Genomic DNA, 72,089 nt, shown 5'->3' on the forward strand with positions numbered 1-72,089 from the left:
AGAGCTACCTATCAAAGGCTAGTAAACAGAATGTTCGCGGACCAGATCGGAAAAAACATGGAAGTGTACATTGATGACATGTTTGTCAAGTCAAAGACTGCCGACAACCATGTTTCCGACCTGGAAGAATGTTTTAAAATACTACGAGAATATGGCATGAGGCTCAATCCCCAGAAATGCACGTTTGGCGTCGCATCTGGGAAATTCCTGGGGTTCATAGTTAATACCCGAGGAATCGAAGCAAACCCCAACAAGATCAGGTCACTGCTCGAGCTTCCTTCGCCTAGGTCGCGGAAAGATGTCCAGGGCTTGACAGGGAGAGTGGCCGCACTGAACCGGTTTATTTCCAAGTCAACCGATAAGTGTTTGCCCTTCTACAACCTGCTTCGGGGGAACAAGAAATTTGACTAGACAGTGGAGTGCGAAAGTGCATTCCTCGACCTGAAGGCGCACCTGGCTGAGCCGCCGGTGCTATCCAAGACCAAGACAGGCGAGACCTCTTTTTCTCTACCTAGCTGTCACTCAGGATGCAGCTAGCGCCGTACTGGTACGAGAAGAGGACCAAGCTCAGGTACACGTCATGACCGATCAACCTCTAAGGCAGATTTTTCAAAAGCCTGAAGCATCGGGTCGTTTGTTAAAGTGGGCGGTCGAACTCAGTTAGTTCGAGATTTTCTACACTCCACGAACTGCTATAAAAATTCAAGCCTTGGCCGACTTTGTGGCAGAGTGCACGGGATTCCAGGAGGATCCGTCAGAAGACTCATCTCAGCTCACCACGCCCCAATTATTGTGGAAGATCTTTGTAGATGGTTCATCCAACGAAAATGGCTCCGGGGTCGGAATCATTCTAATATCCCCCGAGGGACATAGGTTCCACTCAGCGCTAAGGTTCAGGTTCAAGGCCTCCAACAACGAGGCGGAATACGAAGCTTTGCTGGCCAGTCTAAGGATAGCCAGGGAGTTAAAAGCGAGCTCCATCCAGTGCTTCAGTGACTCCCAACTCGTGGTTAACCAGGCCTTGGGCGAATATCAGGCACGAGGACCCAAGATGGCCGCCTATCTGGCGAAGGTAAAAGCCGAGCTATCCGCGTTTGGGCGAGGATCGATCGAACAGATACCTCGAGAAAGAAACACTAATGTAGATGCTCTCGCCAAGCTCGCCACCTCGGGAGAGACAGAGACCCTGGGGCTGGTGCCAATAGAATTCTTGGAAAAACCAAGTATAGAAGGATATCGGGCAGAGGTCGAGATGATCGACGCCAGGCCAACCTGGATAACCCCCATTCTTGAATATCTCATCGTGGGCAAGCTGCCTGAGGGACGTAACGACGCGTGGCGAGTCCATTATCAAGCTCCGAGATACACGATAGCCGATGGGGTGTTGTATCGACATGGGCATTCCCTACCTCTCCTCCGGTGCATTCTTTTGAGTGAAGCGAAGGCCATCCTGCAGGAAGTTCACGAAGGATTCTGCGGAGACCACACCGGGGGGCAGAGCTTGGCTTTAAAGGTTCTCAGGCAAGGTTATTATTGGCCGACTCTGTCCAAAGACTCGATTTCATACGTAAAGAGCTACGACAAATGCCAGCGATTCGCTGCAGTTACCCGAGCTCCTCCAGTCGAGCTAAAAATGATCTCGGCCCCTTGGTCATTTGCCGTTTGGGGAATAGACTTAGTGGGCGCCCTACCCACTGGAAAGGGCGGGGTCCGTTACGCCGTGGTCACCATCGACTACTTCACTAAGTGGGCCGAGGTAGAGCCGTTGGCAACAATCACGTCTAAAAAGGTGCTTGACTTCGTGATTAAAAGCATCATCTGTCGCTTCGGCCTGCCCAAGAAGATCGTCTCCGATAACGGCACTCAGTTCAACAGCGACCTGTTCACCGAGTTCTGTGACAAGCATGGAATTGTAAAAAGCTTCTCTTCCGTGGCCTATCCTCAGGCGAACGGCGAGGTCGAGGCTGTCAACAAGACTTTAAAGGCGAGCCTCAAGAAAATATTAGATGAAGCAAAGGGAGTCTGGCCGGAACAGCTCCCCCAGGTCCTATGGGCATACCGGACCTCGCATCGGACTCCTACGGGTCATACTCCTTTCTCCCTAACCTTCGGGAGTGAAGCAGTCCTCCCCGTGGAAGTTAAGGTTCTGTTGCATAGAGTCCAGTCCTACGACCAAGGTCGGAACCATGAGCTCCTATGCCATTCCCTAGACCTAGTTGATGAAAGGCGAGAGGATTCGCAACTCCGGCTCACCCATTATCAGCAGAAGATCACTCGCTACTTTAACACCAAGGTAAGAAAACGCGCCTTTAGCGTTGGCGACTTGGTCCTAAGAAGAGTTTTCCTGGCCGGAAAAGATCCCAAAGATGGAGTCTTGGGACCGAACTGGGAAGGACCCTACCAGGTCATCGAAGTCATCAAGGAGGGAACTTATAAGTTATCTCGACTTGATGGAGGGACCGTCCCACGGACTTGGAACGCCATCCACTTAAAGAAATATTACCAATGATCCACTTGTAAGGCCTAGAAGGCCACTTTCTATGTATTAATAAAAATCAGCTTTTTACGCATATTTGCAATTGTAATCTTAAAGTAACCACGAAAGACCCTTTCTCAGTTACTTGGGGGGCATATGGTACCTGGATATAACCAGGTCTCCTTAACGACTTAGATGTTGATCCTTATCTATGGATTGTTGCTCTTCTTAAAGAGCTCGAGATATGGATAAGGGTTAACGCTAACTAAGTCCTATCCTGGTTTTAACCGGGTCATAAAACTTAGAAGTTGATTTAAATCTATTTCTCCTTGTTCTTCTTAAAGAGCTTGAGATATGGATAAAAGTTAACACGAACTAAGTTTTCCAAATAAGCTCCTGGTTTTAACCGGGTCATAAAACTTAGAAGTTTATTTAAATCTATTTCTCCTTGTTCTTCTTAAAGAGCTCGAGATACGGATAAAAGTTAACACGAACTAAGTTTTGTAAATAAGTTCCTGGTTTTAACTGGGTCATAAAACTTAGACATTGATGTAAATATATTTATCGCTCGCTGTTCTTTTCAAAGAGCCCGAGATATAAATAGCGGTTAACAAGAACTAAGTTTATCAAAAAGATATATATATATATATTGTAGCCAAAAGCATGAAAAAACGTGAATTAAAGGTGTAAGGCAAATTGTCTCGAGGTGAAAACACCTCATGCAAAGGTTACAAAAAATACTTCAAAATATTCGAAGGCAAAAACAAAAAAAAGAAAAAAGAGAAGAGAAAAAGCGCCCTAAGCTCCGTCAGTCGGCCCTTTGGAGGTCGCCGTTTCACCCTGCTCCGCCACACCAGAGGCTTCCCCAGCCTCCGAAGGCGGCGCCTCTCTGTCGAGGCGAGCTTGGAACTTCACCAGCAAGCGCGCCCAGAGACCCGGTGGCATGCAACAGAAGTTAGCCTCCAGATTGTAGACCCAACAGTGATAGAACAGATCCTGCATGGACTGCTCCGAGATGGCCCGTTTGGCCTCCAGGGCGGCCTGGGCGGCCTGGATCTCAGTCTTCGCTACCTCGAGGTCTGCCTGCGAGGTGGCAAGGGAGGTCTCGAGCCCCTGGACCTTCAGGCGGGCCTTCTCCAAGTCGACCTGGGTCTTCTCCAACTCGACCTTCGAGGTCGCCAAGGCATCCTTAGTCGCCTTAACCTCCTGAAGGGTGGCCTGGTGCTCGGTCCTCATGTCATCGAGCTGAGTTCTGGCCCTGATGATGCTCCGGTGAAGGGCGACGACACCCTGCGAGGAATGAAAGATAAACTGGCTTAGAGGAAAAATAAGGCAGAGTATAATGGTAAAAGCTTTAAAAGAATAGGGCAGCTTACCGTTAGGGTCATGCTCATCGAAGAGTCCATAACGTCAATCGAGTTCATTGTCTCAATAGTCCGGAGTTCCTTCTTGGTGAACTTATAGATATGGCTAACGGCGTAGTTCATCGATTCGTACACCGTTCCCCGGAAGGCCTCTGGGATCTTCTCCAGGTCCTGGGGATTGACCGAGATGCGTACATCGGAGGCCACCACAGACGGAGTCCCGATCTCCATTCCTACGTCCTGCGTGGCAGGCGGAACTCGCTGAGGCGGTGGAGGCATTTGTCCTGCTCCGGCAGCAGGAAGAATCGCCCCCACGACTTGGTCTGACGGGGTTTTCTCCTTCTCCTTTGCCGGAGATTTAGTGGAGACCCCAGCAGTGCTCTTGGAACCCCGGAGCCTTTTCTGTCTTGGCCCGGCTGAGGGGTTCCCCCTGAAGACCACGCCCCGCAAGCTATCCTCGGGCTGAGACATCTCCTCTGTCAAACAAAAAAAGAAAACATGGTTATTACAAGTTAACAATCATACAGAGATAAAGACAAAGGGTTAAAGCTAAAAAAGTGTGCGAATACTAAGGGAACCCTACCCCCCGAGCTGGAAGAGCCTAAGACAATTATTTCCCGAACTGGCGTAAGTTCTGGGTCCGGTTCTGACTCGGGGCTAGATTCTTCTACATACTGCCTAAGCCCCAGAGCATAGATACCCCTCTGGAGTGATGGCCATGTGCGTAGGTTGGTCCCATACTCTTTGAATAGGATCGACCTAAAGGCTAGGGTATTATCTATTACTACGGTACCCCTAGGCCGGCTCTCTTGGTGATCCAGCACGAGCTGGTCGACACAATGGAGCAGAAGTGTGTTCAAGTCCGGATCGCTCCTGTGATGATGGACGATTTGCCTAGGATTGAACCTAGCCAGCCGGGGGTCTGCAGCGGCCCTATCTAGACTCCTAAACAAGCAAGAGTTACCTTGGCCAGAAGGACCCGCGGCTGCTCCGGATTGGATCCTCTCCTCGCCCATGCTCTGGGCGACGTCCAAGGTCCTCTTCTTGCTCCTCACGAGCGGAACTTCGGCCTCCTCGTCCTCCTCGTCTTCCTCACCCGCGACCTCCTCCACGATGACAGGTCTGGTGTCCCGAGCTGGGGGCGGCCCCCAGGGCCTCTTTAGGTTCAAGGTCTGATTTGGAAAAATCAGCTTGCAGAACACCATCGTCTCGTCCGTCACGAGCGCGCGATAATCCTTCTCGCTGGCGGGCAAGCCCGCCAGCGTGTCATATTGGCCCCCGAGGGTCACAGACTTTTCGATCCTCACGAAGATGGCTGCAAGATTAGTTTGAGTCAGAATGGAGTATGGGAGAAGCTAAAATAACGCTTAAAAGGCGAGCTAACGATGGGAGCAACTTACGAGGACGATTGAAATAGTGGTGCTCGCAGTTCCGGAAACCAGTCGACATGAAGAACTGGTCCTTAAAATCATTAGTGTGGCTAGGCAGCTCGATGACCGCCGCCGTGTTGGGAAAACGGGTTAAATAGTAAAACCCGTCGCCTCGCCCCCGCTGGTCCGGGTTGGCTTTGAGGCAAAAGAAATATAAAATATCCGCAGGAGTGGGGACTTCCCACTCATGCTTCTGGAATAAGTACCTCAACCCTGCTAGCAGACAGTAGGAGTTGGGGGGGAGCTGAAATGGGGCCAACCCCACGAAGTTCAAGAAATCAGCAAAGTACTGATCCAAGGGAAGGAAGGCCCCTGCCTTAAAGTGTTCACCGCTCCAGGCCGTGAACGACTCGTTGAGCGGCGAGCAGCTCTGCTCGCCCTCCGCAGCAGGTCAGGCAATGACGGAGGCTTTCCCCAGCGCGATGTTGTGAGTGAGGAAGAGCTTGTTAATCTTCGTCTGATCGGTTATCTTGGAGACGATTCTCTCCGCCTCGAAGAATGCGTCAGGGGCCACCTCGACCTCCTTCTCCACTGCCGGCCCGAAACGGGGTATCGGGGAGCTAGGCATCACCGCCTTTCCTTTCTCCTGCTGGGGGCCGAGCTTCCAACGTTCTTCTGGGGGAGATTCTTTTTTGGAGCCATCTGGTCGCCTAGCGAACAAAAGAAAACACTTTAGAAAAGGCGACCCAAGCAGGAGGAAGAAGCAATTATTATTTGCACGAGCTGAGGTAAGCCCAGCTCGTGGAGAGTGGAACCACGCGGTTCAGCTAACACGCGCATATACTCCCAACAGATCCCAGATTACTCAGAATTCGTGTGTCAGGGGGTTCAGAATAGAATTTGCCTTGGGGGGAAAGTTTCAATAGGCAGAAAATTACAAAACTGCTTATGAGGCGTGTTCCCTAAGCTACCCGGTTTTGCACCCAAAATTCCTACCCAGAAATTTTCCCCAGAAAAGGTATCCTGAAACCCATACTCTAAAGCGATTTCCTACAAATATACCCTAACCTAAAAAAGGGCTGTCACCCTCCATATCCACAAAACCCAGAAAACCCTTGCATGCGGCTACAGTGAAATTTTTTACCTGAGTTACAGTATCATGTTTTCAAAGTATGCAGGGTCAGGAAACTTACTGTGTATGACTGGGAGGTAGACGAGAGTGTTGCGTTGGTAGGAGCTTCGTCGGTGTAGTAGCTTCCAAAGCTTCGGAGAAATCCGTGCGCCTAAGCTTCTTGAACGATGAAAATGCCAGCAACAGAGTCAAGGGTTTTGTTCTTCTGGAATATGGAGAGGAAAGAGGAAAAGAGGTTTGAAAAATTTCGAATGAAAGGGTGGCCCGTGCGTAGGGTGGGCACCCCCTTTTTATATGCGTGAAGGATCATGTGTAGAAGGCTCTTGGATGGCCTTGATGAGGGATCCGAGGCCTTCCACTCGAAATATCAAACGAGGGCTGGGCATAGGCTAGGCCATAAAATGCGGTTCTCGTAAGACGTACCGTCACCACCCACGATGTGCCACGTATCAGGTGCCTGCATAAAGAGTGGAATGCGAAGAGTTGGGGGGAAGTCTAAAAGCCCCTACTATGGTCTTATATATGACGTCATATACCACGAGCAGGAGCTTGGGGGGCAGATGTACGCCCTGATTTTCCCACGAGCTGATTAGCAGGCCGAGGTTCGGACTAATCATGGTTAGTCCATAAACATCCCCCAGGTCGGAGCTCCTGTCTTGAGGTCGTACCCCCCTTAGCTCGAGGAATCCTCAAGGACTCGCCAAGACTCCCAAGACTGGAGCAAGGAATCGGAAGGCCAAAGGTCGGGTCAGATGTACAGCTCGTGGTACGAGCTAGATATGGAGGCTGTGACCCCTTGTAAAGTCAACACACGCAAGATAAACGTGCATATATCTGACATCACGTGTCCGATATCTCCCTTACTTCTCGGACACGCTGCAGGAACGTGCGTGTTCAGACACCCACGGCTGGGTTGGGTCGTGCGGCCCATTATCTCCTTATCTATCGATTTGACCATACTTATGTGTCAGGTTTAGGAATTAATCATGAATGTCACAGAGTTGATATGACAAATAAGGTCACGGGATGACCTCCTTACCAACTTCCATGTGCCTTCTCCTATAAATATGGAGACCCTGGGAGTTGATAAGGGTTGGAAAAAATAGTCTCCAGAGAGATATACTTTGTAACCAAATACCCAGAATATATCAATAATATTGACTAGTGGAGTACAAGGATTTTAACCTTTGAACCACTTAAAAACGTGTCTTGAGTCACTTATTTCATTTACTAAGATCATATATCTGTTACGGTTCTACATTCAGCACTAATCCTCTTCTCTCTTTCTCTTAATTACCTGTTGGCGAAGAACCGCGTCAACAATGTTAATATAATTATTACACATGTAGTCTTATATTTAATATTATTACAATAATGATATTTTATAATATTTGAATTTTTATTAATGTAATTAATAATATCTATTTTTAGTTAGTTTTAAAGGTATATTCCATTAAATATTTATAATATTTCGTTAAAATTAACAAAACAAACCGTTAAAACCAAGAATTTCGTTATCTTCACATTTTTTATATAGAAGATATATATATATATATTTATATACATGAAACATGAATTAGGATGGGTCTGAATAGTTTATTGCTAGAGGTCATTTCTCACACAATTAACCTAACCTACCATGTCATTTAAAAAATTATTAAAGAGGTACTCTAAATCATTTTATAAAGTTTTTTTTTATTTTAAATTATCAATACTATTAAATTAAATTATTTTCTTATTTATAAAAATTAAATTAAATTTTTTTAATAACTAATTAATTTATTAATTTATTTATATTTCAAAATTTATAATATATGTAATATTAATAAGTATAAATTTTTTTCTACTTATTTCATACCCAAATAAATTATATATATGTATTGTTTTAATAAATTAATATATTTTAAAATTCCAATAATGTAAAAAAAAAATTAGAGTATCTTTAATAATATGTTTTTATAATGACATGGTAGGTCTGTTCGCACACAACCGACCTACCATGTCCCATGATAGATCCGTTCCCACACAACCATAGATCCGTTCCCACACAACCAACTTACCATGTCACATGATAGGTCCATTCCTACACAACCGACTTACCATATCGCATGAGAAGTTATTTCCCACACAACTAACATACCATGTCATTTAAAATATTATTAAAGAGATACTCTAAATTATTTTATAAAGTTTTTTTTTATTTTAAATAATAATACTATAAAATTAAAATATTTTCTTATTTATAAAATAGAATTACATTTTTAAATTACAAATAGTTTATTATTTTAATTAATTAATTTATATTTAAAAATATTATAATGTAATAATAATAAATATAAACTTTTTTACATTTATTTTATACACTAATAACTTATATATATTTATAGTTTAAATAAATTAATATATTTTAAAATTAAAATAATGTAAAATAACTAGTAATGTGACGTGATAAGTCGATTCACATAGCACCGACCTACCATGTCGGCATGGTAGGACATGGTAGGTCGGTTGATACAGAACCGACTTATCATGACCACATTGTACGTCGGTTTGGTAGGTCGATTCTTGCGTAACCGGTCTCCCATGCTTACTTTTGACATACATGATAGGTCAGTTCTGTGTAAACCGACCTATGAATATATGTTAAGTTGGTTTAAGCGGAACCCATCTTTTATGACAGATGATTAATATCTAGATTGTAGTAGTGCTCTCTTTCTTGCATACCATAGATGCATTTAATTAAACATTATATGATCAGAATTAAAGTCTCCTTCCAGATAGAGAACTGTTGATTAATATGATCATTTATTATTGTACATAGCTTGTACATTTTGTGTGATGATCAAATTTGTATGTCAAAGAAGAATACCATGATTGAGATATTTGTCAATTCGACATTTGTCTGTGTAACTATTATCAAGATGTAAAAATTTGAATAACAATATCAGTTTGGGATACTGCAAGGGGCTACTTGTCATTCACTTCAAGATTATAAAACTACTTTTATTGGTGCAAACTTACCAACTTTTGTTGAAAGTTTCTAATTGATTCAGCTAGCTGGCTTGAATTTTATTATATTTTAAGTTTTCTGCATACCACTAATAATTGATCAAATAAAAGATTCCATACATTCATTTTGGTTCTTGTAAAACTAATTCAAAAGCTGTACCCAGTATTCATCAGCTGTTACTGTATTGTATAATAATATATAGGATTTCGATATGGCAAAAAAAAATATATATATATATCTACAGTTAATTACATAATTACTGCCTCAAATAGTGGAGAATAATATTTAAGTTAAAATCGTGATATATAATATTTAAATCATGCAATAAAAAATAAAGAAGTTTATTATCACAAACATATATATCAATATTTATATGTATCAACTAACTCAATTTGCGTACCGTCATAAGCAATAACGTCAAAGAATAAATAAATAAATAAACATGATGGCTTGAAGAATACAATATCTAGAATACGTGTGAATGATAACCTTTCTCCGAAGATTAACGCGCCTTATAAATTATTTATATATATTTTTTATATAATAACTGTGTAGATAATGAATTTTTTTTATTTTAATTGTTTTCTATTTTTTTAATGTTAATTTTAACAAAATATTCTTATATTTATCAGAATATTTTTATATTTAATGGTAGTTTGTACACACTTAAACTTAAATAAAATAAAATAAATAATTAAAAAAAATATATGATATTTTTTAGATATTTTACAATGATAATTATTTAAAAATAATAAAATCATACGTTTTATAAAATTTAATTAAACTTAAACTCACTTATTAGAATAATATCATATTAAACATATAATATATTCTACTATTAATTAGCAACAAATTATTTAAAAAAAAAAAAACTTGCAAGAAACTTAAATTTAAAAAATACTTATAATATTTAATATTACATTAAACATATAATATATGATCTCTTGTTATTACTATCAAATTCAAAAACAAAAACAAACATAAACTTAAACAAAAATAAATTAATTATTTAATTAAAATAAGATATTTATTTGAAATTTATATGATATTAGTATAAATTTAATAAAAATAATTAATAAATTTTATAAATGAAACTAAGCAAACATGCATATTGGACGTTGCTTGTATCTAGTATATATACAAGCACGCGTACAACATATTATTTCAATTATAATTTCAACATCCTAAATTATTTAAATTTTTTTAAAAATTTGTGGGATGTCCCTGTAACTAGATTATACACCATCATTTAAAAAAAAAATTACAACTTATTCATGTACAGAGAATACTATAAAATACCTATAATAATTATTAAATTATTTAATAATATTTCTGTACGCCCTAAATATCCACGAGTTATTAGCGAGCTGGAAAATGGCATAATTCAATCCGCCACGTGGAAACCGTCTACCCGGAGCTGCTGTTACGAGTCTCCACCTCTTTAGCCCGAGCTAATCACAGAGTTAACAAGTATACTCGAAGGCAACGGGTCAGTAGTATGGATATCACGAGCTGGCGCTACATGAAGCTCGAGGTGCGGCATAGCTCTGACACCCCTGACCATTTGTGAAGTCAACCACGCAATGTAAACGTGCGCATATCAGACATCACGTGTCTACTCCATTCCTGAATTCTCGAACACGCAACATAAACGTGCGTGTTCAGGCACCCCACGACTGGTTTGGGCCATGCGGCCCATTATCCCCCTTACCTATTGATTAGAGAACACTTCATTGTCATAGAGGTGACAAGATGGGTAAGAAGGTCACGAGATGACCCCCTTTACCAACACCCAGATATCCTCTCCCTATAAATATGGAGACCCTGGGCATTGCAAGGGGTTGGCGTTTTGATTGTAAAGAAACACTCTGTAAGGAATACTCGAGAAATATCAATAATATAGACTGGTGGACTAGAGGGATTTTAACCTTCGAACCACCTAAAAGGAAAAGAGTGACAACCTTCCCACCATACTAATTTCGCCAGTTTGGAATATAAATATTTACATATTACGGTTCACTATTTAGCACTAATCCATCCCGTTTATTCGTATAATTCTCTGTTGGCGAAGAACCGCGTCAACAGTTTCGTGCTTTCATTGAGAGGATTTAGATTGGTGCTATTGCAGAAACCTGACCAAGGTGGTTAATCGTTCGAGGCATGGTAATGAAGCGGATCAACGTGATGGGCAGGAGGCCCACCATGCCGCCATATCCGATGAACAAAATCCCGAGGTTCAGCAGCGACCGGGAAAGCAGCCAATGGGCCAGGGCGACACCAGAAGTTTGGCTCCCCGACCGCCAAATCCGAACTCGGATTTCTACATGGCGATAGAGATGGAAAACGCACAGTTGAGAAGTCAGCTGTCAAAAGAAAACAAGCAAATCGAAGAGGTCTTGGCCCGGTTACCCCCTCTTACAACCGACGCTAACATCGGAAAGAGGCATAGTGGGACTCATAGGTCCCGCCGGGATAACCGGTCCAGGCCCAACTGGTCGGTCAAAACCTCGACTCTGAGTTCTACTCCCACGTCATACCACCACCAGGAAACTGTGTTTGAGGCATTTCCTAGGGCCAATCAGCAATTCAGCTGATCGGTCCGGAACTCAACTCCTAGCTCGATTCCACCCTCGAACGCACCCAGAAGGGCCCAAGGTGTCACGGGCCGGCTATTTGGGGATTCCAACTAGACGGAACGTGCGGCACTTGCAGACTCTTCAAGCTAGCAAGTCAGCCTACAACACACACCTATAGGCAAACAAACTCAGCGGTTAGCCACATACACATCTCGGACATGCAACGAGCAATAACGAAGTATGAGCAAGCACAAAGCAAGTCATTCCTAGGAACGTCCACACAACACAAAGCACACAACAAGGCAAGTGGCACACAAAGGCCCAACGAAGGTAACAAACAAGTAACACATAAGCAACAAGGAAGTACACAGGGGCAAGTATGGATAAATGTTATTTCATTAATATATAGCCTTGATAGGGCAAGGGAGTACACAGCTTTGGCCCCTATCTGCTGATGGCCATGGTGCTTCCCTAAGTCACCAGGTCACCTCCCCCTAAGGAGCCTTCTAGGGAAATAAAGTCTTCCCAGGAACATATATGATTTTTGTCTGGGAGACATATGCAATATTACAAAACTGCCACTACCCTATCCCATGAGGTTGCTTGGTGCAAGACTTGACTAATGATCAAGCACCAAGGCATGCTCATTACAAAATGGCCCCATGTGGGTGTGCCAAAGGGGCAGCACGCCACACTCTCCCCCACTTAATCTTTCGGCGCCCTCGACGAAGTAGCTTGTAGATCTTCAATCTTCTGCGTGAGCTTCTTCAAGTCTTCCGCCCTTTCCCAGCTGATTTCGTCATCAGCGAGCCCCTTCCATTTTACCAGATATTCCTTATGCTTTTTACGGTCAGTGGTGACCGTTCTTTCCGCCAGGATTTCTTCAGGTTGACGCTTGCTCCTTGGCTGCACACTGACTCCTCCTCTGGTTGACTGGTTGCGCTCTGGATTGGCTGGATCTTCATGATACGGCTTCCAGTTGCTGACGTGAAGGACCGGGTGTATCTTCATCCAAGCGGGTAGGTCGACTTTGTATGAAGTTAGGCCAACTTTTGAGATGACTGAGACTGGACCCTCGTACTTGCGGACGAGTCTGATGTCTTTGTCCCCTCGGAATCTCAACTGTTCGGGCCGCAGCTTGATTAACACTAAGTCACCTGCTTTGAACTCCAGTGGTCTGCGCTTCTGATCTGCCCACTTCTTCATTCTTCTTGAGGCTTTCTCTAGATAAGCTCGGGCAATCTCTGTTGTCTTCTTCCAGTCTTTGGTGAAGTGAAAGGCTCGCGGGTTCCGACCGCGATATTCGTCCACTGTGTGGGGTAACAGTGGTTGCTGTCCATTAACAACTTCAAAAGGGCTCTTATTCGACGAAGAACTCTTTTGAGAGTTGAAACAAAATTGAGCTACATCGAGTAGTTGCGGCCAATTCTTCTGATTGGCATTGACAAAGTGGCGCAAGTACTCTTCCAACATCCCGTTGAATCTTTCTGTCTGCCCATCTGTCTGCGGATGGTAGCTCGAGGAAATATTCAGTTGTGACCCCAAGAGATTGAATAATTCGGACCAAAACGTCCCCGTGAATCTTCCATCTCGGTCACTGACTATGTTCTGGGGCACTCCCCAATATTTGACAATATGTTTGAAAAATTGTCTGGCTGTCTCTTTTGCTGAACAGTACTTCGACACTGGGATGAATGTTGCATACTTCGAGAATCTATCCACGACCACCAAGATCGCACTTAAATCTCCTGTCTTCGGAAGACTGGTGATAAAGTCAAGCGACACGCTCTCCCACAGTCGGCTTGGGACTCGCAAGGGCTCCAACAACCCAGGTGTCTTGTTCCTATCGACCTTGTCTTGCTGGCAGACCAGACATGTCTTGGTGTACTCCACTACATCGTCCCGCATTTGTGGCCAGTAGTATCCCTGCTTCAAGAGGGCATGAGTTCTCTGCCACCCTGGATGACCTGCCCACAGAGTGTCATGACACTCGCTTAGTAATGTCCTTCGCAAATCTCCAGCTTTTGGAACATACAAGCGTCCCCCTTTAGCCCACAGAAGGTCATCCTCCACCCAGAACTGGCGAGTCTTGCCTTCTTTTACGAGCTTCAGGATGGTCCTGACAACTGGGTCTTTTTCTAGGTTTTCTTTAATGCGTTCCTTGAGTGGAGTGTTCACCACGCTAGCCGATAAACTAGCCATGATCTTTAGAGTCGCCAACTCCGCTTTACGACTCAAGGCGTCAGCTGCCTGGTTCAAGCGTCCTGCCCTGTGCTCAAAACGGAAGTCGAATTCCGCCACAAACTCCTGCCATCGAGCCTGCTTAGGGGTCAGCTTCGGCTGAGTAAGGAAATGACTCACAGCTGCATTATCCGTCTTCACCACGAACTTTGACCCCAGCAAGTAATGCCTCCACACTCGCAAGCAATGTATAACTGCGAGGAGCTCCTTCTCCTGGGCAGTATACCTCCTTTCAGCTTCAGACAGCTTGCGACTTTCGTATGCGACTGGGTGGTCCTCTTGTACTAGTACCCCTCCCAGAGCATAATCTGATGCATCTGTCTGTACTTCGAAGGGCTTGCTAATAGTCGGCAAGGCAAGAACAGGATCCTTCATCATGGCTTCTTTCAAACTTCTGAACGCTTCAGCACACTTGTCAGTCCACGCCCAAATCACACCCTTTTTCAGAAGCTCAGTCAAGGGTGTCGCCCTTCTTGAGTAGCCGTCCACAAATCTTCTATAGTAGTTAGCTAGGCCCAAGAAGGAGCGGAGTTCTTTCACGTTTGTGGGGGCTTTCCATTCCTGGATTGCCCTCACCTTCTCCAGATCCATACGAATACGGCCACGTTCCACCACGTGGCCTAAGAACTTGATGCTCTCCTGTGCAAACGAGCATTTCTCTCGCTTCACATATAGCTGGTTCTCTCTCAACTTCTGAAACACTTGAGCCAAGTGTTCTTGATGCTCTTCTATCGTGGCGCTATAAACCACGATGTCATCCAAGTACACCACCACGAACTTATCTAGATACTCGTGGAATACTTGGTTCATTAGTGTACAGAAGGTAGCAGGTGCATTTGTCAACCCAAACGGCATTACTCGAAACTCAAATGCTCCGTATCGAGTAACACACGTAGTCTTTGGTTCATCCCCATCTGCAATCCTCACCTGATAATAGCCCGATCTCAAGTCCAATTTTGTGAAGTATTTAGCTCCACTTAGCTGGTCGAATAAATCAGCGATTAGAGGAATGGGGTATGTGTTGCGAACTGTCACCTTATTGAGAGCCCTATAGTCGATGCACAGTCTCAAGCTCCCATCGTGCTTCTTCTGGAATAACACCGGTGCGCCATATGGCGCCTTCGACGGTCTGATGAAGCCTGCCTCCAATAGCTCTTTTAATTGCTTCCTCAATTCTTCTAGCTCAGGGGGTGCCATTCTGTATGGCGCTTTTGTTGGAGGTTTCGCTCCAGGCACCAGTTCTATCTGGTGATCAATCCCCCTCTTTGGTGGAAAGGCTTTGGGGAGTTTATCTGGCATCACATCCCCATACACCTTCAAGACCCTCGTAATTTCTAGTGGAACAATTTCTTCCACTACTTCTTCGAACACGGTGGGTACAGCTACATAAGTCGGCTCCTGCTTCCTCACACCCTTCTTGAACTGTAAAGCTGATAGAAGCTTCACAGCAGGGGGTGGCTTCACCTTTGCAGGTACCATTGAAGGAGTCTCTCCCATTATGAGTAAGCTTCCAGTGGCAGGAATTGGAATGGCACCTTTCTCGGTTAGAAAGTCCATTCCCAAAACTACATCGAAGTCGTCCATATGGACGACCACCAAATCAGTCTGCCCTTCCCACGTGTCGATCTTCACTTTTACCCCTTTAGCCACGCCAGATGTGGCCAAGGCTTTGGAGTTGACCGCCTTCATGCGGCCTGCATCTTTCTCCAGCTTTAGTCCCAGTCGCTTTGCTTCGAGTTCAGAGATGAAGTTGTGGGTGGCGCCAGTATCAATCATCACGCTTTTGGCAGGCTTGCCATTGATAGCGGCATCCACGAACATTAGCCCTTTCCCCAGGGTCTTCTTCCCTTTCTCGCCATGCTTCTTGAGAGCGTTCAACAGGCGGACAGCGCCCCTGTGCGCGTACTCTTCTTCTTCTTCTTCTCCTTCACCTTGTTGTTCTTGGCCAATGAGGGCATTTATCTGGCCCCAGAATTTGCATACTGCCGACTTGTGTGGGCCTTTGCAAATCCAACAAGCTAGCGGCTTCTTCCCTACAGCAGCATCTGTCCCACTGGAAGAATTGGACTCAGCTGTCCTCTTCTCTCCCCCACTCTTGCCCTGCCAGGACTTCTCAAACTTCTTACTCCCGACGCTACTTGAGCTGGCTGGAGGGGTAGCCTTTTTCGGCAGGCTACTCTCCGGAGTGTAGTCTGTTAAGCGTTCGGCAGCAGCTTGAGCGGTGGCTAGATCAGTCACCCGCTGTCTTTGAAGTTCTTGCTTGGCCCACGGTTTCAGTCCCTCGAGGAAGCAGAAGAGCCTGTCCACTTCGGACATGTCTTTAATATCGAGCATCAGTCCCGAAAATCTCTTTACATACTCTCGGACTGTCCCGACTTTTTTAAGCTCTCGTAACTGGCGACGAGCTATGTAAGCTACATTTTCTGGCAGAAACTGCGTCTTTAATTCCCTCTTCAGGTCCGCCCAAGATGTGATGGTACACCTGCCATTCTCTATATCATCATATTTGGTCCTCCACCACACTTTGGCATCCCCCGACAAATACATGGTAGCCATGGCGACCTTTCCATCTTCCGAATCGGCCCGCACGACTCTAAAGTAATGTTCCATGTCAAAGAGGAAATTATCCAAATCCTTTGCATCTCTGGCCCCATTATAGGGCCTCGGCTCGGGTACTTTGGCTCGGCCATATTCCATACCTATCAGCCCTGTTGCAGGGGCATTCCCAACCGCTCGCATGGTCAGGTTTACCTTGGCAGTTAGCTCAGCCATTTCTTCTCTGAGCACACCGACTGCCTCCCTGCAATCTTCCGTTGTGTCATTTATTGAAACTTCTTGTTCCTTTAGCATGCGCTCCACTGCCGCGATGCGCTCTTCCCACCGCGGGGAAACAGAAGTACTTGTTGGAGTGTTTCTTTTCTCCAACGCGATAATTCTGGATAGAAGAACATCATTCTCCTTCTCCAATGCAGCTATGCGATTGTATGCATCAGACGAACCCGAGTCCTGACTTGCAAAGGAAAGATCCCTGACCCTCTCGTCCAGGCCATCCAGTTCCCCAACTCGCTTCTCAAGAGCTTCGATCCTCTGAGTGTGGTTCACCATAGTGTGTTTTTGCCAAGCGCTTTCTAACTTGGCTCTGATACCAACTGTCACGGGCCGGCTATTTGGGGATTCCAACTAGACGGAATGTGCGGCACTTGCAGACTCTTCAAGCTAGCAAGTCAGCCTACAGCACACACCTACAGGCAAACAAACTCAGCGGTTAGCCACATACACATCTCGGACATGCAACGGGCAATAACGAAGTATGAGCAAGCACAAAGCAAGTCATTCCTAGGAACGTCCACACAACACAAAGCACACAACAAGGCAAGTGGCACACAAAGGCCCAACGAAGGTAACAAACAAGTAACACATAAGCAACAAGGAAGTACACAGGGGCAAGTATGGATAAATGTTATTTCATTAATATATAGCCTTGATAGGGCAAGGGAGTACACAGCTTTGGCCCCTATATGCTGATGGCCATGGTGCTTCCCTAAGTCACCAGGTCACCTCCCCCTAAGGAGCCTTCTAGGGAAATAAAGTCTTCCCAGGAACATATATGATTTTTGTCTGGGAGACATATGCAATATTACAAAACTGCCACTACCCTATCCCATGAGGTTGCTTGGTGCAAGACTTGACTAATGATCAAGTACCAAGGCATGCTCATTACAAAATGGCCCCATGTGGGTGTGCCAAAGGGGCAGCACGCCACACAAGGCAGCCCGCGGAGGAGATCCGGGGATGGCTTGCGAAGACAGCCTGCCCCGGCCAGCCGTTCTGCACCACTGTCAGACCGCCGAGCGCGGGACGCGGGGAATGGTAGAGTGGAGCGGCCGCGACCTAGCTTAATCCGCCCAGACGGGACTAGGATCGCATCACCAGTTAGGCATCCCCCGTCACCAATAAGATACCCATCTCCTCCCCATCCATTCCGAAACATTCCAACTCATGGGAGCAGAAGGAGAAATCCTCCTTCCGCCGGTCCTTCCCGTCGCAGCCGAGCACACGGGAAAATCTCGGATCCTCACCCTCAGCGGCAGGCTCCTAGTTTTTCAAATGGGAGTTACTGGACCGGGAGTCATCGAAGTGGCATGTCCGGTGAAGACTTGCGCCATCATTTGAGTTCGGGTAAAAGCCCTCGGGCCACCCCGAGGGCCGACCTTCGAGATCGCCTCAACTCTCAGAGAGGAGATCCAGCTAGAAATGGTAGTCATGCTCACCAAGGGGAGGGTCTGTCGGAAGTACGTGACAGTGGGAATGTCCCGCCTAACCTAGCTCAAGCTTGGAGGGACAATAACCCGCCTAACACTTACAATGGAACTGGAGCTATTGAACAGCCCCAGAACAACCAAAGAAGTAAGGACCAAACCCTAGAGCGTCTAGCTCAGATGGAGGAGCTGATGAAGAAGCTCTTATCAGAAAAGGAAAAAGATGAGTATGACTCAGGAGACGAAGTCGAGCTCTTCGCCCCCAGCATAGCAGCCACAGTGTATCCACCTGGTTTCAGTATGCCCCACTTGTCCAAGTTCGATGGAGACGGAGACCCGTCAGATCATTTAGGTATGTTCAACACCCTGATGATGGCCCACAACATCGGTCCCAAGCTAAGGTGTTTGATATTTCCTTCCACCTTGACAAGGCCGGCCAGGCAATGGTTTAAGCAGAATAAAAAGCAGTCCATCAGTTCATGGAAATCCTTTTCTTCTGACTTCAAGAGGGCATTCCGAGCTTCTCAGGCTGCCCGCGTCAAAGCCGACACCCTGGTAAACGTAAAGCAGCAACCCGAGGAACCTTTGAAAGCTTACCTGAGCAGGTTCGCAAATGTCGCGGCTTGAGCCAGGGACGCGAACGATAGTTCCAAGCTTATGGCCTTGAGGACTGGAATCCTCGTTGGAGGTAGACTCTGGAAAGAGATACAGAGAAAAGGTGTCAGCACCGTGGATGAATTCCTAAACAAGGCCCAGGGATGGATAAACCTGGAGGAGGCGCGAGCATTGGTCATGGGAACCAGCCAAGCCCCTGATCAGCCTGCTGGAGTGGGAACGAATGTCGTGAAAACGACTCAAACCGTTACACAGAATAACCAATTGGGTGGAGGCAAAAGAAAAGGGAGCAGCGAGGGCGGCCAGCACAACCCAAAGAAGAACAAGCCCGTGGAAAAAATTAAGCCAGTCTACGCGACTTACACCGAGCTCACAAACACTAGGGAGAACATTTTCCTAGCAAACTCTGCCCACCTTCCCTGGAAGAAGCCAGAGCCTTTGAAGCACCAGAAGGCCAAGCGGGACCCCTCCAAGTTTTGTTGATTTCACAATGACATTGGCCACAACACTGACGATTGTAGGCATTTGAAGGATGAGATCGAGACTCTCATCAGAGCCGGACCCTTAGCTCAATATGCGCGGAATAGAGTTCTCGTCGGTCAACCAGCTCTAGGAGCTCTGGTAAGTTAGCTTGGGCCCCGGATAAATCAGGACACCCCTCCTCCTGTGATAGGAGGAGAGATATCCACGATCTCCAGAGGCCCCCATTTGGCTGGCACGAGCAGGGGTGCCCAGAAGAGATATGTCAATGAGTTGAAGGCTCATAACGGAGTGGAGTTCATTCCAGAGCAGCATCTGCCCAAACAGCAATGACTGGAGAGGCAACCAATCATATTCACCGAGGAACATGCTAGTCACGTCCAGTTCCCCCATAACGACCCTCTGGTCATAGCCGCCCAACTCACCAACTGGAGAGTTAGGAGGATACTGGTCGATAATGGGAGTTCGGTGAACTTGCTGTTCTGGTCTACGCTGGAAAAGATGGGCTTATCTGTCATGGAGTTGAAAGCCACCTCCATGATGCTATATGGATTTTCTAGAGAAGGGTCGGCAACAATAGGAACAATCGAGCTGGTGATTACCTTGGGTGAGGGACCCCGGACTGTCTCTAAACTCCTTGAGTTTGTGGTCATCGATTGTCCCGCCACATACAATGCTATTCTGGGCCGACCTACATTGATAGCATTTGAAGCCATAACCTCCATCTGCCACCTCGCACAAAAATTCCCCTATACCTTGGGGATATGCACGGTCTGAGGTGATCAGCTCGCTTCCAGGGAATGCTATAGCATTTCCATGAAGGGAAAATCAAGACCCGGGTAGCAGACGATGACCATCCAGGGCGGGAGTGAGGAATCTCAGGAAATTGTACCTATTCCTGAGATAGAAAAACCTCAGAATGCCATAGGGGAGAGTATCATCTTAAATAATGATATTGACCCCAGAATAGGCGAGGATAGATCCAAGCTCCAGGTCATCAAAGAGCTCGAGGAGGTGAATATTGACCCACAAGACCCCTCGAAGTTGGTAAAGCTCGAGAAAAACCTATGTAGCGAAAGGAAGGTGGAGCTGATTAGGTTTCTACAAGAAAATCTAGATGTGTTCGCCTGGCCTCATGAGAACATGGTAGGGATCAGCCCGAGCGTCATCATGCACACCCTCCACTTGGATAAAAACATGCCTGCAAAGTCCCAGAAACAAAGGCGCCTAGGAACGACCCGAGCTGAGGCCGTAGAGGAAGAAGTAGCCCGGCTCTTAAAGCGCGGCTTTATCCGCGAGGCAAAGTTCCCGATCTGGGTCGCCAATCCTGTGTTGGTCCCGAAGCCCAATGGGAAATGGCGGACCTGCATCAACTTTTCCGATCTAAACAAAGCCTTCCCTAAAGATTGCTTCCCTTTGCCAAGGATTGACCAATTGGTAGATGCCATGGCCGGGCACGAGCTCATGTCTTTTATGGATGCGTACTCAGGCTATAATCAGATCCCCATTAATTCGGCAGACCAGGAACACACTAGCTTCATGACCCCAACTAACGTTTATTGTTACAAGGTCAAGCCTTTCGGGCTGAAAAACGCAGGAGCTACGTACCAGAGGTTGGTAAATAGGATGTTTACCAATCAGATCGGGAAAAATATGGAAGTGTATGTTGACGACATGTTGGTCAAGTCAAAAACTGCCAATAACCATGTCTCCGATCTGGTGGAATGCTTTAAGATTTTGAGAGAATACGACATGAGGCTAAACCCCCAAAAGTGTACTTTCGGGGTTGCGTCAGGAAAATTCCTGGGTTTCATTGTTAATACCAGAGGAATAGAGGTGAACCCCAATAAGATCAGATCGTTACTCGAGATGCCCTCACCCCGGTCGCGAAAAGACGTTCAAAATCTGATAGGAAGGGTGGTAGCCCTTAATCGGTTTATTTCCAAATCTACCGACAAGTGTTTGCCATTCTACAACCTGCTTCGGGGAAATAAAACATTCCAGTGGATTGAAGAATGCGAATGTGCCTTCCTCGACCTAAAAGCACATTTAGCCGAGCCTCCCGTATTATCCAAACCAACAGCAGGAGAACCTCTTTTCCTTTACCTATCTGTCACGGAAGATGCGGCTATCGCCGTACTAGTCCGGGAAGAAGACCGATCTCAAAAGTCAGTCTATTACATCAGCAAGAGGCTTCTCGGAGCTGAATCCCGATATCCGTTAAAGGAAAAGATGGCCTTCTGCCTTATTACGGCCTCTCGAAAGCTCAGACCGTATTTACAGTCCCACTCAATACACGTCATAACCGATCAGCCTTTAAGGCAGGTTTTGCAGAAACCGAAAGCATCGAGACGTCAGTTGAACTGGGCTATCGAGCTCAGCCAATTTGAGATACTATAGGTGCCGCGAACTGCTATAAAAATCCAAGCCCTGGCAGATTTTGTGGCAGAATGCATAGGATTCCGAGAAGACCCGGTGGAAGAATCAGCTCAAGCCTCATGGAAAGTCTTCGTAGATGGCTCGTCTAACGAGAACGACTCTGGGGCTGGAATCATATTGATATGCCCAGAGGGACATTGATTCCACTCGGCATTACGATTCAGATTCAAAGCGTCCAACAACGAGGCCGAGTACGAAGCTTTATTGGCTGGGCTAAGGGTGGCCCAGGAGCTGAGGGCCTGCTCCGTCCAGTGTTACAGCGATTCCCAACTTGTGGTAAACCAAGTGTTAGGAGAATACCAAGCATGGGGAACCAAGATGGTTGCTTACCTGGCCAAGGTAAAGAAAGAGCTATCCACCTTTGAGCACGACTTAATCGAGCAGATACCTCGGGAGCAGAATGCCAACGCTGACGCTCTGGCAAAGCTCATCACCTCCGGGGAGGCAGAGACTTTGGGGGTGGTGCTGGTAGAGTTCTTGGAAAGACCAAGCATAGAGGAAATCGAGGCGGAGGTCGAGATGATCGACACCAGACCGACCTGGATGACCCCCATACTCGAGTATCTCACAGCAGGGAAGTTACCCGAAGAGTGAAACGACGCACGAAGGGTACTTTACCAGGCTCCGAGGTATATAGTGATAGACAGGATATTGTACCTGCGTGGCCTCTATTTACCCCTTCTACGGTGTGTTCTTCCAAGCGAGGCGAAGACCATTTTGCAGGAGGTGCACAAGGGCTTTTACGGAGATCACGCTGGGGGGCAAAACCTGGCCTTGAAAATATTGAGGCAAGGGTATTATTGGCCCACTCTGTCAAGGGACTCAATTTCCTACGTCCAAAAATGTAACAAGTGCCAGCGATTCGCCATAATTGCTTGGGATCCTCCGGTCGAGCTGAAGATGATCTCGTCCCCATGGCCGTTTGCGGTCTGGGGAATTGACCTAGTTTGTGCCCTCCCCACTGGAAAATGAGGAGTTCGCTACTCGGTGGTGACTATCGACTACTTCACAAAGTGGGCAGAAGTAGAGCCCCTGGCGACGATCACTTCAAAGAGGGTCCTCGACATCGTGGTCCAGAATATTGTTTGCCGATTCAGGCTGCAAAAGAAGATCGTGTCAGATAAAGGAACGCAATTTGATAGCGATCTCTTCACCGAATTCTGCGAGAGGCACGACATTGTTAAAAGCTTCTCCTCCGTGGCCTATCCCCAGGTCAATGGGCAGGTCGAGGCTATCAACAAGACGCTAAAAGAAAGCCTTAAGAAGAGGCTGGATGAAGCCAAGGGAGTTTGGCCTGAACCGCTCCCCCAGGTACTGTGGGCATACCGGACCTCACACCGAACTTCGACGGGTCACACTCCTTTCTCCCTGGCCTTCGGGAGTGAGGGTGTCCTTCCTGTCGAAGTAAAGGTAGCCTCGCATAGAGTCCAGACATTCGACCAAGACCAGAACGACAAATTTCTCTGCATATCCCTCAACCAAGTTGACGAAAAATGAGAAGCTTCATAGCTGCAGCTCGCGCATTATCAACAGAAGATCACTCGTTATTTCAACTCAAAGGTCAAGAAACACATCGTTAGTGTAGGCAACCTGGTACTCAGAAGGGTCTTCTTAGCCGGTAAGGATCCCAAGGACGGAGTGTTGGGACCAAACTGGGAAGGGCCCTATCAAATAACAGAGGTCGTGAAAGAAGGAACCTTTAAGCTAGCTCGGCTTAATGGAGAAGAATTCCCACGGACTTGGAACCCGATACACCTGAAGAAATATTATCAGTAATACTTTTGTAAGGCTTAATTAGAAAAGCCACCTTTGTTTATTAAATAATGAGAGATAGTCTTTTCACGTTGTCGTATATGTTTGTGGATGTAATGTTACAAAAAGGGGGGGGGGGGGGGGGGTACGTTTCAAGAAACCACAAAAGGTGCTTTCCTAATTACTTGGGGGGCATATATCCTTGATACGACCAGTGTAACGACCCAAATTCGCTATTAAAGCTTAAGGGCCTTGAGTAGTGTGCCTGGAGGGCATAATGGGATTCTGTGTGTGACTTTAATGAGTTTAATGCATGATTATGATTTAATGCACGTTATATGACTATTTGATTATTTGTGATGCATGACTATGTGAATTAGTATGCATGTAGACCTGATTGAGCATATTTGTAATTTGGCCATTTTGGGCATGACTGTGTTGATATCTGTGATCTATGACTCGAGACGATCCTAGAATGAGCGGGTTAGCGGAAAAGTCAAAGCGGGAATCTGTACCCGGCTTGGGTTAAGCCTGGGGAGTTTAAATGAGAATTTGGAAATATATTGAGGTTAATCTTGATGATGAGGAATGTATATTTGATGAGTAATCAGGTATTGGGTAGCGAGCGGGAATTTTTACAAACACTTGAGGAATTAGTGGGAGATTGGGTAATATGACTAAAATGCCCCTTTATGGACATAAAGGTTTAGAATTATTAAGGGAGGGAATTTTGGTCTTTAGGCTTGTAAGAGATGAATTAAAGGGGGGCTTTATACTTAGTGGATTTTGTAGAAAATAGTTATATGCTTGAAAAGAAAGAAAGAAGGAAGAGAAAAGAAAAGAGGGAAAACAGAAGGGTTTGGCTTTTTAGAACGGTTTGTGGCTCTCCCAACCATTTTCCTTCATTTTCCTTGGATTCAAGCTCAGTGGAGAGCTAGGGTAGGCTGAGCATCAAGGATCCTATGCTAGACTTGAGGATTGGCAAGGGGTTAGCAAGATCACATCAGAAAGTTGAGGTAAGTTCTTGGGGATTTCTGTTTTAGGGCTTGACTGGTTTGAACTGTGTTTTTGAGCTAAATGGATGGGGTTTTTGGGGAAAATAGGTCAAGGTTGTGAAGGTGCAAGCTAAGGAGGTCTAGGGTTCAATTCAAGGTCGAAATTCCACCCACGATATGATTTCTAAGACCCTATCTTTGTTGTTTGAGTGAATTTCTGGTTTTTGGGTTCATTGTGTTAGATTTTGAGTTTTGGGTTGCTTGAGCTTGGGATTGAGTTCTTGAGATGCTTGGGATGAGTGTGAGGTGTGGTTATGTGTGTTTTTGGGTTTGGAAAAGGTTTGGACAAGTTTGGGGTTGAAATGGTAGAAGGAAATCGCAAGGTGCGATTTTGGGTTTGGTCTGGCTACAACTAGCGCTACAACGCTAGTCAGGGGGCGATGTAGCGCTAGCCCCTGTTTCTGATGGGGCGGTTCTGCTTGTAGCGCTATAGCGCCCTCTTTAGAGCGCTGTAGCGCTGCACTGTTCACAGAGGGGATTTTTGGGCTTTTGTGAAGGGATTTTGACCTAGGGTTCGGGGCTCGATTCCGCCACTTTGTTTTGGGGATCTAGGACTTCCCGGGGGCTCGGGATTGGTCCTGAGGCTAGGTTTTGGACTCGATGTTTGGTAATGACTTTGACTTATGGATTTTGCTTAGGTAAGCGCTAGGGCTCGAGTAGGATCGTGCTCAAGGAGTCAGGTTGATCAAGGCCATCGAATTTAAAGGTAAGAAAACGGTAACACCCGGGATTAGGGCATGGCCCTAGATTGTATTATGTGCAAATGTGTAATCTTAGATGAACTATTATATGTTTGAATGGTTATTTCAAAATGTATTATATGTGCGATTATAATGAAATGAACGGCTAAGGCCGAGAGCGGCGAAGGCCGGGTACGGCCTTAGGGCCGGAAGTAACACTCAGCACATGGGATGCTATAGCCAGGGTGGGACCCAAGGGATACATGAGTTATCCTTACGGTGAGGACCGAGACCCCAGGCTTTGGTAAGGCCTCTGGGGCGGCATGGCCGTGCTTGTTTAGCCTGATGGTTTTCCTGTTTATCAGTGGATTATGTCAGCTATATTATTTGCATATGTTATGTACTATTTGGGTTTTCTTGCTGGGCTTCGGCTCACGGGTGCTCTGTGTGGCAGGTAAAAGCAAGGAGTCAGTCAACCGGCCATGAGTATGGAGAGCGTGGGGGCGGCGCGTACATGTTCGGCCTGCCCGACTGCTTTGGTTGGGGGCATTTTGTATATGGCTGTATTAACTCATTCTTTTGATAGTTAACCTGGTGTAAATCTATTTTTGAGTTGTAAATATTTTGTAAACCTTATTTTGGGATCCCAGATGTTTGATACTTCCTATTTTCAATGAAACTAAACGTTTTCAAAGAGTACAGCCTTAAACTCTGGTTTATACACACTTTTGGTTTTAGAAACCATGTAGAGTCAGTCAAAAGCACGAGTTCTGTTTTAAACTCACTAAGTAACGGCTCTAAGGTAGTAGGGCGTTACAACCAGGTCCTAAAACTTAGAAGTTGATTCAAATTGATTAATCGATGTTTTTCTTAAAAAGCACAAGATATCAAAAAAGGATTAACGCGAACTAAGTTTTTAAAGTTAATGTCCTGGATACGACCAGGTCCTAAAACTTAGAAGTTGATTCAAATTGATTAATCGATGTTTTTCTTAAAAAGCACGAGATATCAATAAAGGATTAACGCGAACTAAGATTTTTAAAGTTAATGTTCTGGATACGACCAGGTCCTAAAACTTAGAAGTTGATTCAATTAATGTCCTGGATATATCCATGCCCTAGAACTTAGAAGTTAGTTTAAATTGATTGTCTGATATTTATCTAAAAAAGTACGAGATATCAATAAAAACACTAACGAGTGAAATCTGGGGAAGCCAATTGTCTCGAGGAGAAAAAACCTTGTGGTAGAAGATTACAAATAAAAAATAAAAAAGAGAAAAGGATCAAAAGTCCTAGGCCCCTTCAGGCCGCTCCGACGAAGTCACCCCTTCGGCATCCTGCTCGGCTGCAACGGAAGTCTCCCCAGTCTCAGAGGGCGCCTCCTGTTGAAGTCGAGCCTTAAACTTCTCGAGGAAGGGCTCCCACACCTCCGGTGCTAGGAAGGAAAAATTAACATCCTGGTGGAAGGCCCAGCAATGATAAAGCATGACCTCCACGGAGGAGCTGGAAGATGCCCTCTCTGCCACAAGGGCGGCCTTGGCCTCCTCAAGCTCGACCTTCGCAGCGTCCAAGGCGACCTGTGTAGCCTCGGCCTCCAGTAGCTTAGCCCGGTTTGCCTCCAGATCAGCCTGTGCAGCAACCAAGGCGGCCTGCGTGACCTTCTCGCTTTCCCTGGCAGCCGTCAGGGCAGCCTTGGCATCTCGCTCTTGTTGTTGAGTAGACGCAAGAGCGGCTTGACCAGTCTGGAACTCGTTCCTGACCTCGTCAAACCTGGCCCTGGACCGAGCTATGCTTCGGTGTAGAGCCAAAGCCGCCTGCAAGGTCAAAAGATGATAAGGCATGTGCTTTAGAAAAAGCAAAGAGAACCATTGATTAAGAATACTTACCATGAGGGTCATTCCCAGTGAAGACTCCATAACTTTCTCAGGGCTCCTCGTCTGAATCTCCCGCAAGTCCCTTAGGGTGGCATTGTAGCAATGATCCACCATATAGGTTGCGGTTTTGTAAATCGTCCCTCGAAAGGCCTCGGGGATTTTCTCCAGGGCTTGAGTGTTGACCGGGATGCGCACAGTGGGAGTCGGAGCTGGCAAGGTCCCAGTCGGTACCTCCAGTTCCCGGTTAGAGACCGGAGGTCGCGGGGGAGATGGGGGCATCTCCTCTGCGGCAGGAGGAACCTGGCCCTTCCCCTTGGCGGGAGACTTGGAGGTGGTCTCGTGAGGGGGAGTTTTCTTGGTTAGCCGGGGCTTCTTTACCAATGGTCCAGACGACCCGGAGGGAGGATTCCCCCCCTGGAAAATGGATCACAGGACGTTGTCCCTGGGCTGTGACATCTCCTCGCCTGAAACAAAGACAAGGAAGCGTTAGTATGCATGTAAAAATACTTTATCGCAAAAAATCTAAAGAATGTATTGAAAGTCCTACCCTCCGAGCTAGAGGAGGAATCTATTGCCACAACCTCTAGTCGCGGAGCTTCTATGGGGGAGTCTAAGATTATAACTTCATGAATGAGAGGGGGCTCTGTGTCCGGATCTGCCTCAGGACTGGACTCCTCTACATACTGCCTAAGCCCCGGAGCTACTACACCCTCCAAAAGGGAGGGCCATAACCTAATGTTGGTCCCATACTCCTCAAAAATGGCTGACCTAAAAGCCAGGGTGTTGTCTACTACTACAGTGCCCCTAGGACGGCCCATGTCATGGCACAACACTAGTTGATCAATGCACTGGAGTAGAGTTATGTTACGGTCTGGGTAATTTTGATGACGATGTATGAGTTGGCTGGGGTTAAACCTAGCAAGCCGTAGGTCTACGGCAGCCCTGTCTAAGTCCTTAAACAGGTATGGGTTACCTTGGCCGGAGGGGTTGGCTGCTGCCCCGGACTGGATCCGCTCCGTGTCGACACCCTGGGCAATCTCAAGAGCCCACTTCCGACGCACGAGTGGCACCTCGTCCTACTCGTCGTAATCCGCAGCATCCCCCTCGGGGATGGGCGCCATTTCGCGAGCTGCTGGGACGGTCTGCGGCCTCCTCAAGGCTAGGGTCTGGCCTGGAGAAATTAACTTACATGCCAGCATCGTCTCATCAAACACGAGCTGGCGGTAGTCTTTTTCGCTTGGAGGGAGCCCCGCCAAAGTTTCATAATGACCCCCGAGGGTCACCGATTTAGCCGTCCTCACAAAAATAGCTGCACGCTGGTATTCAAGTCAATACGCATGGAAAGAAACAAGTCAGCAACGATTTTGCGAGCTGAGGATAGAAAGAACTTACATGGACGGTTGAAGTAGTGGTGTTCGCAGTTGCAAAACCCCGTCGACATAAAGAACTGGTCCTTGAAGTCGTTGGGGTGGCTAGGCAGCTCGATGACTGCGGCAGAGTTGGGAAAACGGGTCAAGTAATAGAACCCATCGCCTCGCCCCCATTGATCTGGGCTGGCTTTGAGGCAAAAGAAATAGAGAATGTCCGCCAGTGTAGGGACCTCCCATTCCTGCTTCAGGAATAGATACCTCAGCCCCGCTAACAGGCGGTAGGAGTTAAGGGGGAGCTGAAAGGGGGATAGCTTCACGAAGTTCAGGAAGTCCACGAAGTATTGGTCCAGAGGAAGAAAGGCCCCAGCCTTGAGGTGTTCGTCGCTCCAGGCCATGAACTCCTCGTCGAGCGATGTGCAGCTCCGCTCGCCCTCAAGGGGAGGTCGGGGAACAAGAGCGCCTGTCCCTATTTCGATGTTGTGGGATAGCAGGATCTTGTTGACCTTCCCCTGAGTTGTAACCTTCGAGACAATCCTCTCAGCCTCGAAGAAGGCGTCAGGTCCCACCTCGACCTCCTTCTCCACGGTGGGACCAAAGTGGGAGATAGGGGATTCCGCTACCACCTCCTTCCCCTTGATGGCTTGCTGGGATGACGAGCCGGCGGCGCTCTTTTTGGGTATATTCTTCCTGGGTCCCATCTGGTCGCCTAATGAACAAAGATGAAGAAAGTTTAGAAAGGCGACCTAAAAATAGGAAAGGGAATCTAGCGCGAGAAATGATTTTCCTTAGACGGGCTAAGGTAATCTCAGCCCGCAGTGCGTGAGGCCACACGGTTCTATGATCACACGCCTGTGTTCCCAACGGGTGCCCGATTGCTCAGGATCCGTGTGTCAGGATAATGCTTGCCTTGGAGGGAAAGTTTCAAAAAGAAAAATTGCATGGGAAGCGTGACCCCTAAGCTACCCAGTTTTGCACCCCAGAAACCTATTGCCTCCCCCTCTCCAAACAGGCATCCCAAAAAGTTACCCAGAAAAGTCACCCCAGAATTATCTTGTCCTATGCGTCACATTCCTAAGCATATTCTCATATGATCGATACCCCTAGGATAAAATCCTACGCACAAAACACCAGCCAAAAAGAAAAAACAACCTACAATGTGTGACTAAGAAAGAAGTTTACCTAAACAAGAGAAACGGAAACATCTAAACGTACAACAGGCAGAGGACTAACAGAGTTTTTGCTGTGTGAAAATTGCAAAAGGTGGAGTCATAATCCTAGTGGAGCCTTTAGAACTGGAGTCATGGAGAAACCCTTATGTCTGGAATGTAGAAATCTTTGGGGCGATAACCAGAAGGAAAAAGACTTCTGAGGCTAAGAAGTGAGAAGATGAGGAAATTTTTTCAAATAAAGGGTGGCTCATGGAAAAGGTGGCCAACCTTATATATATGTAAAAGGCAAAGGAGTGAGGACCGTTCGATCGCCTTAATGCGAGACATGAGGGTCACAATTCGAAAGACGAAACGACGGCCGAAGATAGGCTAGGCCATTTAATGCGATTCTCGGAAGCTGGACCGTCGCCAACTACGATGCTCCACGTGTCTGATACCAGCGCAATGGGCAGGCCATGAAGAGTTGAAAAAGAAGCCTAAAAGCCCCCACTGTGGCCACAGATGATGTCACGTGTCACGAGCAGGGGCTTGGGAGGCAAATGTATGCCTTAAATATCCACGAGTTATTAGAGAGCTGGAAAAGGGCATAATTCAATCCGCCACATGGAAATCGTCTACCTGGAGCTGCTGTTACGAGTCTCCACCTCTTTAGCCCGAGCTAATCAAAGAATTAGCAAGTATACTCGAAGGCAACGGGTCAGCAGTATGGATATCACGAGCTGGCGCTACATCAAGCTTAAGGTGCGGCATAGATCTGACACCCCCAACCCTTTGTGAAGTCAACCACGCAAAGTACACGTGCGCATATCAGACATCACGTGTCTATTCCATTCATGAATTCTCGGACACGCAGCATAAACCTGCGTGTTTAGGCACCCCACGACTGGTTTGGGCCATGCGTCCCATTATCCCCTTACCTATTGATTAGACAACACTTCATTGTCAGGTTTTAGGAATTAATCATAAGTGTCACAGAGGTGACAAGATGGGTAAGAAGGTCACGGTGTAATGCCCCGAATTCTCCGGTATGGTTTAATGGCGGGATTAGTAGGCCGGGAGGACCATACTTGTTTAATTAAGCCATTAAATGATAATATGCATGTATATGTGAATTATATTATGATATGATGTTATATGCGTGCATGTGGGTCCACATTTGAGTATTATGTTGTTTTGATGATTTGGCCCTTTAAGGGTATATTTGTGTATTTGGATGCGTAATATGAATCGTGAATGAGATTCTATTATTATGGAGATATATTCGAGCTATTCGGAATGAGACGATCATATATAATGGATTAGCGGTTTTGTCATAACGGGGTCAATTTTGGGGTAATAGGAATGTTTATTTGATGATAAATTGGGAATATTTGAGATTAGGAGGAAATTTCAGAGGATTTGACTATAATGTCCTCGGGGGTGTTTTCGGGACCCCGAGCACTAGGTTTTATTTGAGGTTACTTAAGCATGAAGTAGCTTATCAGATAGAACGTACGTTAGAAAACCTCTCGTTCTCCCTTTTTGAAGAAATCTCAAGTTCTAGGAGTCAGAATCAAGCGAGGATCGAGGCATAGTGATCCTAGGAAATATTAGAAGCTTCTTAAGAGATGGATTTGATGGAAAACAACCCAATCAAAGGTAATCGAAGTTTAAGTTTTGAGTTTTTCGGGTTTCTAAGCTTTGAATTAGATTTTGTAAATTGTTAAGTTTTTTGTTTGGTTTGAACCTTGGGTTTTGGAGCTTTGGGAAGCTTGGGAACTTTGTTTTGATGATTGGGGAATCTTTAGGCATGTTTTCCGAGGATTTGGAAAGTTTAAAATACGTTTGGGAATGGTTCTGGGTTGGGTGTCGCGGCCCTAACTCGAAGAGGCAGGTGGGGTTTCTGTTCTTGCTGGGCGCCGCGACCCTTGATGAAGGGCGACGCAGCGCTTGCCTCAGGAAATTCTGGGGGCCGCGGCCCAATGTACCAGGGCCGCAGCCCTTGCCCAGTTTTCACGCCGTTTGCATGTTTTCACCCCAGGAACTTAGTTATAGGCTTCGGGAGGGTTCTTACTACTTGGATTAGTTTGGATTGATCTCTAGGAGGCTAGATATTGGTTTGGAAACCTATGTTGATCATTATTATTTATGATGTCCCGTGTTTGGTTATGATTAGCTGACCGCTAAAGGACTAAAGGTAGATTGTTCTCAAGGGTTGTTCTTTTTCTCATTCTAGCTCTAATTTGAGGTAAGAAAACAGTGTATGAATATAACTGCACCCTGTATATGTATATGACATGCGTGATTGTTATTGAGGCATGTTGGTTGATAAATGTGGACATGGATTGCATATTATATGCTAGTGAATCTTGTATACTTTAATATGTATTGACTAGTCAGGTATACTGACATAAGAGTCAGAAATTGCATAGCGTCATGAACAGAAGGCCAAATGAAGATTAGATCTAATCGATATCAGCATTGAATGGCTCTATGGCATTAATGCTGCACCAACCCTAAGGTCGATGAACTTATAAGTGCTTGGCTAGTCTAAGACTAGTTACTCAGAGCCAGGGCATGAGGCCCTGGTGACTGTTGTCACATGGCTAGGGAACGATGTTCCAGGGTTATGACTCTATGGTCATGAGGAAGGTTCTGTTGGTGACTATTAACCATACACCTATCCTATTCAAACTTATGAAAGGATCACTTATCTGTTAAGCCCTGGTGACCCTATCATCACGTGGCTAGAGGGGGCTGTACCCACTTTTGTGACTTTTGCGACTGTCACCTATCTGTTTGAACTGATAGTCCTGAATGATTATTATGATCATTTTTGATATTATATCATGCTATATTGAGTTTTCTTGCTGGGCCTTGGCTCATGGGTGCTATGTGGTGCAGGTAAAGAGAAAGAAAAGCTCACCCAGCCTTGAGTGGAGAGCTTAGGTGGTGATGTGTACATATGCGGCCGCTTGACCACCACGGCCAAGTTGTTCTCAGAGGAACTTGGGGTCTTACCCTATTTTGCCGCTTAGGCCGACAGGAATGTATATTTGAAACAGTAATGACCAATTTGTACTGAGAACAACTTGTAAATGTTTTGATTAGCTTTGCAGAGCAGTTTGTAATGAAAAATATCCATTCCTTTTTATTGGATTTTCCACCTTAACATGTTAATCACATTTAGAGCACATTTTTAACCAAAGGACTTGGGTAGCGGGTCAAATTTCTGGTTCACCGTTCACCGTAACTATTATGGGGTAACCAGGGCGTTACAACTTGGTATCAGAGCAATGCCAAGGTTAGGGTTCCTGCAGATTGGCTGGGTATGTACACACATCGCTGAAGTCAAGCTCGACTCATGGTTTGGTAACTATTTTTGTAGTTATATGCATAATTGCTTAAATGTGGTATATATGCTTTACCTGTATGCATGAGACACTATGTTAAACCTGTGCCCTAAAATATTATATCCTCAGCAACTGTGTGCTTTTTAGTACTGGGATTGCTGGAACATACTTATTAGTACTGTTGTTTATGAATTATTATGTGATACATGCTGAGTGCTAAATGCTATAATCATGTATCTACCTGTATATTTGTATGGCTGTGGAATATGATAATTGTCTGCTTGTTCTTGGACCGTAAGGTGGCAAGAGGTTTAGTTATTACTACCTGACTGGCCGTATTGATCATTATTTCAGCAAGGTATCAGTGATAGAATTATGAATCCAGGGCAGACAAACACTTCAGCTGGCTAGAGTGATCAGGGCCAGAATAACAATAATAATAGCCAGGGTCAGGAAAATGACCAGTCATAGATTCCACAGCTAGCTCCTGTTAACTGGCAGCAGATAGTCAGTGATCTGCAGGTTACAATATTAAGACAGGGGGAGGAGCTTCGTCTCTTGAAACAACAGCAAGTGCCTGCAGTGGCCAGTGTATCTGAGGCCCCTCCTGTGTCGGTGCCAGCAGCTGGGCAGCTACCTGAGGTTGGAAATAAATGGGAGCCTCTCTATGAAAGGTTCAGGAAGCAGCAACCTCCAATATTTGAGGGCAGTGCAGATCCTGCCAAGGCTGAACAGTGGATGAGCATGATTACCACTATCCTTCATTTTATGAGGGTATCTGGTAATGAGAGGGTGGCCTGTGCCACTTATATGTTTCGAGAGGATGCCCAGATTTGGTGGGAAGTAATTACCCAGACCAAGAATGTGAATGCCCTGACTTGGGAAGAGTTTCAGACTCTGTTCAATAAAAAATACTATAATGATGCTATTAGAGCGGCGAAGGCCGAGGAGTTTATTAGGCTACTTCAGGGGAACTTATCAGTCACTGAGTATGCCTTGAAGTTTGATCGTTTGGCAAAGTTTGCCATGGAGCTGGTGCCCACTGATGGGACCAGGAGAGAGAGATTCTTGCAGGGGCTACAGCCCAGGTTAGCCCGAGATGTACGCATCACCACTGTGGCTGGGGTTACTACCTATGCACAGGTGGTGGAGAAGGCACTCATAGCTGAGAGTGCAGAGAACAAAATCTGGCGTGATAGTGCAGCCAGAAAGGAATTCAGGAGGCCAGGTCCTCCATTTGTGAGTTCAGGTAGGGGTGTTGGCCCTAGTGATCAGAAGAGGAAGGTTCCTGACACCTTCTTAGTTCCAGGTCTTGATAGGCGACCCCGTGGTATTTCTATGGGTCGTCCAGGTGGTGGTGAAGCCTGGAAATCTTATCCAGAGTGCTGTAGATGCAAGAGGCATCACTTGGGAGAATGTAGGGCAAAGGCTTGCTTCTCATGTGGAGCAGTGGGTCATCTTAAAAAGGATTGCCCTAAGGCAAGAAAATAAGAACCCAGAAGGGCGGACAGCTCAGCTCCAGCTCGAGTGTTCGCATTGACTCAAGCAGAAGCTAAGGCTTCTCCCTCAGTTGTTACAGGTCAGCTTCTTAGTGCTGGAACCCCTTATAATGTGTTGATTGATTCTGGTGCTACACATTCCTTTGTTGCTAGTAGAGTTATTGATAGACTGTGTAGACCTTATGATTTTTATGCTGTAGGGTTTGGTACTTTATTACCCACTGGAGAGTTAGTGGTATTCAGGAGATGGGTCAGATCTTTGCCAGTGACAGTGGAGGGCAGAGAGTTATCAGTGGATTTAATAGAGTTGGTTATGACTGACTTTGATATGATACGGGGTATGGATTGGTTGGCAAAATCTGGGGCAACCATTGATTGCAGAAGGAAGATGGTCACCTTTGAGCCTGAAGGTGAGGATCCTTTTGTGTTTGTTGGTGCTGTGCATGGACCTTGCATTCCTATGATTTCTGCATTGAGGGCTAGGGATTTATTACAAGGAGGTTGCATTGGATTCTTAGTCAGTGTGGTTGATACCACTCAGGTCGTGCCAGTGAGAACAGAAGATACTAGATTGGTTTGTGAGTTTCTGGATGTGTTTCCAGAGGATTTGCCAGGGTTGCCACCGCATAGAGAAATTGAGTTTGTTATAGAACTGGCACCGGGGACGAAGCCAGTGTCTGAAGCGCCTTACAGAATGGCCCCAGCTGAGTTGAAAGAATTAAAAGTGCAGTTGCAAGAACTGTTGGATTTGGGTTTTATCAGAACTAGTTTCTCACCTTGGGGTGCACCAGTTCTGTTTGTAAAGAAGAAGGATGGTTCTCTGAGAATGTGTATTGATTACAGGGAACTAAATAAGCTGATAATTAAGAATAAGTATCCTTTGCCAATGATAGATGATTTGTTTGATCAATTGTAGGGTAAGAAGGTATTCTCATAGATCGACCTTCGTTCTGGTTATCATCAGATGAGGGTCAAGGAAGGAGACATACCGAAGACTGCTTTTCATACCAGGTATGGGCATTATGAGTTCCTAGTTATGTCATTTGGATTGACTAATGCCCCTGCTGCTTTTATGGATCTGATGAACAGAGTGTTCAAGGATTATTTGGACCAGTTTGTGATTGTTTTTATTGATGAAATTCTGGTATATTCTCAGTCAGAGTCAGAAAATGAGTATCACTTGAGATTGGTTCTACAGAGACTGAGGGTTCACGGACTGTTTGCTAAGTTCAAGAAGTGTGAGTTCTGGTTATCTCAGGTATCCTTTCTTGGGCATATTGTCAGTAAGGAGGGGATTAAGGTAGATCCATCAAAGATCGAAGCGGTCAGAGATTGGCCAAGGCCAAAGAATGCTTCTGAGGTTAGAAGTTTCCTTGGATTGGCAGGTTATTATAGGCGTTTTGTGGAAGGGTTCTCAAAGATAGCAACTGCATTGACTGAGCTGACATGCAAGAGCCAGAAATTTGTGTGGTCAGATAAATGTGAGAACAGCTTCCAGGAACTGAAGCAGAGGTTGATTACAGCTCTGATTCTGAGTCTTCCGACAGATCAGGAGAAGTTTGTGATTTATTGTGATGCTTCTCATCAGGGTTTGGGCTGTGTTCTGATGCAGTCAGAGAAGGTAATTGCCTATGCTTCTCATCAGTTGAAGGAGTATGAAAAGAGATATCCCACTCATGATTTAGAGTTGGCGGCTGTGGTTTTTGCTTTGAAGATATGGATGCATTATCTCTATGGAGAGAAGTGTGAGATTTATACAGACCACAAGAGCTTGAAATACACTTTCACCTAGAAAGATCTTAATATGAGGCAAAGGCATTGACTGGAGTTAGTAAAAGATTATGACTATGAGATTCTGTATCATCCAAGAAAGGCCAACGTGGTAGCTGATGCTTTAAGCCGGAACGGTCCTGGACAGATTCATGGTATGAGGCTGATAGCCAGGGAATTAGCTGATGATATGACCAGAGCTAGTATAGAGTTGCTGGTGGGCCAGTTGGCTAATATTACGCTACAGTCTACGCTGTTAGAGAGAATTAAGGAGGGTCAGTTAAGTGATCCACAGCTGATCAAGATCAAAGAGGATGTTCTAGCTGGAGCATCTAAAGATTATACAGTGTCTGAGATGGGCTTGTTGAGATGCAAGGGGTGGATATGTGTTCCGTTAGACACTGCATTGAGACGAGAGATTCTGGATGAATCTCATACTACACCTTACTCTTTGCATCCAGGCACCACGAGGATGTACTAGGATGTGAGATTGTTGTATTAGTGGCCAGGGATGAAGAGAGATGTAGTAGAGTATGTGGCTAAGTGCTTGACATGTCAACAGGTCAAGGTTGAGCATCAGAGGCTGACAGGTTTATTGCAGCCTCTGGATATCCCAGAGTGGAAGTAGGAAGACATCACAATGGATTTTGTGGTGGGCTTACCCAGGACGGTTGGTCAGCATGATTCCATTTGGGTGTTAGTGGATCGCTATACCAAGTCAGCTCACTTTCTGCCAGTGAGGTCTACTTATAAGTTGACCAGTATGCAGATCTCTATGTGAGAGAGATCGTTCGGCTCCATGGTGCGCCTAGGTTGATCGCATTAGATCGGGACCCTACTTTTACTTCCAAGTTCTGGGGGAGTTTGCAAAAAGCCATGGGGACACAGTTGAAGTTCAGTACTGCTTATCATCCTTAGACAGATGGGAAATCTGAGAGGACGATCCAGATATTGGAAGACATGCTGCGAGCATGTGTGCTGGACTTTGGTGGATCTTGGAGTAAGTATCTGCCTTTGATAGAGGTCTCCTACAATAACAGTTATCAGTCTACCATTGGAGTTGCACCTTATCAGATGCTATATGGTAGGAAATGTAGATCTCCCATTCATTGGGATGAGACAGGTGAAAGGAGATACTTAGGTCCTGAGGTAGTTCAGAGGACCAATGAGAAGATTAGAGCTAGAATGCTTACTTCTCATAGTAAACAGAAGAGCTATGCAAATCCCAAACGCAGGAACGTGGAGTTCCAGGTAGGAGACTATGTCTTCCTTAGAGTCTTGCCATGGAAAGGGGTGAGAAGGTTTGGGAAGAAGAGCAAGCTGAGCCCCAGATATGTAGGTCCATTTGAGATCCTGGAGAGGATTGGTCAGGCGGCTTACAAGTTAGCTTTGCCTCCGGCGTTTTCGGCCGTGCATAATGTATTTCATGTTTCAGCTCTTCGGAGGCATGTGCCTGATGTTAATCATATTTTGAGCTATGAAGATCTGGAGCTTGAGGCAGATCTCTCCTATGAGGAACAACCTGTCTAGATACTTGACAGAAAAGACAAGGTCCTCAGGAATAAGACGATACCTTTGGTCAAGGTGTTGTGGAGGAACAGCAAGGTTGAGGAAGCGACTTGGGAGCTGGAGTCAGACATGCAGAATCAGTATCCTGAGCTGTTCAGGTAAATTTCGAGGATGAAGTTTCTGTAAGGAGGGGATAGTTGTAATGCCTTGAATTCTTCGGTATGGTTTAATGGCGGGATTAGTAGGCCGGGAGGGCCATACTTGTTTAATTAAGCCATTAAATGATAATATTCATGTATATGTGAATTATATTATGATATGATGTTATATGCGTGCATGTGGGTCCACATTTGAGAATTATGCTATTTTGATGATTTGGCCCTTTAAGGGTATATTTGTGTATTTGGATGCGTAATGTGAATTGTGAATGAGATTCCATTATTATGGAGATATATTCGAGCTATTCGGCATGAGACGGTCATATATAATGGATTAGGGGTTTTGTCATAACGAGGTCAATTTTGGGGTAATAGGAATGTTTATTTGATGAGAAATTGGGAATATTTGAGATCAGGAGGAAATTTCGGAGGTTTTGACTATAATGTCCTTAGGGGTGTTTTCAGGACCCCGAGCACTAGGTTTTATTTGAGGTTACTTAAGCTTGAAGTCTTGAAGTAGCTTATCAGATAGAAGGTACGTTAGAAAACCCCTCGTTCTCCCTTTCGTCATTCTGTTTTACCGTTTGAACCTTTTTGAAGAAATCTCGAGTTCTAGGAGTCAGAATCAAGCGAGGATCGAGGCATAGTGATCCTAGGAAAGATTAGAAGCTTCTTAACCGAAGGATTTGACGAAAAACAACCCAATCGAAGGTAATCGACGTTTAAGTTATGAGTTTTTCGGGTTTCTAAGCTTTGAATTAGATTTTGTAAATTGTTGAGTTTTTGGTTGGTTTGAACCTTGGGTTTTGAGGGTTTTGGAGCTTTGGGAAGCTTGGGAACTTTGTTTTGATGATTGGGGAATCTTTAGGCAAGTTTTTGGAGGATTTGGGAAGTTGAAAACACGTTTGGGAATGGTTATGGGTTGGGCGCCGCGGCCCTAGCTCGAAGAGGCAGGTGGGCTTTCTGTTCTTGCTGGGCGCCGCGGCCCTTGATGAAGGGCGACGCGGCACTTGCCTCAAGAAATTCTGGGGGCGCGGCCCAAGGTACCAGGGCCGCAGCCCTTGCCCAGTTTTCACCCCGTTTGCCTGCTTTCACCCCGGGAACTTAGTTATACGCCTCGGGAGTGTTCCTACTACTTGGATTAGTTTGGATTGATCTCTCGGAGGCTAGATATTGGTTTGGAAACCTATGTTGATCATTATTATTTATGATGTCCCATGTTTTGTTATGATTAGGTGACCGCTAAAGGACTAAAGGTTGATCGTTCTCAAGGGTCGTTCTTTTTATCATTCTAGCTCAAATCTGAGGTAAGAAAACAGTGTATGAATACAACTGCACCCTGTATATGTATATGACATGCGTGATTGTTATTGAGGCATGTTGGTTGATAAATGTGGACATGGATTGCATATTATATGCTAGTGAATGTTGTATACTTGAATATGTACGGACTAGTCAAGGATACTGACCTAAGAGTCAGAAATGGCATAGCGTCATGAACGCAAGGCGAAATGAAGATTAGATCTAATCAATATCAGCATTGAATGGCTCTATCGAATTAATGCTGGACCAACCCTAAGGTCGATGAACTTATAAGCGCTTGGCTAGTCTAAGACTAGTTACTCCGAGCCAGGGCATGAGGCCCCGGTGACTATTGTCACATGGCTAGGGAACGATGTTCCAGGGTTATGACTCTATGGTCATGAGAAAGGTTATGTTGGTGACTATTCACCATACACCTATCCTATTCAAACTTATGAAAGGATCACTTATCTGTTAAGCCCTGGTGACCCTATCGTCACGTGGCTAGAGGGGGCTGTACCCACTTTCGTGACTTTTGCGACTGTCACCTATCCTTTTGGACTGATAGTCCTGAATGATTATTATGATCATTATTGATATTATATCATGCTATATTGAGTTTTCTAGCTGGGCCTTGGCTCATGGGTTCTATGTGGTGCAGGTAAAGGGAAAGAAAAACTCACCCAACCTTGAGTGGAGAGCTTAGGTGGTGATGTGTACATATACGGCCGCTTGACCACCACGGCCAAGGAGTTCTCAGATGAACTAGGGGGCTTACCCTATTTTGCCGCTTAGGTCGGCGGGATTGTATATTTGAAACAGTAATGACCAATTTGTATTGAGAACAACTTGTAAATGTTTTGATTAGCCCTGCAGAGCAGTTTGTAATGAAAAATATCCTTTCCTTTTTATTGGATTTCCCACATTTAGAGCACGTTTTTAACCAAAGGATTCGAGTTGCGGGTCAAATTTCCGGTTCACTGTAACTGTTTTGGGGTAACCAGGGCATTACACACGGGATGACCCCCTTTACCAACACCCAGATATCCTCTCCCTATAAATATGGAGACCCTGGGCATTGCAAGGGGTTGGCGTTTTGATTGTAAAGAAACACTCTGTAAGGAATACTCGAGAAATATCAATAATATAGATTTGTGGACTAGAGGGATTTTAACCTTCGAACCACCTAAAAGGAAAGGAGTGATAACCTTCCCACCATACTAATTTCGCCAGTTTGGAATATAAATATTTACATATTACGGTTCACTATTTAGCACTAATCAATCCCGTTTAGTCGTATAATTATCTGTTGGCGAAGAACCGCGTCAACAATTTCTATTTTAAGAATTAAACTAATTATTTATCAATATAATAATTATTTAATTAATAATTTGTGTAATTAATAATTAATTACTTATTTTATTAATTCTTTTTTTTGCAAAAGAACTTTCAATTATTTAATATTTTATTCTTATTTAAATTTGTAATATTTAACTTTAAATAATTATATCTTACACCATAGGATAAATACTAATTTTACTAAAATAAATAAATAATCTATGTTCAATAATTATATTATTGGCCATGTGGCCATGTTAATTTATTTATTTTTTTTAAAATATAGTGAAATCTATTTTTGAAAACTTTTGATCAATAAATTAAGTGCTAAAAAATTTAGGATTTTTAGGAAGGTTGCCCCTTGAATTATATTTGGGGTAAATAAACGAGCCCTTAAACTTTTAAAATGAGTAATTAAGTCAAATAACAATTTGTCCCTTATCACTAATTTTCATTCTTTTTAATCATGGAATGGGTGACATGCATAAAATAATAATTTTCTCTAATCTAAATTAATAAAATAGGATAAAACAATATTGTTATCCAAAGAATAGGCATGGATGACGTGGCAGATATTTTTAACACGTGGCCGACACTTGGCAAAGGTTCTGTTCGACTATCGACCAGGGAGGTTCCCCTAGCGTAACATTTGGACTTTATATACGACCAACTTGGTCGTATACTCCGTATATTTTAAGAAGATCTTATGCAATTATAGCGATTTCTGAGATTATCTCCCATAATTCGTGAGTATCCGATTATTTAGGAAATAATATCGGTAACAATTTTATGTAATCCTTCTTGAGCCTATAAATAGAGAAGAAATAACTCAAGGAGGGGACTTTTTTGGCAGATTTAAGTTTATACTTTACAAGAGAATTAGAGCTATTATCTGACGATTGTATTATTCATCTCTCTAAGGCCTGTGAAACTCAGAGAACCCTAGTTCTTTGATCACTCCTTTGAGAATTAATATCAATAATAGCTTAAGTGGACGTAGGTCATTACCAATTCGTGGGGCCGAACCACTATAATTTGTTGTGTCATTTACTGTTCTTTCCATTATATCTATTTCAACACCTTCATTCACATCAAGCATTTGACTCCGTGTCAGTTGACCAAATCGAGGGTCAACATTCTGGTTCTTTCATTGAGAGCTTGAGATGAGGTTGTTGAAGCACTAATGGCAAAAACAACAAAGAAGATTGGGCAGGCGGCTGGCGCTGCACCATCTCAACCTCCTCCTTCGAACATGGCTGAAAATGAGCCATACTTGGAATTTGATGAGGAGGAATTGGACTCCGAAACGTTGAAAAATACCCTGTGGTATTGCAAGATGAATTGGCCAATCTGAGGGCCAGTCAAGAGAGTGCTGCGGAGACTATGGCGCAACAGCATCAAGAAATAGAGCGCCAGCGCCAAGAGCTGAGTGAAAGACAGGCGGAGATGGACCTTCGTCAGAGGGAGGCCATGGCAGCCCTCGAAGCAACCCTACAATTGGCTAGGAATCAAGCTGCACATGCCTCACAGCCTGATCAACCCTCAAAGGTGTCCCAATCCTAGCCCTCTGATCCAGCCAACGAGCCCTCAAAGGTCAGAGCAGCCACCAATGCCTCAGGATGATGTCCCGCCAAGGGATCCTGAGATGCAACCTCCATCCCAAGATGGTCGAGGCAATCCCCCACAGACAAGGCAGAATAGGGCCGGGCAGTAGCCCTGCAGTCCTAGACGCCAAGGGAGTGAAGACCCGAACCCACTGAGCAGGGGACATCGTCCTTCTGGCAACAGAAGGAACTCAGAGATAAGCTCTGCAGTCAGGGGCCCCCCATGGCATGATAATGCATGGGGACCTACAGACCAGCGCAGGCCTCCCCCTAACGCTCGAGAAGTTCCAGCCCGAGGAGGCAACCGAGGGGATAGTCGGTCCCACCATAGCCAATCGAGGTTCAGAGATGGCCATGGCTACAATGAGGCCGACTCAGGCAGAGGGAATGCTGGTCGGAGAAATGAAGAGAGAGGTGGAGGCAGAAGCCCACCACCTAGAGAAGACCAAAAAGCGAGACGTAACGCTGGGGGGCAGCCTAGACAAAACAATGTCTTGAATCGGCTCAAAGCAAGCGAGCAACTATGAAGAGACGAAGACTTAAGGGATGTACTCAACGACCACCGGGAACGACACGATGAGGACATTCCCCCGGCAGTAGAGGCCCCAACAATTCCTGAAGCCGTGCAAGCCCAGATAGATGCCCTGAACCAAGCAGTGCATTAGTTGGTCGGGGGAGGAACGTCTCACATCGAGTACGATAGGAGAAGGGGCACTCCTTTCGTTCAGAGGATAGTTGTGGCAGAAACTCCCAGCAAGTTTAAAATGCCCACACTTCCAAAGTTTGATGGGTATGGTGACCCAGTATCTCATGTCAACATGTTTTGGATACAGATGGACATTGAGAAGGTGTCCGAAGACGCTCGGTGCAGGATCTTCCCTGCAACACTTTCTGATGCTGCACAGGAGTGGTATTTTAAATTCCCTCCTGCAAGTATTGGATCTTGGGAGATGTTCGTAAAGGAGTTTTACGGACAATTCTATGCGGGTCGTGTACACCCAACTGAGGCAAACTAGCTGGTTGAGATACACCAGCAAGAAGAAGAACCACTGAAAGATTACGTCTATTGCTTTATGTGAGCAGCTGCTGGAGCCAAAACAGTGGGAGACGAAGGCAAAATGATGGACCTAACTGCAAGAGTTAGGCGTCGTACGTCTCTATGGAGTAGCCTCAGGAAGCATGGAGTTAAGACTACCCAAGAATTCTTGGATCGAGTTTATCGATACATCAAGCTCGAGGATGCCATTGCCAGCGTGGGAAAGACCCTAAACAAAGATAAGGGGACTGAAGACCCCGCCAAAGCCACCAATGGGTCAAAACCCAACGACAACAGTAAAGGAAACGGGAACGGCAACGAAAAAAATGGGGGGAAGAGACCCCATAACGAACCTTCTACCTCCGAGAGTAAGCGCGCTAAGGGCAACCGTTATGAGCCACGGTTCACTAACTACACTGCCCTTGTTGAGTCTCGAGCAGAGGTGTATCAGGCCACAAGTTCCAGTGTGCCTTACAAAAGACCCGCTGCCATTCGAAAGGATATTTCGAAAAGGGATGCCACCAAGTTCTGTCATTTTCATAACGACTATGGACACGATACGAACGAGTGCAACCTGCTGAAAGATGAAATCGAGTTCCTTATTAGACAAGGACACTTGAGGAGATACGTACGAGCCTCGGGGGCTTCCCAACGACAGGCTCCAGGTGGCAATGAGCAGGCGCCTGCACGCCAACGCTCGCCACCTTTGCAGCCTGATCCCGTGGCTAGCACTTTACTCACCATCTGTGGAGGCTCGCACCTTGCGGGAAACAGCGGGAAGGCAAGGGAACGATATGCTCAGACCTTACGCCATGACCAGGACATCGAGATGATGACTGTGGAGGACCGGGCATCAAAGAAGGCTCGGTCAGAGGACGGTGAAATAACCTTCTCTGATTGCGACGCCCAGCATGTCCAATTCCCGCATTCCGATCCGCTGGTCGTGGATGTTCAAATTGCCAACATGATGGTAAAGAGAGTGCTGGTCGATACAGGAAGTTCAGTTAACATCCTGTATAAATCTTCGCTGGAACGAATGAAATTGTCCGTCAAGGACTTGGAGCCCTGCAACCAAACAATTTACGGTTTCTCTGGTGAGGGACTCACTCCAACAGGGTCAATCAGGCTTCCGGTAACAGCAGGTACAACGCCCGCTACCAGGACATTACTCACTACTTTCATAGTGGTCGATTGTCCTTCGACTTACAATGCTGTAATTGGAAGACCCATACTGGTTGACCTTCGGGTCGTCACCTCAATATGGCACCTGGCCAAGAAATTCCCAACAGACGCAGGGGTAGGACGCTTGTTGGGAAATCAGAGGGAAGCAAGGGAGTGCTATAATGCCTCAATTACTAAGGCCAAGAAGGGAATGTCGAGGAGCGCTCCCCAAGAAAGGTTGCAGATGGCCATTGATATACAAGCCCAATCAGGTGATGAAGTCACCAAATAGGGTGTTGCCTAAAGCGAGGATAGATTCCTAGATCCTCGCTTTGGGGATTTTGAGGAAGATGTTGGACCTATTGAGGACCTTGAGGAGGTCAAGCTTGACGAAGAGTTTCTGACCAAAGTTGTAAAGGTTGGCAAAAATTTGGAAGCAATAACAAAGCACGCACTAGTGGAATTTTTAAGGAAGAACCAGGAAGTTTTCGCCTGGTCACATAAAGACATGGCTGGGATAGATCCCGCAGTCATTAGGCATGTCCTGAACGTCGACAAAAGCTTTCCACCCGTGCAACAGAAAAGAAGGCTGCTCGATAAAGATAGATCGAAAGCCTTAAAAGAAGAAGTTGAAATACTAAAGGAGAATGGGTTCATCAGGGTGGCATTTTATCCATCGTGGGTCTCTAATCCAGTATTGGTTCCCAAGCCTAACGGCAAATGGCGAACCTGTGTGGATTTCACAGACCTTAATAAAGCCTGCCCTAAGGATTGCTTCCCACTCCCAAGGATCGACCAGCTGGTCGATGCAATTGCAGGACATGAGATCCTCTGTTTCATAGATGCATACTCAGGATACAATCAGATCAGTATGCATCCCCCTGACGAGGATCACACTAGCTTTCGGACCAATACAGGGTTATACTGTTATAAAGTAATGCCCTTTGTATTGAAAAACACTGGTGCGACTTACCAGCGACTAGTTAACCACATGTTTAAGATGTTGATTGGAGTAAACATGCAGGTATACATAGATGACACGCTGGCAAAGTCAAAAAAGGCAGAAGGACATGTGAAGGATTTACAAGAGTGTTTCAATGTTTTGAATAAGTATCAAATGAAGCTAAATCCTCTTAAGTGTTCCTTCGGAGTAGGATCAAGGAAATTATTGGGGTTCATTGTCAATTCGAGGGGAATCGAAGCCAATCTCGAGAAGATCTAATCCCGAGAAGATCAAAGCCCTGATCGATATGAAATCGCCAGTGAAGATCAAAGATGTGCAAAGTTTGACTGGAAGGATTACCGCGCTCAGTAGATTTATTTCAAAATCAATGGATAAATGCGTCCCTCTCTTTAATCTACTGAGGGGCAACAAGAAGTTCGAGTGGACTGAAAACTGCGAACAGGCTTTCCAAGCCTTAAAAGCCCACATGGCGCAGCCTCATGTCTTATCAAAACCTATAGATGGGGAAACTTTGTTCATTACCTGGTGATCACCGAATACGCTGCAAGTGCAGTGCTAGTAAGAGAAGAAGAAGGCGTACAAAAGGCAGTGTATTATGTAAGCAAGAGGTTAATCGAGGCCGAATTGAGGTATCCTCCCATCAAAAGATTAGCCTACTACCTAATATTAGCCTCAAGGAAGTTACGTCCTTACTTCCAAGCCCATCCAATCACAGTCTTAACTGATCAGCCCCTTCGGCAAGTTTTGCAAAAGCCAGAGGCCGCTGGTCGTTTGTTGAACTCGGGCAGTTCGAAATCACATACTCACCATGAACAGCAATAAAAGGACAGGTCTTGGATGATTTCATGGCCGAGTTCACTGAACAACCAGACATCGAGCAGGGTGCAAAGCCTATTGTGCCTGAGCCTTAAGTCGAAGCTCGTTCGTTGAAGCTCGTTCGTTGAAGCTCGTTCGTTGAAGCTCGTTCGTTGAAGCTCGTTCGTTGAAGCTATTCCCAGACAGATCGTCCAACGAATCTCACGCAGGAGCAGGAGTGATATTGATAACGCCGGAAGGGAATCGATTTCACTGCGCTATTTGGTTTGATTTCACCGCTTCAAACAACGAAGCCGAGTATGAAGCTCTACTCGCTGGGTTAAGGTTGGCCAAAGACATGAGCATAAAAGTGCTGGATGTTTACAGTGATTCACAGCTGATAGTGATTTAGGTCTTAGGGGAGTATCAAGCACGAGGTCTGGAAATGGTGGCCTATCTGAACAAAACCAAACATTTATTGGCACAATTTGAGGAATATACCCTCCAGCAAATACGTCGAGGTCAGAATTCAAACGCAGATGCCTTAGCCAAACTCGGGAGTGTGAAGGATGCTGACACTTTGAATATAGTGCCAGTTGAACGACTGCGCGAGCCAAGCATACGAGCAGAGGAAACCAATATGGAGGTCCGGTTGGCAGATACATGGATGGCACCATACTTGGAGTATCTCACGAGCGGTATACTACCAACAGATAGAAACAAGGCTAGGACCCTTCAGAGACAGGCTGTTAGGTATATCCTGGTCGATGGGATTCTATACCGAAGAGGATACTCAATGCCATTGCTCAGGTGTGTTACACCAGAAAAGGCTAAAGAGTTGATGAAAGAGGTACATGAAGGCTTCTGTGGAGATCACGCTGGGGGGAAGAGCTTATCAAAGAAGATTCTAAGGCAGGGTTATTTCTGGCCGACCATGAACGAAGACTCGATGGAGTTTGTGCGCAAATGTGACAAGTGTCAGAGGTTTTCCAAGATCCCACGGGTAGCTCCTAATTAGTTAAAGCATATGCAAAGTCCATGGCCCTTCGCAGTGTGGGGTATAGATTTAATCGGGTCCTTGCCAACAGGAAAAGGTGGAGTGAAATACGCAGTTGTGGCGGTCGACTACTTCACCAAATGGGCTGAAGCTGAGCCACTCGCTACCATAACGACAAAGAAAGTGCTTGACTTTGTCATCAAGAACATTGTTTATCGATATGGATTGCCCAGAAAGATTGTCTCGGACAATGGCACCCAGTTTGATAGTGACCTATTCATAGACTTCTACGATAGGCATGGAATCACCAAGAGCTTTTCTTCAGTTGCTCATCCACAAGAAAATGGGAAAGTCGAAGCAGTAAATAAGACATTGAAGGATACCATGAAGAAAAGGCTCGAGGAAGCTAAAGGAGCATGGGCAGAACAGCAGCCTGAAGTACTCTGGTCATATAGAACGTCTCACTGAACAACAACAGGTCATACCCCATTTTCCTTAGCATATGGGTATGAAGCTATGTTGCCTGTCGAGTTAGATCCGCCCTTGCATCGTAGACTCACATACGACCAAGGTCAGAATAGCTAACTGTTGACGGAGTCCCTAGACCTGATCGAGGAGAAGCGAGAAAAAGCCCAACTCCGAGTAGCTGCGTACCAACAAAAGGTCACTCGATATTTTAACTCAAAAGTAAAAGAAAGAAAGTTCAACGTCGGAGACTTAGTGCTTCGAAAAGTTTTCTTAAACACTCGCGACCCAGCTGCTGGAGTACTCGGACCAAACTGGGAAGAACCTTACTAGATTGAAGAAGTCCTTCATCCAGGCACCTATAAACTTGCATGCTTAAATGGAGATCTCATTCCACGTTATTGGAATGGAGAACACATGCGCAAGTATTATCAATAAACAGTCCTTCTTAAAGGACTGGGTTGTATTAATTTTTACTTTTTACATGTTTCGGAAACGGGTTAGTCATGTTATATGGCTAATCGCTTATAAGTGTAAGATCTTTCAAAGATCACTCGTAAAGACACGTTTAGTCCATTTGAATACGAGAATTATAAGGGACTGTGCGCAGCCAGTCATTCTTGCCAAAACTTTGTAATTTTTTACAAGTATTTGTTCATTACGTGTGTTGTTTTGCTGTATTATAAGTTCTACATTTTATACCGAGCAGTAATGTTCGTACAGGTCGTAGTCAAGGGAAGTGACCAAGGACCTAAAGCTCCTCAGTCACTTGGGGGGCATATAAGGTACATCGATAGCAAAGCATACCAGGAGGTATGTAAACACACGAACAAAATAAGTGAAGCATACTATGGTACTTAGAGTATTTTTCAAAAAATTTATTTTGAAAAATCAAGCCAAAGTACTATGTTAGGTTCGGTCATGCAAACAGATGTTATAATAAAGCAAAAATATTATAATGTCATTGGAATCCTTTTACACCACGAGCAGTACTTCTCGGATGTAACTGTTCAAGTAAAAGTAAAATAGCTGCCTTTTCAGCAATAAAATAAAAAAAATTGTCTTTTCATCACGACCCGTGGGTCGTGTAGTTGAGATAAATAGAAGAAAAAAAAGAATTAAGGAGCTGGAGGGTCTTGAGAAGAGCCTTGGTCGATGGTTGGGCCAGCTTCAGCGTCTGCGCCATCTATCCCTACTGCCAGGGAAATCTCTGGGGAAGCAGGCACTTCAGCCTTCTCTTCTTCCTCCAGACGAATGGCACGCTGTGTCATTAAAGTCCTCCTCAAGCGTATAGACAGATAGTTGAAGTTAGCCTCCCGGTTGTGCTTCCAGAATTCGTAGAAGCAAAGATGAGTAGCTTCTTTGTACTTCTCCAAGTTCTTGGCTCCAGCTTCCTCAAGCTCTTTCACTCGTTTTCCAAGTTCCTCCGCCTCCTGCCTGCTGGCGATCAGATCAAGCTCGAGCTGTATAGCTTCTTGATAATTGAGCTTGGCGCTTTCCCTGAACTTTTCACTAGCTTCATTGGATTTCTTTAGGGTGTCCCGGGTTTCCAGCAGCTCCTTGGTCAGAGTAGCTTTGTCCTCGAGCAGTTCATCTTTCTGCTTGGACAGCTCCGTCTTCTCTGCAAGCAACTAACCATTTTGTTGGGTAAGCTCGTTGTTTGTAGCTTCAAGTGCTTTCTTGGCCTCGGCAAGCCTGACATCGAAGTTCCTACCCCGAGACACCAGCACCCCAGCACGGCGCCAGCCAGCGGTTATGGTGAGCAGTCCCTGAAGTCAGACAGAAAAAGATAAAGTAAAGGCAGGGAATCAAAAATAAATGTTACATCAGCAGGAGTTGACTTAGGCTAACTATCTCGTTCAGCCCTCTATTGAGAACTTGGTCATCTTCCATAGAGGCAATTTCAGTGATAGCTGCCTAGCTGCGTTTAAGCTTGGAGAGCTTGTACATTCTCTCCCTGGCAGAACTAACCACGAGGCTGGGCAGGGAGCCTTCGGGCTGAGTGTGCAATGTTTGGCTACTAGGAGCCTTAGGAGAAGGCTGCTGGTTGGCGGGATTTGAGGCCGGCTGCTCGAGGGGCGATGGAGGTGGTGAGTTCTCCTTCGAAGGGGCAGTGGCCGGAGGGTCGTCATTCCGGGCCTTCTTTGAGGTAGATTTACTGCTCTCCCTTTGAGCCCTCTTGCTGTCCTTCTTCTGGCCAGAAGAGGCGGCAGCAGCCCTGTAGTGCTCGAACACGTCCTCAGAGTCTGTATCTGCACAAAGGAAACAACATGAGCATTAAGACAAGATGGTCACACGAGGCCAAAAAATGAAAGAGAAAAGATTACAAGTAAAGTACCCGCTGTACAACTATTGGTCGCTACATTATTTACTGAACTACTTACTGCCTGGAAGAAATCTGAATTTAAGATGGGAGCAATCTTAAAGTTGCCATCCCCCTCAAACAGATGATAGGGAATTGGAAAATGGTTTAAAAGAGAAATTATCGTACCATTATCATCCGACGAGTCGTTAGAGAGTTCGGTAGGCTCGGCGGCCTTTTTCTTTCCTTTTCCCTTGGGAGCCAAGGGCCTCTCCGCTCGGTGAGTGTCGGCAGGTTCCCTGATTGTAACCTCAGTTGGTCTCCTCCACAGAGGAGACGCTTTGGGTTATTGCTCGGGTTCCACTTCGGCGTGAGCATTTCCCGCCGAAGGCCCACTCGTCGTTGGTTGAGGGTCCCAGAGGCCAGCCAACCTAAGGTTAGCCTCTGTAACTAAATTTTCCACACTCTTCTCAGCATCTGACATACTGGCTAAGAGTGCCACCCTTGACTCCGTCCTTGGAGTTGGGTTTGGTCGCAACCGTGGGCCTGAAACACATTGAATGTTCAAGACATTGTGGTAGAAAAACACTAAGTGAATAAGCCAGCAACGTGAAAATTTTACCTCCTCGAGTGAAAGCCAAGTTATCTGTGACCAGGTCAGGCGTAAGGAAGTACTCCTGGTAGTACCTCCCCACGTTGGAGATATGGGAGGTGTCAGTCAGGAAAGTGTGCCCGGTTTCCTGATGACAAAGATGGAAGAACCCCGTGCCTTCTTGGTTGGGGTTAGATTTGAGGTCGAACAGGTAGTTGACTTCATCTGGCGATGGCGCGGGCAAATTTTTCTGGCTATACAGGATATAGAGCGCAGTGAGCATTCTCTATCCGTTTGGGGTAATTTGGAAGGGAGCAACTCCGAAGTAGTTGGCCACCCCCTGAAAGAATGCATGAAGAGGCAAAGTGGCACCTGCCTCAACATGAAACTGTGACCAGGCGCTATAAGCAACCCCAGGTAGATTAGCCCTTTGATCGGGGTTAGGTTTGACTAGGGTCACCCCTGTCAGATTGTATTTATTTAAGTAGTTGGCGATCATCCTGATCGTCACCCTACTCTCAGCGACAACATGCCACTCGACATCCGGCTGAATAACATGTTGAGGGCGGGCATGCCTTTTCACATTTGGGTCAAGAATATTTTCGTCTCGACCACTGGTCGAGGGAGCATCATCAGTAGGCTGATGAGAAGTGTTGGGAGGTCTTCTTTTTCGAGCTTTAGTTTTGGTGCGAGTCACATTTTGGGTCGAAACTGGGGAAGTGTTTAGGTTAAGGCGAGAAAAAGGAATGTCTGGTATTAGATTCAAAGGTTGTTCTTCGTCTTCAAGCAGTTGAACTAAAAGAACTTCATCGATAGGTCTTTCTCCTCCCCATGGGTCTTGCATATGAACTGCAAACAGACAAAGGAGGAGATAAGACGCACAACCTGGGAACTTATGTTGAAAGTTGGAATAATGTTGCTCACGTCTATCGACCAGCAGCATTTTAACCGAACACTAAGTTTTATGCTAGCAGTTTGAAAAACGGATATAAAAGGAAAGTAAAAGGTTTTCTGAAAAGAAGCTTTTTCAACTCCTAAGGGGCGGGAAAAACCCAGTTTTTCAACTAGCCTAAAAATCGAATTTTTACGTCAATTTTACGCCCTAAACCTATGATCCTGACTATCAAACTAATTCCTAACTTATATAGATGAAAATTACACTGCCCTATCAAGCATCAACGGTATATACAAAATCCTCACAAATCTCTACTCAAGAACACGAAAAGTCTCAGAACTCAAAAGCAATATGCATGGCATCTCAAAGAGTTTAAAAGACGAAGAAAATTACCTGGATGAAGGTTGGAGATACTGAAAAATAGAAGCTTTGGGTCTGTAGTATCCTCGGCAAGGCGTCTGAGACCTTCGAAGCTCTGAGTTCTGGGATGGAGTTCTTGGCAGAAAATGGTGAGTAAAAGATTATAAGGTGAATGAGGGGGTTACTTATAGAAGCCGAAGTGTGACAAAAGTAGCAATCATGACTTTCCCTTTTTCGAAGCATGGGGGAGTGTAACAGCCGTCGGAGTGGTTTCTTGAAAACTGAAGAGGCTTGATTAGGCGTGATTAGGTCACGGTTTTCAAAAAACGCATGAGGGCTCTGACAGATTTCGTGAGGTCATTACCAATTCGTGGGGCCGAACCACTATAATTTTTTGTGTCATTCACATCAAGCATTTGACTCCGTGTCAGTTGACCAAATCGAGGGTCAACAAATATTTTTAACTAAAACGAAAAGAACTAACAAAGTTTTTTTTAATTAAATTAAATAAACAAAAGCAAAAACGGAAAAGAAGAAAAAATGAGATATATATATAGGAATACTTACTTTTTTAATTAATTACAAATTATAATTAAATTTATTTTTAAAATAAAATTAATCCTAATTAGTGTTTTATAAGGAAATCAAAATATTTTAAATAACTAATATAGTATAAGGTTATAACTCACTCATTAAATATTTTTAGTTAATTATTAAATTAATTATAACTGTTCAATAACCATCCAATGACTAAAATTAATATAATCATGAATGGATATATATTTGACATAACCATTAAGTACTTATATATATATATTATGTCATTTATTTTTAGTCAATGGAGAAAATCAAATATTTATTCTATATTTGAATTAATTTTAAATTGTAATAGTTATTAGATAATTTTTACTTTTATTGTTGTTAAAATTTATACTTTGTGTTTGGAAATCTTTTTGCACCAATTAATACCTCTATTAGAATACAATTAGTAGTTTGTCCTTTCTATGTATATATATATTTGTTAGAAGGGTTTAGTTGACTATAATAATGAAGTAGTTGATACATTTTTGTCCTGGTCGGAAACTTAGATATATACTTAGAATAATAAGCGACGAAAAATCCTAGAAACTCCGAAATTGCTCACCATTAATTCTTTATTGGCATGCTACTTGTCAAACACTTCAAAATAAAAATACATTATATATGTTGTTTGTTAGATCTGGGATGGTTACAAATATTTCCAGGCGTGCTTATATATATATAAATATTTACATGATCATGACTACTATGATTAAGCAATTTTTAATTGTAATATAATTTTCTTTTGTTGTTGTGTATCACAATTGCAAGACAAAGAGCTCAAGAAGATGGATTATAATTTGTTCCCGAGAGGGATGCAAAATATTCAAACGAGTAGTTACATGTGTAAAGACACCATTATAGACTTGTGTTTTGTACGTTCTAGTCCTTTTATTTGCTCTAGCTCGACAATTAGCCGGTATCACTACTATAGAGCTACTTAGTGTATACGTTATAATTATTATACTTATATAATATTTATAGGTCGAAGAAAGCTCAATTGCATGGGTTTGTCCTTCTAATTTTCAAGCACTAGTTTTGATCAATGCTGAGATTAGACATAGAATATAATAATACTATATGTAACATTTTATATACAAATATGTATCTCCATACGTACATATAGAGATAATGTGTTAATTACGTACCTTGCTTGTTGGAATGGAATATATAAACACACATATGAATACTATTACAACTGATTTTATTTTTTGTCTTTATTATCAATACATCGATAGATTTTTTTTAAAAAAAAAATATTAATCTAATATTGATATTAAATAATTTTTATCCATATATCATAAACATATTTCTTCGCTCTAAGTCTATTAGGTGTTATAGTTTGTTGTAACTGATTTTGGTGTTATTTTTTTGTTGGATTTTGTTAGTTTGTTATTTTTGTGTCTCTTGGGCCTATTTATTGTGCCCATTTTCTCAATAATAGCAGGGTGTTTTTTCTGAGTGTATTTGGGCTTTCTTGTAATATGGTATCAATGCATATTTTCTCTCCTGCCCGTTCACGTAACAACCCATATTCTTCTCAACAGAAACCCTAACCCTTCTCTGCCGCCTCTCAAGATTCTCCTTCTTCTTCAGTCAAGTTCTTGCCGTTGCCCTTCATGGTCCGCACGAGAGCCTCCCTGCCGCGCAGCTCATCGACCTCCAGCCTTCCTCCTACGCCCACGGCTGCTGCTTCGTCTTCTCCCTCGGCTCCGGTGCTGCCGTCTGCTCCTTCTCCGACCCCGACCATGGCTGTGGCTCCTGATGTCACCTCCTCTTCTCCCTCTCGTGACGATCTGTGTCCAACTGCTGCTCCTTCCTCCTCTCCGGCCCATCTACATTGTCCTCCGCCTGTTTCCGTCCCTAGGAGTTCGTCTACTCCTCTCGGCAGTCAAGGTGATCTCGGCAATCATGGTGGTCTCGACGTTCGCAATGGTCTTGGCGTTCGCAGTGGGCTCGGTAGTCACGGTGGTCTTGGTGCTCAAGGTCCTCTCGGCAGTCATGATCCTCTCGGCAGTAATGGTGGTATCGGCATTCCTAGCATCCCTACAGCCCCCCTCTGTCAACCTTCCCATATGGTTCATACGTACCACTTGGGAACCGGAGACAACCCCAACTTTCTAATTTCAACTCAGATTCTAACGGGTCAAGAAAATTTCCAATCATGGAAGAGAGCTGCCTCCATTTCTATTGCTGCCAAGAACAAAACTCAGTTCATCAATGGGTCCTTGCCTCAACCCCATCCTTCTAATCCTTTTTTTCATGCTTGGGTTCAATGTAATAATATGGTTATGGCTTGGTTATTACAATCTGTTTCTCGTGAAATTGCAGCTAGCATTATGTTTCAAGATTCGGCCACTGCTATGTGGAATGATCTCCATGAACGGTTCAATCAAGGAAATGGCCCGTGAATTTTTCAGCTCCAAACTGCGGTTCACACAATCAAACAAGGTGACTCTGATATAAATTCCTATTTTACCCGTCTCAAAGCTATTTGGGATGAACTCAAAGAATTCCAGCCGATTGTTCCCTGTTCATGTGGCTGTAAATGTGGTGCTGTTGAGAGGCTTCTTGGATATTATCACAGAGATCAGATTATGAAGTTTCTTGCTGGTCTCAATGACTCTTATTCTGCAGTGAGGGCTCAAATTCTCCTCTATGATCCTCTTCCTCCCCTGTCCAAGGTTTTCTCCATGGTGTCTCAAGAAGAGAGACAAAGAAGTCTTGGTCACACCACTCCGCTCATTGCTGCTGCTGCGGTTTCAACCCATTCAACCAAGCCTCCACCATCAAGATCAAAGAAACCGAGACCCACTTGCTCTCATTGTCTCAAACCGGGTCACTTGGTGGACAAATGTTTTTTTCTTCATGGTTTCTCTCCTGGGTATGGTGACAAACATCGATCAGATGGTGCTCTCAAACCCTCTGTTCATCAAGCTTCCGCATCTCCTGTCTCTACTTCGATTTTAGGCAAGCCGCCTATGCTGTCCCAATCTGAGCTCATTCAACAACTTATCTCTCTTCTAAGTCAGAATCTCCAGCACACCTCTGCTGCCACTGGCACCAACCTGCCGATTGCCTCACAAGTTTCTGGTAATCTTGTTGACTTCCCCTCTTTTTTGTGGATAATTGATAGTGGAGCTTCTCACCATGTGTGTTACTCTCTTAACTGCTTTAAAACTATTGATAAACACCCTATTGCTACATTAGTCACTTTACCCAATGGACATAATATTCATATTTCTTATTCTGGTTCTGTTCAACTATCTAGTTATATTACCTTGACTGATGTTTTATTCATACCAGAATTTCAGCATAATCTTTTCTCGGTAAATGCTTTTCTACAAAACAGCCCTAACTCTTTAATTATTTCTGCTTCTGAATGCTTTATTCAGGCACCCACTCGGACTTCCAAGATTGGGATTGCTAAGAAAATGGGGAGGCTATTTTACTTTGAGCAAGATCGCCAATTTTCTCACTTTGTACATTCTGATATTTCTGTTAATGCTTGTACAAAAATGGACCAATGGCACTTCCGCCTTGGTCATCCTTCTATGTCAATTTTGAATTCCATAAATAAAAATCTTGTTTTTTCTAATAAATTGTCTGATCATGCTTGTTCCATTTGTCATTTAGCCAAACAAAAAAGGCTTCCTTTTGTGGCCAATAATAATAGAGCTGCTGTGCCATTTGATCTTGTTCACTTTGACATTTGCGGGCCATTTCATGTTCTTAGCATAGAAGGGTACAAATATTTTCGTACTATTGTTGATGATCACACTCGTTTTACATGGGTATATCTACTTAAAGCTAAATCTGATGTGCAAAGTATTATTCCGCAATTCTTCTCTTTAATTGCTACTCAATTTTCTATTACTATTAAATTTGTAAGATGTGATAATGCCAAAGAACTTAACCTATCTTCTTTTTATGCTTCCAAAGGGATTGAACAATTTCACTCATGTGTTGATCGGCCTCAGCAAAATTCGGTGGTTGAACGAAAGCATCAACACATCCTAAATGTCGCTCGATCCTTGTTATTTCAATCTCATATTTCTCTTTCTTATTGGTCTTATCTCATTAATACTACTGTTTATCTCATTAATAGAACTCCTTCATTACTTTTACATAAAAATACGTCTTTTGAACTTCTCTTTAATAAAGTTCCTTCTTATGAGCATCTTAGAAATTTTGGTTGTCTTGCTTATGCCTCCACTTTAGATAGGCATAGACATAAATTCTCTCCTCGCTCTAAAGCTTGTGTCTTTATTGGTTATCCTCATGGAATGAAGGCCTATACTTTGCTTGATATTGAAAGTCAACAGATTTTTAATTCTAGAGATGTCATTTTCTATGAGCATATTTTCCCTTTATAGCATGACAAGTCTAATGTGTATACTGACTCTCTATCCCTGAAAAAAGTGTTTGATGTAGGACCACATATTCCTCAAGTGCCCTCCTTGTCCAATCAAGCTCTTGAGGATCCTTCTCCTCCATCATTTATTATTACCACTTCCAAAAGTGGAAGGCCTATTTCTCGCCCCTCTTATCTTACAGACTATGCTTGTAACTTTACTACCTCTGAGTCTTCTACTTCTTATCCTCTATCTAATGTTTTATCTTATGATAGGTTGAGCGATCAATTCCGGGCTGCCATTTTGGCCGCGCACATGGTAGTTGAACCATCCAGTTACAAGCAAGCTTCAAACATTTCAGAGTGGCAGCAAGCGATGACCGATGAACTTCATGCGCTTGACGGTAACAACACTTGGGAAATTGTCTCTCTTCCCCCTGGACAACATGCTATAGGATGCAAATTGCTCTTCAAAATCAAATACCAACCAAGTGGTGCTATTGATCGTTACAAGGCCCGCTTGGTGGCCAAAGGCTACAACCAAAAGCAAGGTATTGATTATTCTGAAACTTTTGCACCTGTTGCAAAGTTTAACACTCTTAAACTTCTCCTTGCTATTTCTGCCATTAAAAATTGGTCTTTATGCCAATTAGATATCAACAATGCTTTTCTTCATGGGGACTTAAATGAAAATGTCTACATGACAATTCCAAAAGGGTATCAACCCACTAGTCCTCTACCAAAAAATGTTGTTTGTAAATTAACCAAAAGTCTCTATGGCTTAAAACAAGCCCCTAGACAATGGTACTACAAACTTAGCACATTTCTCCTCTCTAGTGGTTTTCGCCAATCTCAAGCGGACCACACTTTATTTATTAAGAGCACTTCTACTATCTTTATCGCTCTTCTCATCTATGTTGATGATATTATTATTACTTCTAATAACGATGTTGTTGTCTCTGAATTTAAAGGCACGTTACATGTTGTTTTTCAATTAAAAGACCTTGGCCCCTTACGTTTTTTCTTAGGTCTTGAGATTGGTCGTTCCTCCAATGGTATATCTATGTCTCAACGACCTTTTACCTTACAGTTATGAGTGATACAGGTTACTTGGGTGTAAAACCTGCCTCCACTCTAATGGAACCTAATGCTAAACTCAGCAAAGATGAAGGGGAGCTCCTATCTGACCCCACCATATACAGACGCTTAATTGGTAAACTTATCTATTTAACCATTACTCGTCCTAACATTTCTTTTGCTGTCAACAAGCTAAGTCAATTCTTAGCTACTCCCAGGACTCCTCATCTCCATGCTGCGCATCGTATTCTTCAATATCTAAAAGGCACCCCTGGCCAAGGCCTCTTTTTTTATGCTAAATCTAGTCCTCATGTCAATGCTTATGCTGAAACTAACTTCACCTGTGAGGATCTATCCCTCAAGATTTTTTCAGATGCAGATTGGGCTTCTTGCAGTGATATTAGACGGTCTGTGTCTGGTTATTGTGTCTTCCTTGGACAATCTCTCATTTCATGGAAATCTAAGAAGCAAACCACTGTCTCTAGATCGTCCGCTGAAGCTGAATACCGGGCTATGGCCAATGCCACATGTGAGATCACTTGGCTTCTCTCTTTGCTGAAGGACTTTCACATTCAGCATACTCATCCAGCTATTCTCTATTGTGACAACACTGCTGCAATACACATCTCCGAAAATCTAGTGTTCCATGAAAGGACGAAGCACATTGAGATTGACTGTCATCTTATCCGTGAAAAGATTCAAGATGGCTCCCTTAAGCTCATCCATGTTACCTCCAAAAACAATCTTGCAGATGCGCTAACAAAACCCTTGTTTCCAAATCATTTCCAAGAGTTGATCTCCAAGATGAATGTAAAAAATTTGTACAGTTCATCTTAAGGGGGTGTATTAGGTGTTATAGTTTGTTGTAACTGATTTGGGTGTTATTTTTCTGCTGGGTTTTGTTAGTTTGTTATTTTTGTGTCTCTTGGGCCTATTTATTGTGCCCATTTTCTCAATAATAGCAAGTTGTTTTTTCTGAGTGTATTTGGGCTTTCTTGTAATAAAGTCTATCATAAATAAAATTTGAGGAAGTATTTCCTAGAAAATATCTATGGGATTTAAAACGAATTTAGATGTGGGTTTCAACGTTACTATGATCGTTATTTATTTAGCGTGTTAGAGAAAATATGATCACTATTGTAAAATCCTAAATTGCCGCCTGACAATTTCTGTCAAAAGAGATGAATTAGATTTTTTTTTTTAGAATCGGTAAATAAGATGAATCAGATATCGTTTCCATGTCTTGTTTGCTTTGCGTTTTTATTACTTTAATTGTATTTCATGACTAATAAAATGCATGCTCGTTTGATTCATTCGTTAGTAGATCAGTCTAAATCCTGAGTATACATGAACTTTTATATATGTCTATTAGATCTTTTGATTCATTCTTTAAAGTCTTTTAATATAATGAGGCTAGTGACTTTTGTTTTGGAGATACAACAACTTGAATGACTAGTGTTGACACAATTTTTCGCCATAGTAGATTAAGAAATCCAATAACAAAGCTATTAGTGATCTTTTCTAAACCGTAATGAATTATATGAACAACTTCTCACACTCACAATTTTACGTGGTTTAGTGATTAAAATCTACCTAGTTTACGAGACAATATTATTAATCTCTCTTACAATTTCGACAGAGTTTCTATATTACAAAAAGTCGTCCCTTTTCCTGTCCATTATCCTTGATATTTATAGTGGATATTCTTGGACAGGTTTGGGTAACCGTGTGCATAAATATGGTAAACAATCAATCAAGATAATTTCCATTTTCATAGGGATACGATTGCCTATGGAAATTACTCTCGTTATCTCAGGCAATAAATGTGTAATACATTTGGACATTAATGAGCGTATAAGAGACCTCCAAGTCTTTTGGGATCCTTCACTGTGCATCATGACCATGTTTCCACGAGCTGAACATCTTCATCGAGTTGGAGATCGAAGAGTGAACGTGTTGACTGCGTTTTTAGCCAACGACGTGAGCACGTCAATAACGACAAGCCTTCAAGAGAAATCAAAACGACAACAGACGGTATAAACAAGAAAAGTAAATAACACAGAATTTTTATAGTGGTTCAGCCCCGATTGTCGGTAATAGCCTAATCCACTTAGAGTTGTGATTTATAAATCTATACTCAAGATTAGATGGACTATGCCAACTGAGTTTCTTCAGTATAAATTGTGAAAATACAAGAATTCTCTCTAATTTCAGCACTTTCTCTCTCTAGAATAGACAGACCCAATTTTATCTCTCTAGAAAGAATAAGCAGAAGGGACCTCTCTCTCATCTCATAAGCTCTCTATTTATAGAGATGGGATCCTCAACTGATATCCCCTTATAATAGGGATATTTTACTATATTTATTATATTTATATTACAAATAAACATTCAACATTCAAAATGTAACAAACTCCCCATTTGTGGGAAGAATGAGAGATTCCCGCGCATGTTGTTGAAGTTGTATCTGACTTAGTCTCCTCTAGCTAGTTGGTCCACCTCCTACTCGCTACCCATGCAAGGGCTGGTTGAACGTGCATGGTGGTAGGTTGAACGTGCATGGTGGTAGGTTGAACGTGCATGGTGGTAGGAGATGCACTTCTCTCCTCTAACATGCACTCTCCTCTAGCATGCCATGTTCCTCCTTGAACCAATCTCCTTGGCTTCTCCTCGGACTAAGGTGGTCCGAGGCAACCTCCTTGGCACCTCACCTTGAACAACATTGAGGGAACCTCACCTTGGACAATATTGAGGGAACCTCACCTTGGACAACATTGAGGCAACCTTCTTTAGCATCTCCCAAACATGTCCGATCGAACATTGTATAGACTTTCCTTATGAAAGTCTAAGTCTCCATTCTCTTGCATGAGACTCCTCCTCCTTAGCTATTTACCTTGGACACGTTCGAGCCAACACTTAGAAAACCTTGGGAGGCTTGCCTCCTACACACCCTTGGGGTCTCCTAGGACCACACCCTCCTTGGGGTCTCCTAGGACCACCCTCTTAGCCCTCCTAGGAGGCACTCTCCTAGATGCATTCTCCTTAGCCTCCTAGGATGCATTCTCCAATTTTTGGGTATAACAGAACGAAATTTATATTAGTTCGGATTAAATTAAGAGCATCTTAAAGGCGATCTATCCATTATTTACATGTCGCAAAGCCAAGTCCTAACTCGAGTTGCTCACATCAACGTGAGTTAGATGTTCTACTCGCCTGTTTTTTCCACGTGTTTATCTAACAGCTGTACCTCTAGTTGAATGATTGAGTCCACGCTTATTTTGGGGTACAAAATTTTCCCTCCAAGCTCCTACTCGTGCTTGACGTCATCAATTTTTGACATGCACAGTAGGAGCATTTAGGCTTCTATCATGTGAAATCCTACTTGCCCACTACTCGAGTGTTAAACACTTGGCCGTCTATAATTGTCGTTTGTTCGGATTTCGAGGATTGTGATGACAACTGTCATATGAACTTTTTGTCAGCGCATGTATCATATAATCTTGGCCCTTAGATCTCAAGCTGATCCGATTGGATGGCCAAGATTAATTCCTGAAGCTTACGTATAAATAGGGAGATCAGGCCAGAACTTCACCACCTTCGCATTCAAAAACTTTCCTTTCAGAAACAAAACTACCCTTTTTCTCTCAAACCTCTTTAAAAAAGCTTCATCATCCTTTCGTTTTTTAGAATCTCTCAAGCTCCTACTTTGGAACCACCAGCATTCTCGTCGAGTAAACATATAAACTTTAAGTACCTCTTCATCTGGTTTAAATCTTTCACTACTTATTTTTCAATAAGTTCCTTTTAAGTCAATTTTTTTCTCAGTACTGTCTCGTTTTCTAGCCATGTCTGAGTTCAATTGGGATTGGTTTAGGCTAAAAGAATGATACTAGACTTGTTTAGAAATAAGGTGGTTTAAAACTAGGCATTTTTTTCTGGATTTTATAAGGAAATCTTTGTTGATGAATCAATTAAGATACCTATTTGGATGTAGAAGTTGAGAGATTTTAGGTTTGGATATGGGTAGCTTAAGGGTCATGATTCCTTAAATGGTTTTACATTAAACTGCTTTCAAAAAGGTGACGGGCCTAACATGCGAATCTCAAAGGATCTCGAAGGTGATGGGCCTAACACGTGAATCTTGCATTAAAGGTGACGGGACTGTGCATTGCAACACACATTGATGCTAGGACACCTTTTAGCTCGCATATATTGTAACACCATGGATAACCAAGACCGTTACACTATGTGTTTATAAATGTACAAGACTTGCTAATCAAGTCGTTTAGTAGAAAATGTGATCCTAAAACCATAATCGAGTTAGGGTTAAAAGATTTTGGTCATAAATAGAAAAAAATTATTTAGATAAACGTTTGGTACATGGGATCCCAAAAATAGGGTTTAAAGGACAATTACAAAATTTCAAAAGTCATCTACATTCACAAGTCACTCTTCCCTGTTCTATCCCTTGGTCATGGCGGTCGAGCAGCTGACTATGTACATCCTGCCCCCAGAGCTCTCCAACTCAGGATTGGTCCACCTTACCCTTGCCTTCACCTGCACCACATAGCACTCGGGAGCTAAGGCCCAGCAAGAAAACCATAATACAGAGCATAAACAATACAGATAATCAAATGATCCATAAAGCAGTTAACCAGGTATTCAGCACCTTATGACAGACACATAATCAATGCTAGAAATCAACAAATCACAAACCATTTAAACCAATATTCAACAAGCTATAGGCAAAAAATTAACAACAGTAAACACATTATAGTCATCGTACAATATCCAGGGTCGACGCCCTTAGGCCACACCCTCTATTTAACCCACTGACTTCGGCTCGCTTAGGCCGAGCTCAATAATTATTTAGCTAACCTTAGCTCTCAATGGTCGAGCCGCGTGCTGTGCACAAATATCAATTCTGGCACTCTTAGGACGTTTATCTCATGCTCACAAGGCATGTCATAATCATACAACATTGTATTCAAATATAGGAACCCTAGTCCCAACATAGCCACATAAACAGGTGTAATTTTCTTACCTTAAATTCTGAGCGGAGAAGGTGATATGGTCCCGAGCACGATTCTTAGCTCTGAGCCTTGGCGATAAACCTAGTCAAAATGGCCATTGATATCCATCAACTTCCAATCAAAATAAAATATCTAAGAGAAAGAAACTAGCCTCTGGGACCTCCATTTCTACTAAACCGGGTAATAGAAATTGTCCCGAACAACTAGGTTCGAACCCCCAAGCCCTAACAACTCTTGAAACAATTCTAAGGCTAAAAACCACAGGCAAGTTGCGACTTGGCTTAGTGATTCGCGACTTGCCCCAAGTCAGAGAGCAACCCAGGCCTGAAGGGCCACACGCACCGCGATGCCCCCTAGGCTGGGTCACGACGGAACTTTCGAACCCAGAGAAAACTTGGGTTTTCGCTTCTTCTTGCTAGCCAAGAACACTAAGAAAATAGTCCAGAATTTCCCCAACACAAACCCTCAACTCAATACCAATCCACTACAAATTTAGACCCATATTCACTTATTTTCATCAAATAATTCCCAATAATTAATATAGAAATCAACACTTCAATTCAGACATAATAATCACAACAATAACCACTTAAATTCCTATCCAATACCCAGTCTAATTCCATACTCATGCAAACCTCAACCTTCTCACCTAAACTCAGCAAACCAAAGAATTCAATTAAAACTTTACTTCCAATTGCAATCTAATTTTCCTCCCAGGAGTAACTCAGAATAATCCCAACTTTAAACCTTCAAGCTTCCTAGCTGAATTCCTTGAGTTAACAATTTAAATTCCCCAAGGTTTCCTTGAATCTTCAAAAACTTTCCCTTGGCTCATTCAGAGAAAAACAATCATGAGATGAAGAGAGGAAAAAGGCTGAAGACTTCTACTTCCTTCAGCTTAGACTTAGGTGTTGTTTTCTTCTTCTGAGTTTATCTCTAAATACCCTAAAGACTAAATTTCCCCTCAAACCATCTCAATCCTTCAAAGGTGTTTAAAGGGCGTTCTAGTCATTTTGCTCCCAGTTCCCGCTAATTCCTCAATTGTTCATAATATCTACCAATTAATCCCATCATCCAATTAATTACCAAGTATTTACCCAATGTCTAATAACCCCCAATATATTTTCTAAATTCCTGAAAATACCCCCAGGCTCCCTCGAGTCGGGTATAAATCCCCACTGTGACTATTTCGCAAATCCACTCACTAGGACCGTCTCGAGCCATAAGTTGTAAATATATCCACATAATAATGTGGTCTCGACAATTTACCACAAATAATCACGCTTATGCCCTCAACGGGCCAAAATTACAAATATGCCCTTATAAGCTAAACAGGGTCCGCATGCATATTAATATTCATAAACATGCATTTCACATATCCATATAATCATATAATCATGCATATCACATAATCATTCATGTAATCATTTAAATCACACATAAACCCATTATGCCCTCCCAGCACGCTAATCAAGGCCATTAACCCTTATTAGTGATTTTGGGTCATTACATATATTCTAGACTAAGAAAACTGAATTCAAAACCTAGGATCATTGGACCTTTGTCGCCATAGCTAGACTTTATTTTAGGTCGCTACTAAATTGGCCACTTTGTCGTTAGGCGAGCTAGATCATGGCCCAACAAAAGAAAAATGTTGCGAGCTCTTCTTTTTAGAGCAAAGATAAGGGCAAGCAGATCGCATTCGAATCTCCTATCCCCCACTTCGGCCCAGTAGTGGACATGGAGATCATAGTAGATCCTAATGCCTTTTTCGAGGCCAAGAACATCGTGTCTTGAATAACAACCCAAGGAAAGGTGAACAAGATATTGCTGAGCCATGGATCGAGATGCGGACTGATGGCCTTATTGCCCAACCTCTGCTGGAAGGAGAGTGGAGCTGTGCCCCACTTTAAGCTGTTTTCGTAGCCTGGAGTGATGAGCACCTGAAAGTAGGTGCTTTCCTTCCCCTGGAGCGATATTATGTACTTCTTCTGCCTCAAACTCATACCGACTTTTGGCGGGAATGTAGAATTTTTAAACTACATTGAGCTGGCTTCATTCCAGCTCCTGCCAAACTCATACCGACTTTTGGCGGGGTTGAAATATTTTTTTTTAGGCACGAGTGGGAGGTCCCCACCCCGACCGATATTATGTACTTCTTCTGCCTCAAAGCCAACCCTGAGCAGAAGGGATGAGGTGACGACTTCTACTACGTCACTCGTTTCCTCAACACTGCCTCCATCATCAACCTCCCAAGCCACCCAAATGACTATAAAGATCAACTAGTTATGTCGAATGGGTTCAAGAACTACACTCACTGGTACTTCAACTGTCCTCGTAAGTCTCCTAACTCTCCGAACTCCATATGTGAATTCCCTTTTTTATTAATTTTAACCCTCCTAACTGAGTTTGTTCTTTGTTAAGCTATATTCAAGTGGACAGGGCGATCTGAGACCCTTGGAGGTCAATACGAGACGTTGTCCCATCTTCCTTCAAAGGAGAAGGAGTTTCGAAGGGTAGTGAACGATGCTACCATGGTGGCCTGCAATCTGATCGACAAAGACCAGATGCTTGCTATCAGAACCCGAGGTTCGCCCCCCGAGCTTCCCCCTACTCAAGAAGTCCTGCTCGCCATTGAAGACACCAAGGAGGAAGAAAATGTGGCGTCACTGGTGCACGAGAGAAGAGCTCCTGAGGATGGGTAGCATCCTGACCCAGACCGAGCTGAGTCCGAGGAAACACCAGACACATCTTGCCAAGGTAACCCTTGTAGAGAATTAGATCGCGCTGCTGCCGGTTTTAGGTTAATCCGATTCAACCAACGTCAGCTTGTGAGTTGATATCTTGTTGACCCAAACACAATCCTCCTCCAATGTGTGGATCATCTTGTGGTATGCTATGACACCATAGCTACCCCAGATGCACTTTTGTGGTAGACGATACCCTCCATTTTAGGTCCACCATTTTTGAGGAATATGGTATGAATCGTAGGACAATGGCCTTCCTTACGTCAGGGTGTATTCTCTCCAGGTTTTAGGCAATCCGTAGATGAGTCCAACTTGGAAGAAGAGCCTAAACCCCCTAGGACCCAAGGTGTAATAATTCAAGATTCCCCCCCCCCCCCCCCCACCTTCAGTAGTCCAAGAGTTAGAGGTTTTACCCAATCCAGTTCATAACCCCGAGCCGATTGTAATAGATTCCTCCTCTAGCTCGGAGGGTAGGGTTCTTGCTCTATTCTTTTCTTTGCATTATTTTGACTAACTATTTATTGTATCTAAATCATCTGCTCATTCCTTTGCAGGTGAATAGATGGGTTTGATAGGTGCCTCGGGTTTAAAGGGTGCCTTTAAGGTAGGTGGGGCCGAAGCTGGACCCGTGATAAAAAGGGCTAGAGTGACAAAGAAACATGCCTCCAAGACTAAAAATGTAACATCTAGAATTTGCTAATAAGGCTTGGTTCCTTGATTAGCATGCTGGGAGGGAAATAATTCCTTTAATTGTATTATTACGTGATTAATTGTGATATATGTGCATTACTACTTAATTACTTGGGTTATATTATAATGTGAAGATACATGCATTTTTAGGTGAATTAGATATGCATGTGGGCCTGTTCTTGCTAATAAGGGCATGTTTGCAATTTTGGCCCGTTGATGGCATAAATGTAATTATGTGTTATGTATGCGATATGAGTAAGACTACAATATTGTGAAGATATATTTGAGATGTGTAGTTTGAGGCGGTCCTAGGGAGCAGATTAGCGGAATAGTCACAATTGGGTCAAATACCCTGTAACATCTCGTGTTTTGAACACTTGTTAGTACCTGGTTGGAGTCGGTTAAGAATTATGTGAAATATTATTTCGATAAATAATATTATGTGAAATTATGTTATTTCGTGAATTTTATAGCCGTTGTGCTAATTTGGTAAATGGTTTATGCCTATGCAAGGAAAATTGGTCTTCGACCAAGGGGCAAACCCTAATAACAGAAAAATCTCGGATTAGGTAAAATGAGGAATACTATGGCATAAAAATATTTGGCAACTGGGATTGTATAGTCGAGTCAATAAAATTAAGAAAAATGATTAAGGATTTAATTCCAATCTATCGGGCTTAAGAATGGAAATTCTTGCCCGAGCCTCTAAGGGCATTTTGGTCAATTTGAGAAAATTACCAAAATTATGTGTTATGTGACAAAATTTTATTTTTGGTCACATTTATTTTATTTAATTTAGCTTGGAGATATTTGAAAACTATAGGGTAAAAATTTAGTTAAATTTAGAGAATGAAATTACTAAAGGGCCCTTGAGTGCATTAGAAGTGAGTTAAAAGGAACAATGGCATTTTAGTCATTTCCAAAGGTGGAGACAGGGTGTGATGGGTGGCTAGGCTATGCCCTAGTGTACTCAAGTGTCTAGGACACCTACCCTAGGAAGAGTAAGAGACTTACCCACGCATTGACTAAGCCCCCAATCATTTCCCTCTTATACATCTAATCATTTTTTAAAAAAAAAAAATTCCTCAAGAAAACAAAAATAACTCTATCCATTCTATCTCCCCAAAACCGAGGGCTTAAGGAAGACTAGTGTACAAGTAAGTCTGAAACCTTGTCACTTTGTTTCCCTTCTTCTTCAAATCTGAAACCCTAAGGGGTGGATATGCATACATGAGATCTAATGGCCATGCATGTCATGGATCTTGTATTCTTGAGTTCAAGAGAGGTGGTTCTAGGACAATCTCAAAGTTTGAAGGATTTTGGTGATCTAGTGAAAACAAAGGTAAGGGTTCTAAATTTTTTATGTTTTTCCATTCATCTCCATCTTCTACACTAACACTCTTTTAAAAATATTCATGTTGAACCTTTGGGGCTCGGTTTGAGTGTATAGAATCCAAGGAGGAAGTTTGAAAAGCTAAGGAATCTCATCTCCAAGCTAGAACTACAAAGGTAGAGTTTTTGGTTGGTTTTAGAGTTGTCTTTTATCATTGATGTTAGATCTGTTTTTATAGGTTATTTTGTTGGTTTTTGAAGTTTATTTTATTCTTGAGAGTTAGCTTGGTTGATTTGTTGATTTGCATGCATGCATGTGGCTAGGGTTTTGGTAGTTGTGTTTAGTTTTGCTAGAATGTGTAAAAATGCATGCTGCCAAGTTTTCGTGGTCTGACTTCCAACGGGTCAGAACATACCATACTACCTCTATTTGTAGAAATAATTTATATGGTTGCATAGTTCTATATGAGTACTTGAGTTGAGGCTTTTGAAAATCGAAAAAGGTTTTTCAAACCTAAGTTATAAACTTTTTGGCATCTTGATGCAATCTGGAAAATTTATGGGCAGCATGCACTGCCCAAATTGATTTGAAAATTGAACACATTTTACTGAGCCAAAATCCATGATATTTGGTTAATTTTAGTTTAAATATGTATAAGGATCATATGAAATTTTTAGAGGAAAATGAAAAATGGTTAAAGAGTAATGGTTTTTCAAAATTTGCCATAATAATCTGAAAACAAAATTTCTGGGCCGCAAACACTGTCCAAATTGTCATATATTTTTCACAGGGTTCCCCATCCTTAAATCTATGAAATTTTGAGAGAAACTAAACTAGATATGAGTAAAGATCCTAGTAAAACTTTAGAAAAAACTGGGCTATGGTGTAAGAGAAATAATTTTTAAAAGAACCCTAAAAATCTGAGAAAAACTCTTGGGCAGCAAATACTGTCCATATTGTCTTATATTTTTGAATGGGTTCTCCTATCCTAAAAATTATGGAATTTTGAAAGAAGCTAAATTAGAAATTAATAAATATCTTGGTAAAAGTTTAGAAAAAAACTGGGCTAAGGTGTAAGAGAAATAATTTTTCAAAGAACCCTAAAAATCTGAGAAAAACTCCTGGGCAACAGGCCCTGCCCATATATCTTTACATGGTTTAATGGGTTTTGCCATCCCAAAAATTATGAAACTTGGTGAGAAACTTTTAAGTTATGTATCAAGGCCCTGGTAAAATTTTAGATTAAAATATATCACGGTTTAAGAGTAGTAAGTTTTCAAAGTTTCCCTAAAAATGGGGAAAATTAGTAATTTCGAACCTTAACAAAAAATGAGTTTTGGGATGTTAGTTCTCCTAACCTATATTGAATTTTGACGAGAGCTTTCACCTAGTTCCCTTCATTAGGATGCATAATACATGAATGGGATTTTAAAGGGTCGTGGTTAGAGAACCTAACATAGAATATGAGCTTAAAAGCGAGATTTTATCTCCTAACCTATATTAAAAAATAGCTAAAGTTTTGGATATCTAACCAATCCCCAACTAGCTTAAGGTTATTGAGAATTCATTTTTACCATTTTCTAAACACGGGGTCCAATTGGCCTTTCTTTTGGAAAATGAAGTAATAGAGATCCTAGGTTATAGATTAAAGATAGTAAAAATAGGAGTTAGGTTTTCAAAATCCGTAAATAAAAAAGTATTATCGTTAATGGATAATAAATTGTAAAAGGTTGAAACACAGTATTTTTGGGTAAAGAATGGAAAACCGTAAATTCCATACTTGAGTAAAAAATGGGTAGATTTCTAAGATTAAGAGTTGTTTAAAACTCCTTTTATAAGTAACCAAAATACGTGTAATACGATTGAGAGAGTAATCTAGAGATAGAATATTAAAATTCATAGCACGGAGAGCATGTTGCGGTGTGGACGATTTTTCTCAGGAAACCATAAATTGATTAAAGCGGAATCTGGTCTTATACACTGTAAAGTGTATAAGAGATATTTTTAGTATAGAGTCTCTGAGAGAAACTTTATTGAATGTAGCTATCATGGAATATTAGCTATATGAGTATGCCATAGTTTAATCCTAGTACACTGTATTGATTATAGTAACCGCGAAGGGAAAAGCGGTTAGCGGAGTTAAAAGATCCAGCTAGGAACTAAGGACTCCAAGTAAGTAGCCTTTCTCTTTCTTGGCTACAACATTAATATACTAGTATGTTCTTGTAGTGGTAGATTACACTAGTTTTGTTTGGGTCATTAAGATCAGGGTATGCTTAATGCCTACTCTTGCAATGCTTTGGCATTCTGCGGATAAATGGTAAGTAGGTTGGGGTTGAAGCCAGAACCTTAGCATAATATATTCTAGTTTAGAGCCAGGACAATGGTAATATAGTTCGGGTTGGAGCTTGGACAATGGTAATATAGTTTGGGTTGGATCTAGGACATGGTAAGTATATACTTCGGGTTGGAGCCAGGACAATAGTAATATAGTCTGGTTAGAGCTAGGGCATGGTAGTTTATAGTTCAGCTTCAAGCCAAGATAATGGTAGTATTGTCCGGGTTGGAGCCAGGACAAAACTGCTGAAACCGGGTTGTGGCCCGGATCCCTTGTTGATAATTTAATTGCTTAGTCATGATGTGTGTTAAATATAATTGAATACTATGAGAATCTTTTGATCGAGTGCAGGATATTAGGATATGAGTGATTTATTGTATGTTCAAGGAATTTTCTGAGTGCAGGTTATTGGGATATAAGTGAACTTGGTTGTTAGAAACAACTAGAGTATTTTTTTTAGATATGGTTATATATGTTGAATGTGTGGGATTTTCTGAATGTAGGTGGTTTTGATATGTATGAAAATTGGTTGTTGGGCACAACCGATGTGCTTGATTTTCTATTAGGACTATTATTGAGAATTGTATGATAGGGTTGGAAATTATCCAATACCCTATGACCAGTAGTGGTAACTACCTTAGGGCAACCCGTTATTGGGTTTAGTATTTTTCTGTGCAAGGCTATTATTACTAAGAGTTTTCAGTTACCTAGTTGTTTCATGTTGTAGGTAAGTGCAAAAGCAAAGTGGAGCAGTGAGTGCTAGAGTCTTCTTGTGGATATGTACATGTGGCCCGACCTGGGAAGGTTTTGATGGAACACCATTTTGAAAATAAAAGTTGGGAGCTTGTTATTTCTTTTATGACATTTGTTTTTCTTTAACTTTTTAAAAGAGTAGTTGTAATTTTGTTTGCTAAAACTAAACGTGTGTGCACATGATCTTTTAAAAGTTTTTTTATATGGATTTTCAGTACAATGAGTTAAAAGTAAAAAGTTTTAAATTTCCGCATGTTTTGGTCTTGTATGTTTTGAGGGTTGTTACATACCTGGCTTAGGGTGAGCCTAGGGGTATTTTGGGAACTTAGCGTGTGTTCAACATTTACCGGGTAACGGGTAGATATTTAGCAATTATTTGGGTATTCTAGGATGGGGAAAACGACGGGTTTCCCTCGGAGGCATTAAAGGGCTAAGAATTGACCTAGGGATATTTTGGTCATTTTGAAGCTAAGGATAGACTTGGTTGGGCTAACTTCAGCAGAACACTTAGAAAAAAAAAAAAACATAACACCCTCAGCTCTCACTTTCTCTCTCTCGGGTATCATTCTCTATCTAGGCTGTGGGAGTTTTGATTTTTGGGGAAGAAGAAGCTTGAGGATTGGGGGATTAAAGCTAGGAGGAAGTTTGGAGGCAGCTAAGGGTCGAATTCTCAAATTGAGGTAAGGTTTTACCTTGAATTTTTGGTAGTTTTCAGCTGTAGTTTAAAGATTTTCTAGAGGTTTAAACCTTGATTTAATTTTGGATTTTGGTGAGGGTATGGAGTAGTTTTTGGGGTAATTAAATTGGTTTTGTGGTATTGATGTAAATTCTAGACTGAATTCTGGGTTTAGGTATTGATTTGGGTTGATTTTAGTGGAATTGGTTCGAGAAAATACATGGGAATTCTGGGTTCTGGAGCTCGAGCCACGACCATGTTCTTTAGGCATTGTGACTCGCATGAACCCAAACGTCCTTAGGGGTCTCTGAAACTGTCCAGGCGTCGTGGCGCAGGTTGAGGCGCGCCACGGCCTGCTTCCACCAAGAGAGAGCCTTGAGGCTCTCTGACTTGTAGAAGGTCGCGGCTCCCAAACAAGGGTCGTGGATCAAATGGAAAATAATGACCAATTAGGTGTTTTGGGGCTCAAGAACTCAAACTTAGAGGCTCAGATCAAAGTTTTTTCCTCCTCGAGATAACTATATACTTTTTAGTACATGTATGTTAGTTTGTGATCTATTTGTGTTCCC

This window comes from Humulus lupulus, chromosome X, assembly GCF_963169125.1.
Source record: "Humulus lupulus chromosome X, drHumLupu1.1, whole genome shotgun sequence".
Taxonomy (NCBI): domain Eukaryota; kingdom Viridiplantae; phylum Streptophyta; class Magnoliopsida; order Rosales; family Cannabaceae; genus Humulus; species Humulus lupulus.